General features: G+C 38.0%; 3 protein-coding genes across 4 annotated transcripts; 1 reads left to right on the top strand and 2 right to left on the bottom strand.

Annotated features, from left to right (window-relative positions):
- Window positions 1-10783: 10783 nt before the first annotated feature.
- On the bottom strand, window positions 10784-17339 carry LOC127108538 (uncharacterized). Its single transcript, XM_051046013.1, has 6 exons — window positions 15601-17339; window positions 15237-15549; window positions 14676-14963; window positions 14082-14297; window positions 13465-13611; window positions 10784-10855 (listed from the first exon to the last, which is right to left on the bottom strand). The coding sequence occupies exons 1-6, from the start codon at window positions 17337-17339 to the stop codon at window positions 10784-10786; spliced, it is 2775 nt and encodes a 924-aa protein (XP_050901970.1).
- A 12613-nt stretch (window positions 17340-29952) lies between these two features.
- LOC127115789 (uncharacterized) lies at window positions 29953-35664 on the bottom strand. The gene is made up of 3 exons (XM_051047243.1): window positions 35327-35664; window positions 33419-33483; window positions 29953-30923 (listed from the first exon to the last, which is right to left on the bottom strand). Exon 3 carries the CDS (start codon window positions 30835-30837, stop codon window positions 30055-30057), a length of 783 nt encoding a protein of 260 aa, XP_050903200.1. The 5' UTR covers window positions 30838-30923; window positions 33419-33483; window positions 35327-35664; the 3' UTR covers window positions 29953-30054.
- An 18767-nt stretch (window positions 35665-54431) lies between these two features.
- LOC127138466 (uncharacterized) lies at window positions 54432-56993 on the top strand. 2 transcript variants are annotated; one of them, XR_007808783.1, is made up of 2 exons: window positions 54432-55891; window positions 56594-56993. XR_007808783.1 is itself a non-coding variant. In XM_051064933.1 (2 exons), the coding sequence occupies exons 1-2, from the start codon at window positions 54633-54635 to the stop codon at window positions 55778-55780; spliced, it is 912 nt and encodes a 303-aa protein (XP_050920890.1). In that variant the 5' UTR covers window positions 54432-54632; the 3' UTR covers window positions 55781-56119. The 2 variants fall into 2 exon arrangements, 1 of the variants encoding a protein (XP_050920890.1); XM_051064933.1 differs by lacking the exon at window positions 56594-56993 and having other exon boundaries at window positions 54432-55012; window positions 55249-56119.
- The last annotated feature ends 15096 nt before the right edge of the window (window positions 56994-72089 follow it).

The following is a 72089-nucleotide window of genomic DNA, read 5'->3' as shown; positions in this document are numbered from 1 at the left end:
CATATTCAACAGTAACATATAGCATATGTATAATCTCAACAATACTCAACACCAACAACACAAGACACAACACACATATAATACTGGAATACATCCATTCATATTATATGCCATACATTCATTATGCAATGAGACCCCACACATGCGGTACCGACTATTCTTGAACATATAGCTCAAGCTCACCGATCAAACCCAGATACGGCTACTAAGCTCACTAGTCCCACTCATTTGAGATCTAATGACTCACTCACTAATTCCTCACCATGGGAATTAGCTACAGCCCCAAAGGCTAGACTATGCACACTAATCATCTAGCATGCAAACATCAACAACAATTCCACAATGATTCACTCACTAATTCCTCACCATGGGAATTAGCTACAGCCCCAAAGGCTATGCTATACACGCTAATCATCTAGCAATGCAGCATCGACAACAATTCACAACGGACATAAGCTCACACTCTAAGCCATACAACAGTCCATTCACAACACAGGCATAATATATACATTCACATCATTATGCATGTCATCATACATCATCAACACATCATTATCATGTAAATCAATTAAACACAGTATTAGCACTCTCTACTAATGCTTATACTGCTCACAACAGCGGGGTATAATCCCTATCGCATCATGTGCCAACATAGGCCAGCTCTCAATTATGTACACAACATTGACATATCCATTTTTCCACTCTGCAATATGCGATATCAAGTTTCGATGATGACAAAACCATTATGCACGTCCATGAACAAAGAATGAAGGCTTTTCGTCGACCATAGGGGTCAGCTCAAAGCTCGCTGGTCGGCGCAAAGGCTCTGCTCAACTGGAGGGAGTCAGCGCAAAACTCCTTGCGTCGACGCATAGGGTCGACGCTTAAGTCACGGGTCGGCGCAAAATGCCTTGCGTCGACGCATGCAGTCGGCGCATGTCCCACGGGTCAGCGCACGCCGACTCTATGGTCGACCGTTCGCGCGCAGACTCAGATTTTCTGAGTTATCCCAAAGTTCCGTTAGCTTAACGCCTATCCGGTTTTCCCGGCTGCTCCCGCATCTAAAACCCCATTTGTCTCTAAATTGGTAGTGCCGATTCAAGTTTTTAATTGGGATCCGTGCCATAGTCTAACATTTACGACTCACACAACTATCGATTCAATTTACAGTTTTAACACAGTTTATTCCCCATCATTTCAGCATATCCAGTCCCAATTAGGGTTAAATCAACGGCTTATCACTACCCATTACATATTATCCCATAATACCCATTAATTGACGATAAACCCCCCTTACCTGAGATAATCCGGCAATTCTTTGAGTTCAAGCTCTTCCTCTTCTCCAACTTTCTTCCTCTTGCTCTGCCTCTGCCCTTTTCCTCTTCTCTGCAGTTTCTCTGTTTTCACGTGAAAACACTTCTTTACTAAATGGGATTCTCTTTCCTCATTTCACACTTATATATTTTCCAATAATAATTATTATTCCAAAGTAATTAAAATAATCCAATAATAATAATATAATTATTTAATTAAATTAATAATATACTATTAATTCAATTTAAATAATTATTTTATTTTATTGGGGTGTTACATGACACATTTGGTCTGACAAATTTCTTATCAAGTAGATCTTCCAGTTGACTCTTCAGCTTACTCAATTATGTCGGAGACATTCTATAAGGTTCCATTGACACGGGTCTAGTACCGGGTACTAAATATATAGCAAACTCGACCTCTCTCTGGCGGTAAATCAGTAGTATCATCAGGGAATACATTTAGAAATTCATGATGACAGTCTGTCATTGCATATATTTAGTCGAAGAATCGAAGCAAAACAAGTGAAAGTTGAGATAAAATGAAGAAGAATGACCAAAGAATGAGGAAAAATAGCTAACTGTGAAAATTATGGACTTAGTGAAATTTAAGTGAAAAAGGGAGCAAAAGCGTACAACCACTGGAATAATCACATGCACCATCGCACTGTATCGCACGCGCAATGCAAGGTATCACACACGTGATAGGTACTTTTTCTAGGATTTTTTTATGATCCATTTTTATGCATTTAAAAGGATATTTTATGCACTTTCAAAAGGGTTATGAAATTGGGAGATCAAGGCACGATTTTGAGAGCACAAGTGGTAATTTTTAGAGAATTTGAAGCCATTGGAGGCCATTACTTCAAGGGATTTCATATGTTATTTTCATCTATCAATTATGGTATTGTGAATTGCATTATGAGTAGCTAAGCTCTTCTAGTTTAGGTTGTGTTATGATGAACCTATTTCTATATTGGTAGATTCTATGTTGATTTGACCATTGTATGAACCTTTTGATTTATAATGCCATTCAATTGCTTCTTATTCTTAATGCTTTTTATGTGAGATACTGTTTTAATATGATTTTGGGAACATATGACCATTAGTCTATGTGTTAGACCTAGGGCAATTGTTGTACTTACGCTGGTTGAATAGGAATAGGAGACCCTGGGTAGTGGCATAGAGAATTAACATTCTATACATCACCTAACCATGCTTACGGTGGAGGACTAGGGATAGAAAGCTCTGAGTAGTGGTTAGTGAGTTATTTCATGAGAGATCGACTATAATAGTTTTGTTAATTCACCATGGTGTTATAGTGATAAGACCATTTATACAAGGTATCAAACATAAACAATAGAGGAATAGGGGATTCTAGAACACAACGTGACTGCTTTCATGATATTGTTAACTCGTTTAATTACTTTTCGCAGTGGAACTCGAACCCCCCCTTTTACTAGCTTTCTATACATTGCACATATTTTGTCTTGCTTGAAGGTAGTCCATGTGGATTCGATCTTTTTATTACTTCGACAATATTGGTACACTTGCCGAGAAGTCATCAATTTTTTGACGCCGTTGCCGGGGACTGTTGATTTTTCAACAAGGCAGCGTTTGTGCAATTTTTTTAGTCTTTTTCATTCTTATTTTATTTTCTTGTTTAGCATAAAACTAATGTAGGTATTTGTTCTTGTTGGTGAAGTGCAGGGCACAGGTATTGATAAGTTATTATGGCAGAACCAAGAGCCCAAACTATGGGGGACTACTGCAAGCCTACTGACGCATCACAAGTTTCTATGGGATTTCTTCCAGCTAATCTTGTAAATTTCAAAATCAAATATGTCGTACTTTCGGATTCAAGGGATAAACCATTCTATGGGAATGCAACCAGTGACCCATGGGAACATCTAGCAAGGTTTCATGAGATAACATCAATGTGTCAACTAGAGGATATTATAGAAGACCAGGTAAATCTCAAATTGATCAACTTCTTGTTGGTGGGTAGAGAGAAGGATTGGTTATTATGTCTTCCAAATTGAGTAATCAAAACTTGGAAAGAATTGGAAGACAAATTTCTAGAAAGATTCTTCACTACAGGATAGTTCACAGAAAGAAAAGTTGAAATTACACATTTCAAATAACAAGAGACCGAACCTCTTTATGACGTTTGGGAGAGATTTAAATTATTGATACGAAAATGTCCTAATCACAATATGAGTAACATGGAACAAATACAGAATTTTATGAAGGGTCTCCAAGCACAAGTCCAAATGTTGTTAGATGCATCAACGGGAGGTACAATACAAACATTAACCGAACCACATGTAAAAGAGTTGATAGAGAAGATGGGTCTAAATGAGTACAACTTTGTAAATACCAGAGGGTTGGACAAGCTAGAAACCAAGAATAAATCTCATAGTAAATTGACTTTAGGAAGATACGAGGAACTTCTGACCAGGCTTGAAGTCTTAAATCAACACTTGGATATAGCAAGTACAACGCATGAATCTTCAAACGAGGTAGTATTTTTATTATGTACTAATTATGGTCAAGAGAATTTTGCAAGTGATTGTGCTGAAGAACTACTTAGGGGGGAAGTACAAGTTATAATTATGAATTCTAATCTAAGAACAGCTTAAACAGAGACAAAATACAAGATCTCATCGTTAGAAGAGACATTTACTCAATTTATGTTGACAACACAAAGTAAATTCTTGGATGTTGACAGGTTACATAACTAGTTGAAAGAAAAGCATGGGGAGTCAATGAAAAGAATAGAAGGGAAAATATCCGACTTATCCCAACAAATTTTATCAGGGACATATGAAATGGGAAATCGTGATGCAATAGAATTAAGGAACCGTACAATTCCCTCAGTTCCAAGCATACACAAACAAATAATAGAAAAAGAACAATGAGCCAGTTGAGGAACCAAAATCCAAACCAACAAAAAATGAGGTCTATAATGAGACTCTTGAGGAAGGGGAAACACTTGATAAATTCATTAATAAAGATTCACCTTTTCGAAGAATAAAAATCCAAATTCTTAATGAATCAAACCCTCATTTACCAGATCACATCAAACCATCATATCCTTTAAATAAGAAGAAGCCAAAAATAGAAGTTGAGGTAGGGAAGTTTAAAAAGTTCATGGAGATGCTTACAGTTTTACAAGTCAATATTCCATTTTGTGATGCCTTGGAACAAATGTCGGTGTACACTAAATTCATGAAAGAACTTTTGAATGGTAAATGCAAATTGAAAGATGATAAAAATGTAGCGCTAATAGAGGAATGTAGTGCTATCATTCAATGAAAGCTACCACTTAAACTAATGGATCCAGGTAAGTTCACGATTCCTTGCTCTGTAGGTTCGTTAAGAATTGGCCATGCACTTTGTGATTTAGGGGCTAGCATAAATTTGATTTTGTTGTCTATGATGAGAAAATTAAATTGTGAGAGCCAAATCGAAGAAAATGACTTTGACCCTGGCTGATCGATCTGTCACTTATCCTTACGAAGTCTTGATAGATGTATTGGTAAAGGTTGATAATTTATTATTTCCCGCTAATTTTGTCATTTTGGATATGTTGGAAGATGCCGAAACACCATTATTATTGGGGAGACGTTTCCTTGCCACAGGAAGAGATTTGATTGATGTGGAAAAAGGAGAATTAATTCTCAGATTTAATAAAGAACGGGTAATATTCAACGTATTTGAAGCCATGAAACATGCTCATGAAAATTTAGAGTGTTACCAAATTGATTTGATTGATGAATTAATAGAAGATGTTTCAAATGAATAAAATATTTCGTCTCAAATAGAAAAAGTTTTGCTATAATCTGTTGAGGAAACAAGCAAAGATGACAATGATGTTGAGGTGAATGAGTTGATTTTACAATTGCAAGAAACTCAGTTGGACCGTGCTTATAAAAATTTGAAGAGTTAGGAGTAAGTAGTAAGGAGAAACCAACGGAACCATAACTAAAAGAACTCCCCGAGCACCTGAAATATATTTTTCTAAGTCCAGGAAAGAGGCAACCCGCAATTATTAGTATTACTATTTCAAAAAGTGAAGAAGACAAGTTGACACTAGTACTAAAATAAAACAAAGGAGCATTGGGGTGGAATGTAGCAGATTTGAAAGGTTATCCCAACATATTGCATACATAAAATAAAACTTCAAGAAGAATTTAAACTGGTTGTTCAACCTCAACGACGTCTAAACCCGGCCATGAAAGAAGTGGTAAGAAAAAAATTCCTTAGGTTACTCGAAACAGGTATGAGTTATCCTATTTCCGATAGTTCGTGGGTAAGTCCAATGCATGTAGTTCCAAAAAAAAAGGGCACTAGTGTTATTCGTAATTAAAAATGAATTAATCCCAACTCGTACTATTACGGGATAGAGAATGTGTATTGACTATCGCAGGTTAAATCTAGCTATGCAAAAAGATCATTTTCCATTGCCATTCATGGACCAAATGCTTGAGAGATTAGTCGGACAAGTGTATTACTTATTTCTGGATGGATATTCAGGATATAACCAAACTATTGTAGATCTAGATGATCAAGAGAAACCCGCATTCACATGCCCATTCAGAGTTTTTGCGTATAGGAGGATGCCTTTAGGACAATGTAATGCGCCAACAACATTTCAAAGGTGCATGCTTTCTATTTTTTCTGACATGGTTGAAAACTCAATAGAGGTATTTATGGATGATTTTTATATTTTTGATAAATCTTTTGATTATTGTCTTGATCGATTAAATGATGTCCTTAAGAGATGCACCGAGACAAACTTGGTCTTGAATTGGAAAAAATGTCATTTTATGGTAACTGAATGCATTGTTCTCGGGCATAAAATCTATGCTAAAGGCATTGAGGTCAATCAAGCAAAGATTGAAGTGATAAAAAAACTTCCACCCCCATTAAATGTTAAAGAAATGAGAAGTTTTCCAGGTCATACAGATTTTTATAGGAGGTTCATTAAGGACTTTTCAAAAACTTCAAAACCCTTGTGTAACCCGCTGATCAAAGAAAATGACTTCAACTTTAATAAAGATTTCCTAAACTTTTTTTTTGTCATAAAAAATAAGTTGACAACTGCTCTTGTAATTGTTTTCCCTAATTGGGAGTTACCCTTTAAAATTATGTGTGATGCCAGTGATTATGTGGTTAGCGCAATTATTGGCCAAAGACACGCAAAAAAAAATCATGCGATTTACTATGCTAGCAAGGTTTTAAATGATAATCAAGTTAATTACACCACCACTGAAAAAGAATTGCTAGCAGTAGTATTTGCTTTGAAAAAATTCCGCACTTATTTAATTGGTTCCAAAGTTATTGTTTTTACGGATCATGCAACTTTGAAGTACTTATTCAACAAGCATGACTCCAAACCAGGATTTCTAAGATGGGTGCTTCTGTTGCAAGAATTTTATTTGGAAATCAAAGACAAAAAGGGAGGAGAAAATGTGGTGTCAGATTACCTTTCACGGTTAGAAAATGTTGAAGTGACAAAAAATAAGCAAGATATTACGTAGACCTTTTCGGATGAGAAACTAATGGCGATTATGAAAAACCATGGTTTGTGGATATGGAAAATTATAAAGCGACCAATGCAGTACCAGAAGAATACACTTGGCAATAAAGGAAACACTTCTACAAATAGGCTAATTTTCATCTATAGGATGACCCATAATTGTTCAAGAGAAGCCCTGATGGTTTATTCCGTAGGTGTGTTGCATGTAGAGAAACAGATAGCCTTATGTGGCATTGTCATAACTCAACATATGTGGGACACCATAGTAGAGAAAGAACGACAACTAAGATACTACAAAGTGGGTTTTGGTGGCCTACTCTATTTAATCATTGTAAGTTATATGTGTCTACATGCCATGAATGTAACAAAACAGGTAAGATCTCAAAGGGAGACAAAATGCCTTTGAATACTATGATTGCTTTAGTGGAAGCCATTACTTGTAGTGCTAATGATGCCCGAACTGTTAATAATTTTTTGAAAAAGAATATTTTTGCCAGTTTTGGTGTATCAAGGGTGTTAATCAGTGATTGACGGACACATTTTTGCAATAGGTATTTGGAAAGGATGTTGGAGAAATATAATGTCAAATATAAGGTGTCAACATCATATCATCCATAGACCTACAGTCAAGAGGAAGTTTCAAACAAATAACTAAAGCAAATCCTGGAGAAAACTGTGGTTGCATCCCGAAAGGATTGGTTAACAAAATTGGATGACACCTTATGGGTATACATAACAGCTTTCAAAATGCAATTGGGGTTTCCCCCATATCAACTGGTGTATGGGAAAGCATGTCATCTTTCTGTCGAATTGGATCATAAAACATATTGGGCAATGAAGTTCCTAAATTTTGATGAAAGGTTGGTTGGTCGGAAGAGGTTATTGAAATTGGATGAATTGGAAGAAATGTGATTGTCCGCATATGAAAGTGAGTTGATTTATAAGGAAAGGACAAAAATATATCATGATAAGAAACTTGTACAAATGAACTTCCAAGTAGGCCAACAAGTATTACTGTTTAATTCAAGGTTGAGATTATTTTCGGGAAAGCTAAAGTCCAAATGGTCAAGACCATTTGTGGTTATCGAGGTTTATCAAAGTGGTGCTATTGAAATTCAAGATCTTGGTGACATGAGCAAATTTAAAGTGAACGGACAAAAGCTTAAGCATTATTATAGAGGAGAGATTTCAAGTGAAAAAGCCTCCCTAATATTGTCAGGCCCCTGATTTCTATCATCAAATTAATGACGGAAAAGAAGCACTGGATGGGAGGTAACCCATCATTTTTAATCAGTTTTTGTTTTGCAGAATTTACTTTATTTATATTCAAGACCATCCTCAAGAAATTTTCTACTCAAGTGTAACCCTCACATGAAGATTTATGTTGTTTTTAATAAATAAGTTTGTAGTTATTTTGTTTTTTCAAATTTGCAAGTTTATCACTTTAGCATTGAACATATGATCCAAAATAAACTTGATCATCACAATAGCAACTAGAAACTTAAAGGCGAAGGATGAGAAAAGAATCAACGAACTTGTACTCAACCTACAAATACCTCATCTAGTAAGGGTTGAGACAATTTTTCATTGTTCATTTTTCTTTTTTTATGAGTGTATTCATGCATTATTATTTTATCTAGTTTGATCTATTTCTGATTAAGTTATCTGGTTTGACCGATACACGCTGATGTAGTTTTTGGTTTATAACTTTGAGACTTTTTAAACCACCATGTAGTAATAGGTAATCCATTGCTAACCACTTTGAACCTAAGACCTTTCTTTCGGTTACATAGCCACATCTATTAGCCAATTGACTTGAAAGATTAAATCTTTTCACCCTCTCTTTGGAGTTAGGTAGAAAATTTAATTTCTTGGTCATACGAAAAAGATTAAGTTTGGGGTTGCTCTTGGAAGTGAGCAAACTTTTAAGTTTGGGGTTGGAGTACTAGAGAATATGGTCCAAATTTCAAAAAAAAAATTGAGAAAAAAGAAGTGGGAAAAGACACTTTTTCAAAAAAAAGAGAAAAGAAAATAATGATATTATAAGAAGGACCAAAACTATATAGTACCGTAAAAAAGGAACAAAGAGGTATGATGATAAAAGGAGAACTGGACACCTAACTCCAAATGTTTAAACTTACTTTCCTCAAAATTCTCTACCAAAACATAAGCCAAGTTACAACCTGAAAAGACTTATAATGTGTGTGTTGTGATATCTATGATGAACTCTATTAGAATATGATCAAGCTAAGTATAATTGATTTTACATGTTGATTGAGAGATAAACTGATCCATTGAGTGAGTTATAATGAGTTGAGAGACATGTTAAATACTCGTCAATATTGAGGGCATTTTTCGAATTTGTCGGATAGAAGTTGGGAGCTAGAGCAATGGTCAGGAAAAAGAAATATTTAATTTGGTGATGTTCGATTATTATTGTGCGACTTGTTGTCTGTTGAAATATGCAGTTGCAGGTGAGTTACTTGAGGATAAACAACAATTCAAGTTTGGGGTTGTGATGACAATCCATCATTGCATATATTAAGTCGAAGAATCGGAGCAAAACAAGTGAAAATTGAGCTAAAATGAAGAAGAATGACCAAAGAATGAGGAAAAAATAGCTAAGTGTGAAAATTATGGACTTAGTAAAAAAGGGAGCAAAAGTGTGCAACCACTAGAATAATCAAGCGCACTATCGTGTAGCATCGACCATGTGATAGAATCATTAAAGCTGCATCGAGTGATGCAAGGTATCACACATACAATAGGTACTTTTTCTGGGCTTTTCTGACGCCTTCTGGCCCATCCTGGCGCCTTTAAAAGGAGATTTTCTGCACTTTCACAAAGGTTACGAAATTGGGAGATCAAGACACGATTTTGAGAGCACAAATGGTGATTTTTAGAGTATTTGAAGCCAATGGAGGCCATTAATTTAAGGGATTTCATATGTTATTTTCATATATCAATTGTGTTATTGTTAATTGCATTATGAGTAGTTAAGATCGTCTAGGTTAGGTTGTGTTATGATGAACCTATTTCTATATTGTTGGATTCTATGTTGATTTAACCATTGTATGAACCTTTTGATCTATAATGTTATTTAAATGCTTCTTGTTCTTAATGTTTTTTATGTGAGATACTCTTTTAATATGATTTTGAACACATATGAAATACCGACCATTAGTCTATGTGTTGGACCTATGGCAATTATTGTACTTACACTGGTTGAATAGGAATAAGAGACCTCAAGTAACGACATAGAGAATTAACGTTATATACATTGCATAACCCTACTTATGCTGGAGGACTAGGGATAGAAAGCTACGAGTAGTGGTTAGTGAGTTATTTCGTGAGGGGACGACTATAACGGTTTTATCATTATAACAATTTTGTTAATTCACTGTGGTGTTATAGTGATAAGACCATTCATACAAGACATCAAACATCAACAATAGAGGAATAAGGGATTCTATAACACAACCTGACCGTTTTCATGATATTGTTAACTCATTTATTTACTTTTCATGCTAAAACTCACCCCCCCCCTTTTTATTAGTTTTCTATACATTGTACACATTTTGTCTTGCTTGAAGGCAATCCATATGGATTTGATCTTTTTATTACTTCGACAACATCAGTACACTTGCCGAGAATTAATTAATTCACACACTATAGACAAATCATTCAATGTCACTTTACCCTTAATTTGAAAAGAAGAAAACATCGCAAACACTTTAGCTTCATCTTTCATGAATTCTTCAACCTGTCCAGCAGAAATAAACTGCGGACCTTTCTCTTTTACAAACTCAGGAAACTGCGGGCCTACAGAGAATCGTCTGACCATCGTCTGTGGCCGTAACACCACCGTTTCCATCGCCGTGCAACCCATCATCTTTCGTTGACTCCTAAGGGTGGCGTGACACCCCTAGCCTCCACCGCGGCTCTGATCACGAAAATTGTCGGTTGCCGCCTTTTTGGCGCAGTCTGTAACACCCTTCTATACCCCAAACGATAATATGATATTTTAATTAGAAAACATACCCATACGGGTGTCACACACATAAAACACATAACCTGCTCTGGAACATGGGTTGCCACAGAAATAAATTCAAATGCACATATTTATACCTGGGATGTTACACGACATCCAACACATCTGATTTGGGTCAAGTACTTGTATAATAAGACATTCAGTACCTGTCCTCGCATGCTCACCCAAGAATTTACGGTATCATCGCAGCGGAATCACTAATAAACATACAAAAATAATATTGTAACTCAAGACATTAAGTCTCATGAATTTCAACTTAGTAGCATAATCAAAAGAGTCTATCAATAAAATCAAAATAACTTATAATTTCCAAAACACAAAAAGTTTGTAACATCGACAACAATGATACAAAAATTCAAATCAAGCGTTTATCCCAACCCGATGTTACATGATCAGAGCAAGGAACCACTAAATAAAATAGATAAACTATGTAGGTCACTTCAAGAGTTATCCTTCCACTTACTTCAGTCAAAGTTACTTCTGAGTATTTGCATGATGTCCATGTAAGGACAACATTCAAACAGAAAGGGGTTAGAATACACTTCAATGATTAGCAGTGGAAAAAAAACAAAGATTAACTAACAATATCACACACTAATTACAACAATCATCAACATATCAAGTATCCTCATCCACACACCATAACACAAAAATAATAATCACCAAATACAACACAATGCATATGTACTTGACAACTGACTCAACATGCATGTGCTACCAAATTATGAACATTCAGGTTCATTTCACTCCATGATCCCCACCATAGGATCGATCCCCTCTTGGAATCGGAGCACACAAAATCGCTACCATCATCATAGGCAACACTTCACTAATTCCTCAATAGAATTAGCTACTCGCACTCGATCCCCACCATAGGATCAAGGCTCACCAAAACTGGACTGAAGTCCGTACACCATGACGTATGAATTTCAGCAGTATAAAATGTCACAAATTATCACCAAAATAATCACCCAAAATTATCACCAAATCATCATTCAAAATTACCACCAAATTCTCATCCAAAATTATCACCAAATTATCATCCAAAATTATAACTTGATAGAATTCCCAAGAAACTCTAAAACAACTCTAAAATCTCAAAACTATTCTACCAACAACTGTTGCACATAAAGATAACTCTTATGGACTCAATCGGCAACTCTAACAACTCTACGGGAACTCCAACAAAATTGAAAATAATTTAAGTTGGCTAAATAATCCAATTATTTTTCTCGAACTCAGAACTCCAAAAGCATATTATACTAATAATATTAATTCAATATTGTTACTATTATTATTATTATTATGGTTATTAATATTATATTAATAAAATATGTGATGCTAATGAACATATTATATTAATAACAGACATTATACTGATGAACATATGTTATGCTAATGAACATATTATATTAATAAAACATATTAATAAAATATATTATATTAACATGAAAACAAGCAACCACTTATATATGCTGCAACAGCCACCGCGATGTTTACGAGAGCTACAGTATAGAATGGAACAAGTTATCGCCACAGTAATTGAATAAATCTTCTGAAACATAATATATATTAATCAAACTATGTCTTTGTATATATATAATTGGCATATATTATATAGGAACGATACGACACCGTAATTTGATAAAAGGGATAATACAATGTATACAAGCGATGCATATAAACATATATAATAAAGCTACAGTACAATTTCAATATCAAATTATAGACATCAATTCACACAAAATTAACACAAATAAAATCAGTAAAACATCAATCTCTCCTAAAAACATAGAATTTATCAACATCGCCATCCTTATTGGAGGTGAAGGGAACCTCTCTTATCATTCCATGATTTAGTATCCATATATGAATAATTCCTCCCCCTTACCTTGATTTTCCAGCAAAACGACAGCAGCTTCTAAGAAATTCTTCTCTCAAATTCTAACTCTCTCTTTTTGCCTCTTTTGCTCCGCCTCTCCAAAAATACGTACGGCCTCTTTTAGGTTCTTCCAAATCCTATTTTATTCCAAAAACCTATTTCCTTTTAATTAGGTTTTTCCCTTCTTATCCTACATATTTTCCCTAATTCCAACCTTGCCCTCAATTCTTCTACATGTTTTATTTTCTTATTATTTTATTAATAAATCTAATATTCCTTATTTTTCTATCACCCATGTTTTTTTTTAATTATTCACCTCATAATTCTATTTTTTTTCTTACTCAAATAAAAATACTATATATTCTAATAATTAGTTAAAACTCCATTAATTTCTAAAAAGTATGAAAAACTCTTACTCTCTCTATACCTCTACTTCAAGGATACTTACCCCCACAATCACACAATAATTAATTTAAAACATCAATTAATCAAATAAAAATCTAAATAATTCAAATTAACTAATTAATTGAATTCGGGGTGTTACAACTCTCCTCCACTTAAGAAATTTTCGTCCTCGAAAATTACCTGCCGAAAATAGAGTCGGATACGACTCTCTCATCTGCTCTTCACGCTCCCAAGTCATGCTCCCACCAGCCGGTCCCCCCCAAACTACCTTTACCAGGGCAATCTCTTTACCCCGCAATTTCTTCACTTCCCGATCCTCTATCCGCACGGGTGATGCCTCCACAGTCAGGTTATTTCTCACTTGCACATCATCCACTTGGATCACATGAGACGGATCTGAAATGTATCTTCTCAACTGAGACACATGAAACACATCATGAAGGTTAGCAAGCAACGGAGGTAAAGCAATCCGATAGGCCACCTCTCCTATCCTCTGCAAAATCTGGTACGGACCAACAAAACGTGGTGTGAGCTTTCGAGACTTCAAGGCTCGACCAACGCCCGTTACCGGCGTAACTCTCAAAAAACATGATCTCCCTCCTGAAACTCAAGTGCTTTCCTTCTCTTGTCATGGTAACTTTTCTGACGACTCTGCGATGCTTTCATCTTTTCTTGGATCATCTTAATCTTTTCGGTCGTCTGGTGAACAATCTCAGGTCCAAGCACAACACTCTCGCCTGACTCATACCAACACAAAGGAGTCCTACACCTCCTACCATACAATGCCTCGTATGGTGCCATTCCAATACTGGAATGATAACTATTGTTGTAGGTAAACTCAATCAACGACAAGTAGTTATCCCAAGCACCTCCTTGTTCTAGCACACAAGCCCTCAACAAATCTTCCAACGACTGAATAGTTCTCTCTGTTTGACCGTCTGTTTGTGGATGATAAGCAGAACTCGACCTTAACTTAGTACCCAAAGCTGTCTGCAAACTCTCCCAGAACCTCGATGTGAATCTCGGATCTCTATCAGACACAATACTTGAAGGAATACCATGCAGTTTCACGATCTCATCAATATACAACTCGGCCAACTTCTGCAAAGAATAATTAATCCTCATTGGTATAAAATGAGCTGATTTTGTCAATCTATCAATAATCACCCAAATTGAATCGCATCCCTTCGAAGTCTTCGGCAGACCTGTCACAAAATCCATGGAAATGCTATCCCATTTCCACTCTGGAATATTCAACGGTTGCATCAGACCCAACGGTTTCTGATGTTCAATCTTCGACTTCTGACAAATCAAACAAGCATACACAAACTCAGCTACTTCCTTCTTCATTCCTAGCCACCAAAACAATTTCTTCAAGTCTTGATACATTTTTGTGGCACCGGGATGAATACTTAACCCACTTTTGTGACCCTCCTCAAGAATGCTCTTCTTAATTTTTGGCACATCTGGAACACACACCCTATCTCTAAACCTCATCACACCATTCTCATCAACCCGAAAGTCACCACCGTTACCTTGGTTGATTAACGTGAGACAATCCACCAAACTCAAATCAGATTTCTGGCTTTCTCTTATTTCTTCGAGAATACCACTAGTCAGCTTCAGCATACCCAATTTCACACTGTTAGGAGTCTCTTCACACACTAGACTCATATCTCTGAATTGTTCAATCAGTTCTAACTCTCGAACCATAAGCATTGACATATGTAAGGACTTCCTACTCAACGCATCAGCTACAACATTAGCCTTACCCGGATGGTAACTCAATTCAAAATCATAATCCTTCAGAAGTTCAAGCCATCTCCTCTGCCTCATATTCAACTCTTTCTGATCAAATAGATACTTCAGGCTCTTGTGATCACTGAACACTTCGAACCTAGATCCAAAAAGATAATGCATCCAAATCTTCAAAACAAAAACCACAGCTGCCAACTCTAAGTCATGCGTAGGATAATTTCTTTCATGAACCTTCAGTTGTCTGGAAGCATAAGCAACGACCTGGCCATTTTGCATCAGTACCCCTCCAAGACCCATCTTTGACGCATCACAATATACTACAAAAGACTCATCCGGATTAGGCAAGATCAATACCGGAGCACTCGTCAATCTCTTCTTGAGTTCTACAGAACTCTTTTCACATGCAACATCCCACACATAAGATTGACCTTTTCGAGTCAATTGAGTCAAAGGCATTGCTATCTTCGAAAAGCCTTCTATAAACCTACGGTAATAACCAGCCAAGCCAAGGAAACTTCGAATCTCAGTAGTAGACTTTGGAGTCTCCCACTGCAACACAGCATCAACTTTCGACGGATCAACAGCAATCCCTCCACTAGAAATCACATGGCCAAGGAAACTCACTTCTTTTAACCAGAATTCACACTTGGACAACTTGGCATAAAGCTTCTTGTCTCTCAACACCTGCAATACCATGTTTAGATGATCCGCATGTTCTTCCTCTGACTTAGAATATATCAAGATATCGTCGATGAATACGACCACAAATTGATCCAGATAAGGATGGAAAATCCTATTCATATACTCCATGAACACGCATGGCGCATTAGACACTCCAAACGGCATTACTGTATACTCATAATGACCATACCTTGTCCTGAATGTAGTCTTCGGAATGTCGTCTGGTTTCACACGAATTTGATGATAACCTGACCTCAAATCTATCTTGCTGAACATACATGCACCGACCAATTGATCCATCAGATCGTCAGTTCTCGGAAGAGGATACCTATTTTTGATAGTAACTTTATTCAATTGTCTGTAGTCAACACACAACCTCATACTGCCGTCCTTTTTCTTAACTAACAACACTGGCGCACCCCATGGAGAAACACTTGGTCGAACAAAATTTTTCTCAAGCAACTCTTCTAACTGTTTCTTCAATTCACCCAATTCTGAAGCCGACATCCTATACGGGGCCATCGACACAGGATTAGTACCAGGTACTACATCAATGGAAAATTCAATATCACGCTCTGGTGGTAAGTCACCAATATCATCTGGAAATACATCTGGGAAATTGCACACAATAGGCAGATCAACACTTGCAACCTCATTGTCGACTTGCAATGATGAAAACATTGCAAACATCTGAGCCTCATCTTCTAAGAGTTCTTCTACTTGCTTAGCGGGTAAAAACATCAGCTCTCCATAACCACCAAACTCTGGGAACCTCACGGTTTTGTTGTAACAGTTGATATGAACATAGTTGAACTCTAGCCAATTCATTCCAAGAATAATATTGATTTGATGCAAAGGTAGACAAACTAAGTCCATCACAAAATTCTTACCATAAATGGTGAAAGGACAACTCAAACAGACTAACGCAGTAGTCACCGAACCATTAGCCGGGGTATCGATAACCATACTCCCAACCATAGAAGATAATTTTAAACCCAACCCCATAGCACACTCAAGAGAAATAAACGAATGAGTAGCACCAGTATCAATAATGGCAATTAACTCAACATTGTTAATGAAACAAGTACCTTTGATCAAGTTATCTGCCTTGGGACCCTCTGAACCACTTAAGGTAAACACTCTACCATTAACCTGTGCAGCAGTAGCGATCGTCTTCTTTGCCTTCTGACATTGCGTACTGATATGACCATGCTCACCACAATTATAACAAGTCGGACCATCATTTTTGCACTCGGCAACACGGTGACCCGTTTTTCCACAATTGTAACATCTCAGAACCTTATTATTACATTCATTAGCACGGTGGCCCAACCCGCCACACTTGAAGCACTTGACAGAAGCGGGAACCCCTCCCCCACTTGTATTCTTCCCATCTGGAGTCTTCTGCTTCCCTTTGTCGGCCGGAGCAACATAAGGTTTCCCTCTAAATTGTCCATTCCCTTTCTTTTCACTAATACTCTTATAGTGAGCAGACCGGGCTCTACTATCCTCATCATAGATTCTACTCTTATTCACCAGTTCAACATACTTACGAATCTGTTGGTATCCAATACCTTGTTTGATCTCTGGTCTTAGCCCATTCTCAAACTTGAGACATTTAGAGGTCTCAGCATCAGCACGGTTGTAATGGGGGCAAAACTTCACTAGCGCCTCAAACTTCGCAGCATACTCTGCCACAGTCATGTTCCCTTGCTTTAGCTCCAGGAACTCTATCTCTTTTTTTCCACGAACGTCCTCGGGGAAATACTTCTCCAAGAATTATTTTCTAAACACAACCCAAGTTATCTCTGTACCAATAGCTTCCAATATCTGACGTGTGTTATCCCACCAATCCTCAGCTTCTCCTGACAACATGTGAGTACCAAATTGTACCTTCTGAGCCTCTGTGCAAGCCATCACTCGGAAGATCTTCTCAATTACTTTGAGCCATTCATGTGCACCCTCTGGGTCATGGCTACCCTTGAAAGTTGGTGGATTATTCCTCTGAAATCTCCCCAAAGCACGAAACTCATCAGGAGCCCCTCCTGCTCCCCCATTCTGATTGTTCTGTGCAGTTTGAGCCATCACCTGAGCAAGGGATTCCAATGCTTCAGCAATAGCACGATCGTTTCTCCCAGCCATTTTCTTCTTCTTCTTCCTGCAAACCATCAAAGGACATAGAAGAAACAATGCATCGATAGTGTACACACACTCATCGACTAATAGGGAACTGATATCACATAACCAAAAACTTGGCCGGACGGACCGACCTGCTCTGATACCACTACACCACACACCCGAAGTCGGAGAGGCCGAAGAGTGGTTACATGTAACATCTGAGGGCGATGGAGTGGTTGTCGATGCATGATGCATGACAATGAGACACTCCTAGCAGCTTCTAGGGGAAAAACCGAATTCACATCGGAATGAGAGGGATCCTGAGGCTATGCAGGTATGGAACTGCATGGTTGAATGAAGGCTTATATGGATTAATTGGTACTACCTATACCAATAAGATGCGTCTTCTTTTCGGTAGCCTAATAGATAAGAACTCCATAGTTAAGCGTGCTTGACTTGGAGTAGTATTGGGATGGGTGACCTTCTGGGAAGTTTCCCGGAAAGTGTGTGAGTGAGGACAAAACATGCCGAAAAGACCCGTGTTGTTTTGTGGGGTTAGTCGATAATCCTGAAAGTAGTTTGGGGCGTTACACAGTCAGCCGTTGCGCAACCCGATCGTCGGTGCATCCCGCCTTCGTGATCGACCACCCGGAGCCGTTGTGGCTCCGCCACCGAATTTCCCCCTGAACCAGTTTTGATTTTGAAAAACTCTCAATTTTCCAAAAGTACTGATTTTTAAGTTTCTCGCAAAAAAACTGATTTTTCATAAAAATAAAGTTAAATTTAAGGTTTTTTCTGTGTTTTGGAAAAAGTTTCAGAAATAATTGATTCAGGAAAATGTTAGGAAAAACATAATAGGGGTCATCAACATCATGAATTTGGGAAATCAAACGACTCAACAAAGTCGTTTGAATTCTCGGGAATTTCCCAATTTTATAATTGCAATCCACCAGAAAGCAAACGAATTCATACAATTAGATCATCATCAACACAGAGTTATAAATCTACCAACAATAACATTTAATACTTATAGAGATCGTATGGGATTTATCCCAAATCCCTTTTTTGGGTCTCAAAGCAATCACATACAAAATATTCTCAACAATCGTACCAATAAGATTTTGTCCAAACCTTATTTAGTCAATTTATACATATCATAAGATAAAGGGAAAAATTAAGAATAAAACATATAACCCCAAGACGCTGATAGGATGGTAAGGAACCCTCACTATCCTACATGCCTAAATCACCCATAAACAAACAATTTCCCTCTTACCTTATTTTTCCAGCAAAGATGATGTTCTTAGTAACTTGTTGGATTCATCTTCTCAAACTCCGCTCTCCTTTCCAAAATCCCTTTTATTCTTATGTCTCTTCTTTCACGTACTGCCAGAGTTTTATAAAACCTAGCTTCTCCCAACATTTTAGAATTTATATGGGTTTTCACAATTTCTCAATTTACAGTTTTTGCCCAACTTACTCTCATCTTCTCTTCTCTCACCCCATACTCTCATCCATTCACACAAATGGTCCCGTTCTCATATTTAATTAATTAAATTATTATTTAAATTAAATAAATTTTTAAATTAAATAAATTTTTAAATTAAATAAATTTTTAACTCAAATAATTATTTAATCAAAATTCTATATTTCTACTATTTTATCTTATCACAAACTAATTAATATGCCTGATTATCTATAATAATTCCATTAATATTTTGTTTATCTGCTCTCAAATCTCCTAACCCCGATAATTAGTAAATTACAAAAATACCCATATGTCGCATCCTGCGAAAAAACAACCGGCGAGACTCAAAATAAAAACACACAGAGCCGCCACTGCGCGTTATTTATCCCAAGATAGGGAAAGGAAACGCTCAGAGAAACCTGGAAAGACATGGTCTCGCGACCAGAGAGAAAAGGTTCGGGAGTCGGTTACGCGAGGGGAAGGTATTAGCACCCCTCACGTCCGTCGTACTCGACGGGATCCACGTTCTAAGAAAAGAAAAGGTTGCTAAACATCACACACACACACAAGGGAACGCAGGTGGGGTTAGGAGAAACGGGCTCGATAAGGTATCGCACCTTATGCCTACATATCTTGTCTGGAACAAGAATCAGAGCCACTGTAGTTCGGCTTACGCACGCCAAACAACACAAAACATACAAACAAGCAAGGGTGGCAAACATGGAGCCCGACAACCACTGGATGGAGTTACGTCGGCATCCGAACCAAAACACGCACAAAACGGCAAACGTGGAGCCCGACAGCCAATTATTGGACTTACGTCGGCATCCGAGCCAAAACACACAGTCATATAACAATAAATACAAACAAACACACGCAAAAAAGAAAAAGGCGCCCGGAGTGGTCTCGTACGACCACCTGCCTACATACCTTGTCTGGAACAAGGATCAGGGCGATGTAGTTCCCCTAAACAGGGGAGAAACTCTCTCCTAACCAGAAACAGAGGGAAAGACACGACACTAGGGAGCTGAGACTCGAGCCTAATGTTGTCATGCAAAGTCGCCCTAAGTTCAGGTTTCTAACCTACTTGCATAAGCAAACTATTCCTAACCAGGAAAGAAGCTAACACACAAGCATACAAGCATACCAATCAACATACATCAAATGAGAACAGGCATCTCACACAATCATGTCAATCAGATATCCACATAACACGCACTATAGCCAAACAAGGGGCTCAATCAATCAGGTTTGACTGCCTAAGCAATCGTCTGTACAGGCTGGGTTTGCTCTTAACCTTGCCATTATGAGGCTAAGGTGAAGCAGATGAAAGGATGAAGTGAGGATGAGACCTCACAGCTCTTATCCCTAACCAGGGAGAGCTGACAAATGAGCATGGGTCCAGAATAGGGGAACCCTTCTATACTCGATGACTCCGACACAACAGATCTTGGGCTTTTGATCTCAATGCTACAACCATGTAATGGGAGCAAGGAGAAGACTCACTGAATAGTGGGGGACAGGTTGCTTGTCCCTACCTTCCACCAATTGCCTTACTTGAAGGACTTTACCTGCTTGGGCTTAAAAATAAACATACACAAGCATTGCCTCTTAAGGAGGACTTCAGACAATTTGCCCGGCCCGGTAACAGCCGGGTCTCCAGACTACATGAAGTAAGAAGGTTATACCTCAAATGCAAGTTGCTTAAGCAAAGCAAAGCAATAGTTCACAAGGAACTGAGCGACTAAAGTACCTGGAAACAATCAAACTCAGTCAATAATCAATCAGACAAACTGTACAACAAGAAGCAGTTTAAACAATACAACACAAAGCAAGCTCAAGGCTTAAGCCCAAGCTCCAACACCTACAAAACAATGTTATGTTAGTGTACAAACATCCACAACATCAATTAAAACCAACTTGTATCATTTTCCACGTACATTGCTTACTTGATCCTGAAAAATCAAGCAAACATTAGTAACTAGACCACTAGGCCAAGCCTAGGGTCCAAAAGCAAGAAAAAAGTTAAAACAGCAAGGTATCCACCATCCAACATCAAATTAACATCAAACAAGATCAAACATCATTGGTCTCATGTTTATATCATCCATCATGTTCAATTCATGCACAAAACAATCCATATGAGGTCAAATGAACCACCAAACATACAAACAGAAGTATTGCATTCAAAGCCATGCCAAAACACATCAAAAAAATCTCAAATTAAATACACCTAAACAGGGGTCAATCAAGGTCTACCATGTCAAATTTGAGCTCAATTGGGAAAATAGAACCATGTCAATGAAAATCAACAAAAACAGACACAATCTCATGCTTCAATTCATACCATCAATGCATACATCCAATTCAAAAATTCATATCTCATTGGAAACTAAAAAGAAATGGATGAGACCAAAACAGGGAGGTCACACAATGTGTCTAGTTCATGCATATCAAATTTCATGGCCATACAATACAATATGAGGATTTCCCAATCAATCTACCAACATGTATCACATGAGCTTGCAATTTCAACAACCAGAAATGAAAAATCATGATCAAATTGAAAATACAGTGAAAAATTCTACAAAAATTCATACAACATCCTAACATATCAACAATTCACCATGCCAAATTTCATTCAATTCCAACATGCATAGGTTATCCAATTAAATTCAACAAGTTGACATCAAGAGGTGTGACACAAATTGTCACACCTAAGTTCCAGAATTTGCTGCTCTCTAACCAGGTATCAAAAATTCATGAAATTTACATATAAATAATCCTCAATGAGTCAAGAACCACCACAAAAATTTTCAAGAATTTATTTTACATCATGTGCATTTCCCAATTAAAATGGTGCAAGGTGTCAAAACATCATACATGTGAAACAAGCCTAAGCCAAATAATATTATTACCAAGCACAACTTTGACCAATAGGTCAAAAAAATTCTACACTCATCAACAAAGTCATAGAAAAAATTTCCATATTTTTCTGAATTTTTATGAATTTTTTTTATGAATTATTTCATGTGTTATGATTTTCTAATGACTTTTATGAATTAATTATAATTTTTTTGAATATATTAATTAATTAATTTGGACTTGAATAACAGTAGTGCATAATTGGGAATTTCGCTCCCACAGTTCAAACGCACAGCAGCACACTTAATGTGCTGTCAATGTGTGATACGCTTAGCTCGGCGGGAAACACTATTCGAAACTCTCTCTGCCACTTGATGGATCAAAACCGGACAAATTCCAGAAGCAGCTTCTTCTTCGCACAGCTTACGCTCATGTTCATCATCAACACACAATTTCGACTTTGCTCATTTCATCACCAAATTTAACAAATTAATAACCATTGGAAAGGTCTCGACGCATAGATCATGAATATATAACCTAATCAACCTAAATCGAACTGTATGAACCGGATCGATCGTTTAAAGTTTCGCATTCATACTTTCAAATCAAGATTGCGCAGCCTACGGTTCATCATTCTCAAAACTAAACACATCACTGAATTCTACATGAAACGCACTACACAAAGCACCTATCAATCGAACAAAACAGGAGATTCGAATTTTCGACATACCGGCAATGGCAGTGCATGCAATCGGTGTTCTTCACGCGTTTAAGTCCAAAACAGATGTGAAACAAGCTTCAATGAGTTGAATTCCAGGTTCAGGTTCAATTGATTCCACTTCTAGCATGCGAATTCCCGATTTTCCATTGGAGATGCTTGCTTGGACAGTGGTGATTCGAGGCTTAATTGGTGAAGAAACCTAGAAACAGATGGAGTGTAGGCTATTACAAGATCAATGCAACAATAATTTTGCAATTTGATCAAAGATTGGTGAAGATTTGTGGATTTTGGTTTTGGAGAGTTCTTGAGGGTTTTAGAGAATTGGAATGGTTCTTGATCTGGTTTTGGTGAAAATGATTTCTGTTATGATTAGGAAGGGATTATGAATATATATGAATGCTTAATTATCCCTTAATCCACTTAATTAGCCAAATGCATAGTTAGTGTAAATGGTTATTTTCAAAGTGGGGGCAAAATTGTAATTTCACCATGACAGCTAGTGCCACCTGTTTTGACAGCACCTACACCTTCTAAATATCATATGTGAACTGTAGAAACTTGTTTCATTCCAATTGGTGGAGTATTTCTCAAAATCACCATGTGTGTGGTAATTGATCCATTTTTGTCATTTCCATTTTTCAAGACAAAATCCAAATTAAAAGCCTTATGCATGAAATGAAAATTCAAACACATTCTAAATGCCATTCCTGAGGTGTTGGAAAAAGTCCCATTCAAAAATTCCAATTATTTTGACATTTGGACAATTTTGCCCCTGGTCCAATTCAGCTGTCCAGTTGAAAAGTGACTTTTTGCCTGGGCCATTTTTGGGAAAATCCAATGATGCACCCTCAAAGTACATGTCAAATGGAGTTTGTGCATATAAAGAACTTGCAATTTGGACAAAGTATGTGGTAGTTATGGCCTCCTGATTACGGGTCTTTTCTGAAATTCACTGAGCCATATCTTGCAAACCGTACATTGGATTTTCAAGTTCTTGGACTTTTTGGAAAGGTGAGAACAAGATCTACATCTGTCATGTTGAACAATTTTTCATTTGAAGCTTCCTTGGACTTCTGTTTTTGAGGTCAAAAACTTTCCATTTTTGGAAACTTCAGTTACCAGTCACCTGCTATTTTTGGCAGTTTTTGTCCTGACTTGATTTTCTTCATTTTTAAGCTTTGCAATGTCATTCAACACTTGTTCCAACATGAATGAAGTGTGTCTAACTTGTTTCCACCTCCAAATCCACCAGATCATGTACAGTTGACCACAGTTGACTTTTCATCTGATAGATGAATCTGGCAATCATAGATCAAACTGAGCCCCAATCTTCAACCGAAATGGCTCAAGGGTGATACCCTAGCCTCCATAAGCACCATATAGTCACAAAATGAACCTCATAACCATCAGAAACCTCATCTCCTGATTATGCCCTGATTGGCCCAATGCAACTGATTAGGGTTGACCAGTGGTCAAAACCCTAATCTCAAGGAATCTTCTTCAATCTTCTGATGACATCCAAACATGATGATGATGATGCATCAATTCAATCAACATGGAGACCAATACCCTTGGGAATCACAAAACCCTAATTCACAGTCCAATCCTCAGATGGCCCATGATCAGTCATTAAACCCTAGCTTGCACCTTTGAACTTCCTCATCTCCTGATCAAGACTTGGGAAGATAGCTTGCACTATGTAACCACATGCTATGCAATATGAGATGCCTAATGTCCTAAAATGATATGTAAATATGTTAATGCTAGTCCCAAGAGAGGAGGGCAAATTTTGAGGTGTTACAGCTGCCCCTATTCAATCCACTGTGAACCTGTCGATACGAAATAGCCTCGGCTTTCGGATGATCAGGATGAAGAGTGATTGAATACCAAGAACAGACGAACAATTTGCACTCTGATGGGATAATAATTAACAACGCCTGTCAGCATCGGCGAAGAAACAAACTCTGAACAACGTCGACCTGGATACCAAAATAAATGGTAACGCAGGGATAACCATGGCCTGATCACCACACATCCACTCGGGATTATCATTCTTTTTATGCTTTTCCCTTATTTTCTTGAACCCCGAAAATTTCTTCTTTTTTCTTTTCTTGAACCCCGAAATTTTTCTCTGCGCAAACGATCCTCAGATCTCTGCATTTGAACCCCAGAAAATGCCTCAGCACTCCTTTTTGCCAAACAATGAACCCCAATCTCCAGTTTGAACCCCAGTCGCCTGACGATAACTCGCGATCGCCAATATGAACCCCGTTCTCCAGAAAATGTCGCAACATCTCCTTTTCTCCATTTGAACCCCGTCTCCAGAAAATGTATCCACATTTCCTTTTCTCCATTTGAACCCCAGAAAATGCCTCAGCACCTCCTTTTCTCCAATCTCTCGTGATAATTCCGCTGGCAACGACGGAACTAACACCAAACCACTCTGAGGGCGACATGTCAGAGGGTAACCCTTCACAACGGAAGGTAGCATGTGTATCTCTTCCTCAGAAGACACCTATAACGACCTCCATTGGCCTCAACCAGAGTCTAAGGCGACACATGAACAGAAAGTAATCCTAAGGACCTCATCCCGGATATAATCTTCAACTCCATCTCCATTTGAACCCCAGAAAATGCCGCAACACTTCCTTTTCTCCATTTGAACCCCGAAAATGCCTCAGCATATACTTTTCTCTGATTGAACCCCGAAAATCGCGTTGATCGCGCAACGTCTTCTGATTTTATCTCCATCTCTGTCCGACGGAAACATCTCCTCCAATATCGCACTACTGGGGAACATTGTTGATCTGACGTCGTGATGCTAAACTCCTCAGAGTAACACCTTCACCATCCAGCGAAACCAAAACTCCAAGCGGTAACCACGGCTTGAATTGCGCTGATCGCATAACCTTTCCATCTCTGTTCGACGGAAAACAATTACTCCAGTATCGCACCACTGGGGAAATACCTTTGATTCAATCACGATGCTGAACTCCTCGGAGTAACACCTCTTCACCTTTGGGCAAAACCACCTCTCAAACGGTAACCACGGCTTGAGACTAGCTTATGCTTGCCATGATGAATGATTGATTTTTTCAGCGTAATGCTCCACAATTATGGAAATGCTACGCGATTATTTATTTTTCTATGCAATATGCCATGCTTATTCTACATGATGAATGCATAAAAATATCCCCCTCAAGGGAATTTTCTGGGGAAAACGAGACTCTCTGCTGAGGAACTCGCCGCTGCTCCGATTTCCACCCTGCCGGGGATAGCACTGCTGCTAGGAAATAGACAACCCTTGCTGGGGATACAGATCCTTTGCACCCAACCCTCTCGAGGACATGCTGGGGAATACCTCCTTTGCACCCCACCCTCTCGAGGACATGCTGGGGATACAGATCCTTCACTGCACTCTGTGGGAATACCACAGTCTTTGACTTGCTGGGGATATAGATCCCAACTCTGCTTTGGGAACCCTCACAGATACTCCCGTTGGGGAAAAGAGCAATCTTCAACCTGCTGGGGGAATACCATCCAGACCCTGCTAGGGGAACGACAACTACTCCGCTGGGGAGGACCCAATCAATCCACATGTAGGATACCCTCGGCTGGGGATGCAGATATTCGTCTGCTACGGAAACTCGTTCAATCCACTGGTAGAATGAACACTGTTGGAGAGATATGTCTTTGAAAAAACCCGCTCCACTCGGGGAATAACAACCTTCTGGCCTGGCTGCTGAGGAAACATCGTTTTGAACCCGCCTGGTATAACCATACTGACTCGGCTGGGGAAGTCCACAGACATTGGATCTGCTGGGGAGCCAACCCTCTAACTCTGCTCGGGGACTTAGCTGGAAAATGAGAACAGTTGGTATAGAACACCCGTCGACTCGTCGACCCACAGTATCTACCTTCCAGTCTCGTATCAGCTTTCCACTTTCGAGAGTTCCCAGACTCGTCTGGACCTTTTCTGCTCCATCATCTTGTATTCCCAATCCGCTCCGTGCTCGACGAGAGAGCGTACTCCTGGGATTACACAGAAATCTCAATTTTCCGACCTTGAAGAGTCTTCTTGATTAATTTCAAAGGTCGTCGGACGTCTCTCGTCGTCTCTCCACCGTTCCTCCTTCGTCCCTGATCGAACTCTGCGGGGAATTGCATACTTTCAAGTCTTTCGACTTTGAAGAGTCTTCTTGATTACCATCAAGGACCGTCGTATGCCGCAACGTCACTTCGTCGTTCTTCATACATTCGTTCCTGAGCGAACTCTCTGGGGATTTCTCTTGTCAAAGCTTCCACATCACAACCTGCAAGTGAGTGAAAAGTACCTAACAGTTCCTGCAAAACAGATCGTCAGATAAAACCGTGCCCCAGGCGTGTCAAGATTTCAACACTTGGGTCACCCAACCTTCCAAATAAGATTTCAAGCTTTCAATCTTATAAACATGCATTGGAAGGAAACCTGTATGTTTTAAAATGCAAGATTCTTTATCAAAAATATCCGGATGTTTTTGCAATCAAAGCGGTAATGAAAAACAAAAACAAAATTATTTGACTGAATATGCATTTTATTGATTTGAAAAAGTGTGGCTCAAAAGAGCAATACAAAAGGAAGCAATCCCTGAAAAGAGGTAATTGCGCTCAAAAGGAAAAATCTATCCTAATGGCAATGTGAAACCCGCAATCTCATCGAGTTCCAACTTGGTTACACCCCATATGTCCTCAGACTCTCCTTGCTTTCTGCCTTCTGAACAAGACGATTCCAACTGATCCCTACCGGGTATTATCCACGATGCCTTAACCAAAGCGCAAACGATCATGCTAGACGCAGTTGTTCGTTTCAATCCCTCTTTTGCCTGGACCGCCCTTTCGGGTTTTCAGTCCACCGGGATACCCTTTTTTGCCCAAGTCGCCTTTCCAGGTTTTCGACTTGCCGGGTGTACATTTTTCTTCTATATCCCTAATTTTTGCCCGAACCTTTTTCTGTTTTTGGTTCGCCGGGATGCCCATTTTTGCCTGGACTATTTTATTCTTTTCGTCCAGCGGGTCTCTTCATACGAAGTATTTTTTAACTGCGTCCGCATTCACAGGGGATGGAAAATCCTCGCCATCCATGGCCGTTAACAACAAGGCTCCACCAGAGAAAACCTTCTTGACCATGCTGGGGATTCATGACTGAGTGTCCGTTTGCCCCTTCGATCGTCTTGAGGAGGAAGGATCCTTTTCAACACCATATCACCTACATGATATACCCGAGGTCGTACCTTTCTGTCAAAAGCACGCTTCCTCCTTTGCTGGTATAACTACCCATGACAGATGGCTGCTAGCCTCTTTTCCTCTATCAGGCTCAACTCTTCGTACCGGGTCCTTACCCATTCAGCCTCTTGCAATTTCACGTCCATCAGGACTCTCAAAGAGGGAATCTGAACTTCAACAGGTAACACAGCCTCCATCCCATATACCAATGAGAAAGGAGTTGCCCCAGTAGGTGTGCGCATCAGAGTTCAATACCCAGGATACAAGCTTCATATTCAGCTACGTTGTTGGTGCACTCGAATGTTATCCTGGCAGCAAAAGCTTATTCACCTTAACCTCCCCATCAGACATCAGAATCCGTTCGGATTCAGGGTCAGGCCCCTCCTCCGGGATCGGTTACTCTCAATCTTTCGATTAGAGCACCTCGAGATGTCCTCATCAGGGAACTCAAACTTCATCGGTTGATAATCCTCAATGGGTTGCAGAGCGATGTAATCAGGCACTACACCCCTTGATTGCTTTTCTGAGCGGTGTACTGATCAGTCAATACTCTTTTGCTCTTTCACAACCCGTCCGGTCAATGCTGGATTCTCAAACCCATACTTAATCGGATCCATCTTGGAAATCCACAAAGTGGTATGATCCAGCATACACTGTCTCAGTCGGCGAGCAGCCTATGCCAAAGTACAGCAAGTTTTCTCGAACGGTGAATGTACTGCTTCACAGTCGATAAACTTTTTGCTAAGGTAAATTGCATGCTCTTTTCGACAAGACTTGTCATGCTGACCCAATACACCTCGTAGACCCCTTGAAGGCCGTCGAGTACAGATTTGACAATTGCTCCTTCCACAGAAGGTATCAGAATCAAAGGTCCCTGCAACTTAATCTTTCATTTTTTCAATGCCCCTTGGCAATCATTATTTCACCTGACCGTTTGATTTTTTTCTCAACATCTTGAATAAAGGTTCACACGTGCTGTCAGATGAGATGTGAACCATGATAGATAGTTCAATCTTTCCAAGAAACCACGAACCTACTCTTTTCTTTTTCTCGGTCCAGGCGTTTTTTTTTTATTTATTATTTCTTTTTTAGCAGGATCAACCTCGATTCCCTTCTTACAATAAACCCCAACGATTTACCGGATCGCACTCCGATAGTGCACTGATTCGAATTCAACCTCAGCTTGAATTACCTCAACCATCCAACCGACTTGCCCCGGTCCGCCAAATGCCCCACTTCCGATTGGGACTTTGCTATCATGTCATAGCATTCGATTCCATGATGAATCATATCATGAAACAAAGTCACCATAGTTCTCTGATAAGTGGCATCGGCGTCCTGCTTCTCTAGAGGACAGTCTTCTCTCCGTGGTAGCTTGTGAGCAACGATATCGGTGTTCGACCCTGGCGTATCCTGACACGACCAAGCGAAAATATCCACATGCTCTTTTAACAGGGCTACCATTCTGCTCTTGACTTGCCTCTGAAACGGCCCCAATTTTTCCTTCCCGACCTCGACGGTACCTGGAATAACAATCTCAACTCGCCCTCGAGCGGCTGAATCACCTTCTCCTCTTGTTTCAGCAATCTGGCTAATTCCAGCAGATCACAATCTTCTTCGCTTTCTTCTTCAGCCTGATCGCTCGGATTGTCGAAGTCATATGAGGGCGTAACCAAATTGTTATCAACGAGATCCGGAGAATTATTTTTGAAGTTGGGACGAGACAAATCAAAAAAAAGATGAAAAATGAAAATAAACATTGCCATTTTTATTTGTTTTTAAACTGCAAAAATAATTGAAAAACAGGGAACACCGTTTTTTGACTGAAAAACATCCATTTATTAATGATGCAGAAATGCAAATTTAAACATGAGGTGGCCCTTACAATGAACCATTACGTGTCGGGTAACACGTATGGCTTTCATGCAAATAAACTGAAAACAAGAAATAATACTCTTCCAGATGAGTAACAGTGCTGATTCTTTCTAGGCCTTCCAGCTCCCTGGCACGCACGATTTTATCCATTGATCAATTCCCCAGTCACTGTTAGCTTCTTTACCCACTGCCCGGGTGTGATCTGAATCTTCAGCAACTGCCTTCCCCATCACCTGACCATGCGTCGGCATGGGATTAGCATTAACATCTGTCAACATTGAAAAATGGAGGGCCTTGGACTCCAGTAGGTCTTGAACAGTATGCTTAAAGGCTCTGCAACCCTCAATGTCATGCCCCTGCGTACCAGAATGAAATTCACATTTGGCGTTCTCATTATAGTTAGGTGGCCACTGGTCCGATCTCAATGGAGCTAACATTCTTGGCTGAACCATCCCCATAGCCATCAACCTTTTAAACAGAGCAGCGTAGGGCATGGGTGGCTTGTCAAAATGACGATCAACCCCCTTTCCTTTCCCTTGACTCCCAGCTCCCTGTATCTTCTGTGGAGTAGTCTGAGGTTGCTGTCGGACCGACTGCTTACCAGCAGGGATGGTCACCGCAGCAGTGTGCTGGTAGTAACGACCCCTACCGTGCCCCCTCTGGGCGTGCACAGCACTCGATTCACCCTCATCCTTGTGCTGGTCATTACCAAAAGATTTCTTCGGTCCAGACGACGAAGCGTTTCCTTGCATGTTCCCCATCTTCAGCCAGTCTTCAATTCTCCCCACCTTTTCGGCAATTACTTTCTGCCCCAAGGCGAACTCTTGCATGACATTGATCAGCTCTCCCATCTTCTCTTTCAGTTCGAGGATGTCAGCGTTGGGAGGATCCATCAGTCTGGGAGTATTGCGTCTGGTGAAGTATCTGTGAGGACGAGTTGAGTGCAAAAGTACAGTTCTGCGAGCACGAGCAATGATTCCTGCAAAACAGCAAACAGGTTAATATGCATGAATGCAACGTCTATCCATATGAGGAAGCTTCTGTCCTTTGATTCTGATTTCATCGAGACAGACAACATTTTGACATCCATATTCTGAAATTCAAAATGTCTCTCAACCAGATTCTCAATCAATAATACTCCCCATATGGCTAGACGTGAGTTTGAGTGCAGATGAATGCAAAATGAGAATGATGCAGATGTATGCAATGCACTGGGCCATCCTCCAAGTCATCTGATCATTTGTTGCTCTGAGTCACAGCCTTGATTTCTGAACTGATCATAACCATCTGAGGGAATATGTAACCACCAATCTGACCCACGGGTTCCGAAATAAACGGAAGAAAGATACATCATCATCATCACTCTCTGAGCAGACACTCACAACCATCTGAATCGGCCCGGGGAATCCTGAAATAAACGGATCCCCACTGATAAATATCTCGGCCCGGGGAATCCTGAAATAAACGGATCCCCACTGATAAATCACGGACAGCACTCCGGCGTCTCGGCAATAAATGACCATAAATCCGACTCATAAATATGTCTCTGAATAAAATCACCATTTGATCACCATCTATCACCAACAGTCACCATCTGTACCTGTTAAAATGATCATTCCCTCCCCACTCACGGGTATCATCTAGGCCAGGGTAAGGTCAAGAGAAACGCAGCATAAATAACCTTTCGCAGAATATCATCCTGTGCACACCCGATGTATGCACCGATAATATCCCACCAGGGTCTGAACTGCTCGTGATATCAATGTTCCGCTAAGTGGCGCCATACCACCCGCTTCCCATGCATCACTCTATTCCTAGGTTTCCTAGATTTCACTCATAGCCTGGGTATTGGGCCTTTTACCTCGAGTAACTCCCACCCCAAAACAGAGGAACCACCTGTACAGAGGACGACAACAATATGATGGTATGATGCATGCAGACATTAATGCAAATATATACACACTGGTTAGAATAATAAATGCAATAAATAACACACAATAAGCAACCCAAACCAATCCTAAAACGCTAGGAAGGACTCGCTTAGGGACGATGGACCAGCATAGGTCTACATCGAGAATCCCCAGCAGAGTCGCCAGCTGTCGCATCCTGCGAAAAAACAACCGGCGAAGCTCAGAATAAAACAAAACAGAGCCGCCACTGCGCGTTATTTATCCCAAGATAGGGAAAGGAAACGCTCAGAGAAACCTGGAAAGACATGGTCTCGCGACCAGAGAGAAAAGGTTCGGGAGTCGGTTACGCGAGGGGAAGGTATTAGCACCCCTCACGTCCGTCGTACTCGACGGGATCCACGTTCTAAGAAAAGAAAAGGTTGCTAAACATCACACACACACACAAGGGAACGCAGGTGGGGTTAGGAGAAACGGGCTCGATAAGGTATCGCACCTTATGCCTACATATCTTGTCTGGAACAAGAATCAGAGCCACTGTAGTTCGGCTTACGCACGCCAAACAACACAAAACATACAAACAAGCAAGGGTGGCAAACATGGAGCCCGACAACCACTGGATGGAGTTACGTCGGCATCCGAACCAAAACACGCACAAAACGGCAAACGTGGAGCCCGACAGCCAATTATTGGACTTACGTCGGCATCCGAGCCAAAACACACAGTCATATAACAATAAATACAAACAAACACACGCAAAAAAGAAAAAGGCGCCCGGAGTGGTCTCGTACGACCACCTGCCTACATACCTTGTCTGGAACAAGGATCAGGGCGATGTAGTTCCCCTAAACAGGGGAGAAACTCTCTCCTAACCAGAAACAGAGGGAAAGACACGACACTAGGGAGCTGAGACTCGAGCCTAATGTTGTCATGCAAAGTCGCCCTAAGTTCAGGTTTCTAACCTACTTGCATAAGCAAACTATTCCTAACCAGGAAAGAAGCTAACACACAAGCATACAAGCATACCAATCAACATACATCAAATGAGAACAGGCATCTCACACAATCATGTCAATCAGATATCCACATAACACGCACTATAGCCAAACAAGGGGCTCAATCAATCAGGTTTGACTGCCTAAGCAATCGTCTGTACAGGCTGGGTTTGCTCTTAACCTTGCCATTACGAGGCTAAGGTGAAGCAGATGAAAGGATGAAGTGAGGATGAGACCTCACAGCTCTTATCCCTAACCAGGGAGAGCTGACAAATGAGCATGGGTCCAGAATAGGGGAACCCTTCTATACTCGATGACTCCGACACAACAGATCTTGGGCTTTTGATCTCAATGCTACAACCATGTAATGGGAGCAAGGAGAAGACTCACTGAATAGTGGGGGACAGGTTGCTTGTCCCTACCTTCCACCAATTGCCTTACTTGAAGGACTTTACCTGCTTGGGCTTAAAAATAAACATACACAAGCATTGCCTCTTAAGGAGGACTTCAGACAATTTGCCCGGCCCGGTAACAGCCGGGTCTCCAGACTACATGAAGTAAGAAGGTTATACCTCAAATGCAAGTTGCTTAAGCAAAGCAAAGCAATAGTTCACAAGGAACTGAGCGACTAAAGTACCTGGAAACAATCAAACTCAGTCAATAATCAATCAGACAAACTGTACAACAAGAAGCAGTTTAAACAATACAACACAAAGCAAGCTCAAGGCTTAAGCCCAAGCTCCAACACCTACAAAACAATGTTATGTTAGTGTACAAACATCCACAACATCAATTAAAACCAACTTGTATCATTTTCCACGTACATTGCTTACTTGATCCTGAAAAATCAAGCAAACATTAGTAACTAGACCACTAGGCCAAGCCTAGGGTCCAAAAGCAAGAAAAAAGTTAAAACAGCAAGGTATCCACCATCCAACATCAAATTAACATCAAACAAGATCAAACATCATTGGTCTCATGTTTATATCATCCATCATGTTCAATTCATGCACAAAACAATCCATATGAGGTCAAATGAACCACCAAACATACAAACAGAAGTATTGCATTCAAAGCCATGCCAAAACACATCAAAAAAAATCTCAAATTAAATACACCTAAACAGGGGTCAATCAAGGTCTACCATGTCAAATTTGAGCTCAATTGGGAAAATGGAACCATGTCAATGAAAATCAACAAAAACAGACACAATCTCATGCTTCAATTCATACCATCAATGCATACATCCAATTCAAAAATTCATATCTCATTGGAAACTAAAAAGAAATGGATGAGACCAAAACAGGGAGGTCACACAATGTGTCTAGTTCATGCATATCAAATTTCATGGCCATACAATACAATATGAGGATTTCCCAATCAATCTACCAACATGTATCACATGAGCTTGCAATTTCAACAACCAGAAATGAAAAATCATGATCAAATTGAAAATACAGTGAAAAATTCTACAAAAATTCATACAACATCCTAACATATCAACAATTCACCATGCCAAATTTCATTCAATTCCAACATGCATAGGTTATCCAATTAAATTCAACAAGTTGACATCAAGAGGTGTGACACAAATTGTCACACCTAAGTTCCAGAATTTGCTGCTCTCTAACCAGGTATCAAAAATTCATGAAATTTACATATAAATAATCCTCAATGAGTCAAGAACCACCACAAAAATTTTCAAGAATTTATTTTACATCATGTGCATTTCCCAATTAAAATGGTGCAAGGTGTCAAAACATCATACATGTGAAACAAGCCTAAGCCAAATAATATTATTACCAAGCACAACTTTGACCAATAGGTCAAAAAAATTCTACACTCATCAACAAAGTCATAGAAAAAATTTCCATATTTTTCTGAATTTTTATGAATTTTTTTTATGAATTATTTCATGTGTTATGATTTTCTAATGACTTTTATGAATTAATTATAATTTTTTTGAATATATTAATTAATTAATTTGGACTTGAATAACAGTAGTGCATAATTGGGAATTTCGCTCCCACAGTTCAAACGCACAGCAGCACACTTAATGTGCTGTCAATGTGTGATACGCTTAGCTCGGCGGGAAACACTATTCGAAACTCTCTCTGCCACTTGATGGATCAAAACCGGACAAATTCCAGAAGCAGCTTCTTCTTCGCACAGCTTACGCTCATGTTCATCATCAACACACAATTTCGACTTTGCTCATTTCATCACCAAATTTAACAAATTAATAACCATTGGAAAGGTCTCGACGCATAGATCATGAATATATAACCTAATCAACCTAAATCGAACTGTATGAACCGGATCGATCGTTTAAAGTTTCGCATTCATACTTTCAAATCAAGATTGCGCAGCCTACGGTTCATCATTCTCAAAACTAAACACATCACTGAATTCTACATGAAACGCACTACACAAAGCACCTATCAATCGAACAAAACAGGAGATTCGAATTTTCGACATACCGGCAATGGCAGTGCATGCAATCGGTGTTCTTCACGCGTTTAAGTCCAAAACAGATGTGAAACAAGCTTCAATGAGTTGAATTCCAGGTTCAGGTTCAATTGATTCCACTTCTAGCATGCGAATTCCCGATTTTCCATTGGAGATGCTTGCTTGGACAGTGGTGATTCGAGGCTTAATTGGTGAAGAAACCTAGAAACAGATGGAGTGTAGGCTATTACAAGATCAATGCAACAATAATTTTGCAATTTGATCAAAGATTGGTGAAGATTTGTGGATTTTGGTTTTGGAGAGTTCTTGAGGGTTTTAGAGAATTGGAATGGTTCTTGATCTGGTTTTGGTGAAAATGATTTCTGTTATGATTAGGAAGGGATTATGAATATATATGAATGCTTAATTATCCCTTAATCCACTTAATTAGCCAAATGCATAGTTAGTGTAAATGGTTATTTTCAAAGTGGGGGCAAAATTGTAATTTCACCATGACAGCTAGTGCCACCTGTTTTGACAGCACCTACACCTTCTAAATATCATATGTGAACTGTAGAAACTTGTTTCATTCCAATTGGTGGAGTATTTCTCAAAATCACCATGTGTGTGGTAATTGATCCATTTTTGTCATTTCCATTTTTCAAGACAAAATCCAAATTAAAAGCCTTATGCATGAAATGAAAATTCAAACACATTCTAAATGCCATTCCTGAGGTGTTGGAAAAAGTCCCATTCAAAAATTCCAATTATTTTGACATTTGGACAATTTTGCCCCTGGTCCAATTCAGCTGTCCAGTTGAAAAGTGACTTTTTGCCTGGGCCATTTTTGGGAAAATCCAATGATGCACCCTCAAAGTACATGTCAAATGGAGTTTGTGCATATAAAGAACTTGCAATTTGGACAAAGTATGTGGTAGTTATGGCCTCCTGATTACGGGTCTTTTCTGAAATTCACTGAGCCATATCTTGCAAACCGTACATTGGATTTTCAAGTTCTTGGACTTTTTGGAAAGGTGAGAACAAGATCTACATCTGTCATGTTGAACAATTTTTCATTTGAAGCTTCCTTGGACTTCTGTTTTTGAGGTCAAAAACTTTCCATTTTTGGAAACTTCAGTTACCAGTCACCTGCTATTTTTGGCAGTTTTTGTCCTGACTTGATTTTCTTCATTTTTAAGCTTTGCAATGTCATTCAACACTTGTTCCAACATGAATGAAGTGTGTCTAACTTGTTTCCACCTCCAAATCCACCAGATCATGTACAGTTGACCACAGTTGACTTTTCATCTGATAGATGAATCTGGCAATCATAGATCAAACTGAGCCCCAATCTTCAACCGAAATGGCTCAAGGGTGATACCCTAGCCTCCATAAGCACCATATAGTCACAAAATGAACCTCATAACCATCAGAAACCTCATCTCCTGATTATGCCCTGATTGGCCCAATGCAACTGATTAGGGTTGACCAGTGGTCAAAACCCTAATCTCAAGGAATCTTCTTCAATCTTCTGATGACATCCAAACATGATGATGATGATGCATCAATTCAATCAACATGGAGACCAATACCCTTGGGAATCACAAAACCCTAATTCACAGTCCAATCCTCAGATGGCCCATGATCAGTCATTAAACCCTAGCTTGCACCTTTGAACTTCCTCATCTCCTGATCAAGACTTGGGAAGATAGCTTGCACTATGTAACCACATGCTATGCAATATGAGATGCCTAATGTCCTAAAATGATATGTAAATATGTTAATGCTAGTCCCAAGAGAGGAGGGCAAATTTTGAGGTGTTACACCATACACTCCAAAAAACATCAAAATTCAAATATAATGAATAAATCACAGTAATAATTAAATAAAATACTCTATTTAAAAGTTGGAGTGTTATAATGTGCATGGGGGTGGTGAGGTGCATGATGATATTATTTCTAATGACACTGAGGATGATAGCTTCAATTATGACAATGCCTTAGAGATGGCTTTTGATGATGAATTTGATGAGTATGATGATTTTGAGGAAGATGAAGTTGATAATCTAATTGACTACGAACATGAAGATTGTCAAGAGGGAAAAAAGCAAAAAAGGGAAAGAAAAGTGGGAAGAAGACAAGGAAGAATTTAAAGGGAGTGATAATGAGATTGAAGAGTTAGAAAGTGGATGTGAAAGTGATGATAGTTGTGGAGTTAGAAAAAAGAATTACCCCATGCTCAAGTTGCAAAAAGACATGTTCAATTACAAATGGGAGATAGGAATGTATTTTAGTACCAATTGTGATTTTAAGGAAGCATAACCTCATATGCAGTCCAATATGGTAGAAACTTGAAGTTCACTGAAAATGACAAAGTAATGGTAAGGGTTAGATGTAAAAAGGATGTGGGTGGCAAACATATTGTGCTAAGTTGCCAAATGAGGATTCTTAGTAACTAAGGAAGGTATTTGACATTCATAGTTGTAGTAGAGAGTATAATACATAAATTATTAGTAATAAATAGTTAAGCAAAAGGATTCAAAATTCCTTGAGAAAAAAACATAGGATGAGGATTAAGGATATAAAAGAAAATGCATAAAAGAAGTGGAATGTATGGTTCAACAAAACTAAGGTCATAAGAGCTAGATTTGTAGTTAGAGACATGGTTGATGGTTCTTTCTTATGGGATTATACTAGAATTTATGACTATTGTCATGAGATATTAAGAACAAACTCGGGGTCAACAGTAAAACTAAATGTTCAAGTTGTTCAAGATGGTATTGATGATCAAAGACCCCATTTCATAAGGTTATACATATGTTATGCAACATGTAAGAAGAGCTTCACATTATGTAGACACTTCATAGGCCTTAATGGTTGCTTTTTAAAAGGTCATCCATAGGTAGAGATCCCAACGATCAAATGCTACAAATAGCTTTTGCAGTAGTGTGGGGTGAAAAAAAGGATACATAGACATGTTTTTTGGAGTCTCTTACTAATGACCTTGGAGGTAGAAACGAGTGTCTCTCATACACATTCATTTCAGATCAATAAAAGGTATATTTTTGCTTGTGTTGTTATGTTTTTGTTATGATATTTTTGTGTTATCTTTTCTGATTGATGTTATATTTCTGTTTGTGTTGTTATCATTTCTGATTACAAGGTCTTTTACCTACAATGGATGAGCTTCTCCCTAGTTTTGAATAATGATTTTGTGTCATACACATGTATAACAACTTTAGGAAGAAGTGTCATAGAAAATGTTGAAGGAATTCATATGGAAAGTTGTAAAATCAACCTATTCACAAGCATGGGAAAGAGAAATGAAAGGAATGAGATATGTCAATGAAAATGCCTTCAAACACATGTTGAAAACTCCATCAAGGTTCTAGAGTAAATCATACTTTAAGACACCTAACAAGTGTGATTATGTTCTCAATAATATGTCTGAATATTTTAATAGTGTCATTCTTGAGTCAATGGCCAAGCTACTAGTTACTATGTTGGAAGAAACCAGGACCTACATGATGGAAATATGGGCATCCAATAGGATGAAATTTCAAAGATTTGCAGATGGTGACGTGTTACCCAATATTAGAAGGTAAATTGAGAAAACTAGCACAAACACAAATTTATGGCTTGTTAGGTAAGTATACATGTTGTGTCTGTCATACAAGTTTTCTGTTAGTATCATGTGTTGACGTAAAGTTTTTTGTTGTAGGATGTCAGTTGAACACATCTTTTAAGTGAGGCACCTTAAAAATGCAGAAGATAAAATTGCAGTTAATTTGAATGAACATGTATGCTCCTGCAGAAGATGGGAACTCACATGTCTTCCCTGTGTTGGTTCAAACTGATACTAAATTGGTTCAAACTGATAACATTCAACTGGATTTGTAAACCATTCAAACTGATATAAACCGAATTGATAGTGTCAACTAAATTTGTAAACCATTCAAATTGATACTAACTGATATAAACCATTCAATTTGTAAAAATTAATTGGCACACGTATGTCATTAAAACTGATAACCATTTATACAAAAATTAAATGGTCCAAATGTTATAAGTTGATACAAACAAATGCAACCTAACACAAACTAATTAACTGGTACAATTACACGGTCTTAGAACATCATAAATACGAACACAGACAAAATAACACAAATATAATCTTCCAATTTTTTTCCAGTTCACCATCTTCTTCATTTAAATTTGAAGTTCCCTTAACTCTTGCTTTTGTTCCTCATTTGTAATCATAAGATTTTCAACCTCCATTTTTGATGCATCAATTTATTTTGCTAACTTCTCCAACCTACATTTTTGCTTTATAAAAAATTGGTCCTTCTCATCTACCACATCCTCATAGGATCAGACAAAAAATCCACACCCAGCTTGCGTAGAACCCTGTGTAAATTAAGCAAATGGTTTATATCAATTGACATTGCGAAGAACATAAATTTCAAAAGCTTTCTTACCTTAAAATGTAGACAACCCCAAAATTGTTTTTCAAATTCATAATGGTCGATACCATGCGAAGAACAACCATGTCTCCATAATGACAAATGGGTTTCCATCACAGATTTAAGCTTGTGTATCCATTGGAATCAATACTTCTAAAGCTCTTCTATTTCGATAGGTTTGGACAACGTCCAAAATTCATGGTTGATGAAACCTTTGATTTCAATGAGCAATTTCATATGAGAATCAACCAATTCATAATTCCTAATTCGATTTGAGGTGAAAACAAACATGAAGGATACAAAGCTGAAGGTAGAAACAAAGAAGATGAGTCTTAATTGCCAACTCAGCTGACAAATGTACATAAATAAATGTCACTTGATAAAAATAGACAGAAAAGACTTATGTGGCGTTGTTTGAAGAATTAAAGGATCAAATTGATCTCTTTAAAAATTAAAGGACTAAAATTGATCCAGAGATAAAGTTAATTGATGAAAAATTATATTTTTTTTCTGGTCATGCTAACTAGTGTCTCATGGGCACTCGTTAATAATTATAAATAAACAAAATATTATATGTTCAGTGCATTGAATACACCTAATATTCTTAAAAAAAGTTAACTATTTCTATTTTTAATGCATTTAATACACATAATTTTTTCAAAAGACTTATCTTTTTAATTTCTTAAAGAATAATCAACTTATATTTTTAATCTTTTAAAGAGTGCATTTGAGGAATTTTTTACAAAAATAACTCACTTTTTCAAGGAAATTCCCAAAATACCCCTGGTTTCAAAAAAATTCTCAAACTACCCCACTTTTAGGAGGAGTCGTCAATTGAATTGGAGACTCCTCTTAAAAATTGAATGGAGGCGCCAATTGGATTAGCTAGGGCACCTGCCCTAGCCAATTGGATTGGCGCCCCTGTGTAGGACTTAAGAGGAGACGCCAATTCAATTGGAGCCTCAGTGTAAAATGCTATTTTTTGGTAAATGGTATACGTGATAAATAAATTTGATATAGGACCAATTGATACTAATAAAATTTGTCGTTTACACAAAGAAACCTAATGGTGATGACCGTAATCACCTAACCGACCTCCGGTCCCACATCCTCTAGCTACCCTAACCCGTGGCCCTAACCCACGTTGATGATTCGGTACCGGTGTTTGAGCATCTGAGGGGCCAGGAGCGTCACTACCAACTACAGGAGAAGGTCTATTGAGGTAGTCAGACAAGTCGTCATAGTCTTCAATATGCATTGATGGTGTACCGACATAGCTGAGCTCATGACCCATGTTAGAGAAGTTGGGATGTGCTTGACTCATTGATGGGCGACCGAGACGGTTGAAGGGAGACATGGGTGTGAACGATGCATAGAGGAAAGTTTGGAAAGGTTGTTGGGGGTGTTTGGTAGAGATAAGGTTGTTGGATGTTTTGGTTTTGTGAGGTTTGGGCTTCTTGGCTACGGTAGGAGGAGGGGCGGTTGGTGTTGAATGATCGTTGGGTGTTTTGGCTTAGGCGACTTTGGTAGGGTGATGGGATGGGTGCGAAGCGATGTTGAGTCTCAGGTTGATGGTCAATTTGTTGGTGGTGGTATAGGGTATGCTCTTAGTATTGGGGTTGGGTGTATGGAATGTTTTGGTTGTATGTTGGTTGAACGGAACGTTTGACGGACAGGGGGTTGTATGTATCCGGTCTGACACTATTATTGGGGGTTTGATGTTGAGGTGTCATGTGTGTAAGTCATCTTGCGTGGGTCGTACAAGTACATATCCTCGACGATAAACTAAAAACCAACCGATCTGTACCAAGCCATATAAGTACGACTTGGTTTTTCTTCAGTTGGCATGACTGCGTAAGTTAACACATGGTCATGACGGTGCTTCCATTTGCGACACTCCGATCTTGCGAAGCTTTACCATGGATTGAAGTTCCATTGGTCGTTAACTTTGCGCAGATGCCATTCTCCTAGGCTAGTTGGGGGATCTGGGATATTTTGGGGCATACCGAACTACAACATCACACGATCACTGTTGTGCATCTCCACAGTTGTGAACCATATTGATGGTCATGATCCAAATTAAGGTATGGACGCCAAATAAACTGAAATGTAAAAGAAGATTGGATTATAGTCAAGGTAGAAGAAGTTAACAAAATATAACGAAATAATTAAGTTATTTTCCTTACGTCTGTCGGTCGAAGGTGATCCAACAGGTGGTGAATGTTGGGTATGCTCTAACTCAGCCGTCATTTCAATATTATCGTGATGAAATTAGATTGTCTAATGAAGACACAAGGAGATGGCTAAATAACATACCAGTAGAGCAGTGGACAAGGACATTTGACAGAGTTGTCGATGGGGCCACATGACAACAAACCTTGTGGAATGCATGAACGAGGTATTTAAAGGAATTCAAAATGTGCTGATAACCGCCTTGGTAAGATCAACCTATTATAGGTTGGCTTCTACGTTCGCAACCAGAGGTGAAAGATGTAGTGCGGTGTTAATGTCCGGGCAAGTATTCAATGAGTGTTGCATGAAGGTCATGAAAGAGGAGAGCATCAAAGCTAGCACACACGATGTAACAGTCTTTGACCGTCATAGGCAAAATTTCAGCGTCCAGGAAACAATGGACCACAACGAGGGGAGACCAAATTTAGCCTACGTTGTTAGACTAAACAGAAGTTGGTGCGATTGTGGAAAATTTCAGGCCTTCCGCATACCTTGCTCCCATGTCATTGCAGCATGCGCTTATACTCGTCAAGATGCTTACAGCCATGTGATACGGTGAACTGACTTTGTGTTTTTGCTTGGAAAAGCAATGTTGCAGATAGCAAGAGTCGCCACCGACTTTTATTTTATCCAATAAGGAAAGGCGGAAAAGAACAGGAAAGACCTTGATTAGATTTTGAGTTCGGGAGGTACATTATACAAAGAGAAGGTGTTAGCACCCTTTGTATCCATGGTTATCCATGGGCTCTTAATGGCTTAACTCACTTATGTTTTCCTTGTTTGAGAAAGTGTTTGAGAAATATGGTGTGTTTAGAAAATGTTTTGAAAGGAGAGTTTAACTTTGTAATGATTCTTGTACGAATGTATACAAAGTGTTTATCTCGTTTGATTTTGAAAGATGTTTAGAAAAATATAACTCGGCGATGATTCTGGTGGGAAGTCGGCGATGATTCTGCGTCCACCAGAGAATACCTTCTTAACTACAAATGGCCCTTCGTATGTGGGAGTCCATTTGCCTCTAGAATCACCTTGTGGTAGAATGATACGCTTTATTACCAAGTCGCCCATTTGATACACCTGTCTCTTGACTTTTTTATTAAATGCCTGGGTCATGCGCTTCTGATATATCTGCCCATGACAAACAGCCGCAAGTCTCTTTTCATCAATCAAATTTATCTGATTGAGTCGAGTCTGAATCCATTCATCTTCATCTAAGCCTGCATCTTTCATAATTCTTAGAGAGGGAATCTGAACTTCCACTGGTAAAACGGCTTCCATTCCGTAGACTAAAGAGAAAGGAGTTACCCCTATCGAAGTGCGCACTGAAGTGCGATAACCATGAAGAGCAAATGGTAACATCTCATGCCAGTCTTTGTATGTTACTGTCATCTTTTGTATGATTTTCTTAATATTCTTATTAGCAGCTTCTACGGCGCCATTCATCTTTGCCCGGTACGGAGAAGAGTTATGGTATTTTATTTTGAACTGCGTGCAGAGTTCAGTAATCATCTTGTTGTTCAAATTAGTACCATTATCAGTGATAACTCTTTCAGGGATGCCATACCGACAAATAAGACTATTCTTGATGAACCGTACCACCACATTCTTGGTGACAAAAGCAAATGAAGCTGCCTCTACCCACTTCGTAAAGTAATCAATAGCAACAAGAATGAAGCGATGTCCATTAGAAGCAGTAGGTTTAATCTCTCCAATCATATCAATGCCCCACTTGCAAAGGGCCAAGGTGCTGTCAACACGTTCAATGGAGCAGGAGGTACATGTACTTTGTCCGCATAGATCTGGCACTTGTGACAAGTTCTGGAGTGATGGTGGCAATCAGCTTCCATGGTAGACCAATAATACCCTGATCTCAGAATCTTCTTGGCCATCGTATGTCCACTAGAATGAGTCCCAAAAATACCGTCATGTATGTCTTCCATAATCTTTTCCGCTTCCCTTTTATCCATACAGCGAAGCAAAGTCGAATCATGATTACGTTTGTATAATACTCCATTACTCAAAAAGAATTTAGCGGAGAACTTCCTCAGAAATTTTCTGTCATTGATGGATGCCCCTTCAGGGTATTCCTGAGTTTCTAAATACCTTTTTACTTCGTGGAACCAAGGTTTCTCTTCTACTTCATCAGCGTTAAGTTCATAACAATATGCTGGTTCATCTAATCGTTCAATGGTGATCATGGGAGCTCCATTGTCCCATCTGACTCTGAACATAAATGACATGGTAGCCAATGCGTCTACCAACTGATTCTCTTCTCGTGGAATATGTTCGAATGTAATATCTTCAAAGTATGGGATTAATGTTAACACCCGCTCTCGATAAGGGATGAGATTCGGATGTTTAGTGTCCCATGCTCCTTTGATCTGACTGATTACTAAGGCTGAGTCTCTGTACACACTCAAAAACTTGATTCTCAGGTCTATAGCAGCCCTGAGTCCCAAAATACATGCTTCATACTCAGCCATATTGTTGGTACAGTCAAAACATAGTCTAGCAGTGAAAGGCGTATGGCAACCCTTTGGAGAAATAATTACAACACCAACACCATTGCCCAATGCATTAGAAGATCCATCAAAAACCATAGTCCATCGGGATCCCAGTCCGGGTCCTTCATCCGGTCCAGGTTCTTCATAATCAGTAACAAGCATGACATCCTCATTTGGGAACTCAAAATTCATAGATTGGTAATCATCAACTGCTTTATGAGCCAAATGATCAGCTAACACGCTTCCTTTGATTGCTTTCTGGATAGTATACTAGATATCATACTCTGTTAAAATCATCTGCCATCTTGCTATTCTTCCGGAGAGAGCGGGTTTCTCAAATATATATTTGATAGGGTCCATCTTAGAAATCAATAAAGTGGTATGATTCAACATATACTGTCTTAGTCGGCGAGCAGCCCAAGCCAAAGCACATCAAGTTTTCTCGAGCAATGAGTATCTTGTTTCACAGTCGGTAAACTTTTTGCTAAGGTAGTATATGGCATGCTCTTTTCGACCCGACTCGTCATGTTGCCCCAACACACACCCCATTGAATTTTCTAACACGGTCAAATACATGATTAGAGGTCTTCCTTCAACTGGTGGCATCAGAACTGGAGGTTCTTGGAGATACTTCTTGATTTTGTCAAAAGCTTCTTGACATTCATCATTCCATATCATCTCTTGATTTTTCCTCAGTAATTTGAAGATGGGTTTGCAGGTAGCAGTCAAATGGGAGATAAATCGGGCAATGTAATTCAAGCGTCCCAAGAAACCTCTGACTTCTTTATTTGTACGGGGAACCAGCATTTCTTGAATAGCTCTCACCTTAGCCGGGTCAACCTCAATTCCTTTACCACTGACAATAAAGCCCAAGAGTTTACCGGATCTTACTCCAAAGGTGCATTTGTTCGGGTTCAATCTCAACTTGTACTTCTTCAACCTCTCAAATAGTTTGTATAAATGATCGAGATGTTCTTCTTCAGTATGAGATCTGGCTATCATGTCATCCACATATACCTCTATTTCATGATGGATCATATCATGGAATAAAACCACCATAGCACGCTGGTATGTTGCCCCTGCATTCTTTAAACCGAATGGCATTACTTTGTAACAGAAAGTGCCCCATTGCGTCACAAACGTAGTTTTCTCCATGTCTTCAGGTGCCATCTTAATCTGGTTATAACCTGAGAATCCATCCATGAATGAGAATACCTTGTGTTGAGTGGTGTTATCTACCAGAACATCAATGTGCGGAAGTGGAAAGTCATCTTTGGGACCTGCTTTATTCAAATCTCTGTAATCTACACACATTCGCACCTTACCATCCTTCTTTGGCACTGGTACCACATTAGCAACCCATTGAGGGTAAGAAGTAACAGCCAGAAAACCTGCATCAAATTGTTTCATAACCTCGGCTTTGATTTTCTCAGACATTTCAGGACGCATGCGACGAACCTTTTGCTTAACAGGATGACAATCTTCCTTCATCGGCAAACGATGTACTACTATATCAACATCCAGTCCTGGCATGTCTTCATAAGGCCAAGCAAAAATCTCTATATAGTCATGTAACATCTGAATCAATCTTTCTTTGACACTGTTTCCCAAGCCTGCTCCTATTTTGACTTCTTTCTTGTCTACTTCAGTACCCAGATTTACAATTTCAATTGATTCCTCATGCGGCTGTATAGTCTTTTCTTCTTGCAGTAACAGTCTGGCAAGCTCTCCAGCTACTTCACAATCTTCCTCACTTCCATCCTCGGCTTGGTAGATCGGATTTTCAAAGTTATAATGAACAGTAGCAGAATTATTATCAACAGGATCCAGAGTGGATATGGATCTGCAATTTGTCACGTGAGTGTGTGTAAGAAAGCATAGCTTGTTTGAAAGATGACGGGAAAGATAAAGAGCGCAATATTGGAATGCAAAAAGTCCATTGATTTATTGAATGTGAATATGCTTATGAAAATGACAAAACCCTTAACAAATTAGCTATTGTGCCCCGGGCATAGACACAATGCTTTAAGAAGTTCAATTGTAAAAATTAAAAATTTGCAACACTAAAATAGGCAATAACAATTACTCCTGACTAAAGGAAATCGAGATAGTGTCTTCAGCCTTCCAATTATTGAGTCTGTCACCAATTGTTGGGAAAATCCAGCTATCCAAGTCGCAATCGCTATCAGCATCTTCTACAGCATTAATCTGATCTTTGACTATCTTTTTAGAGCTAAACCCCAGGCCAAATTTATCAGACTTGTACGGTACCTCGATCAGTTGACCCCAGCCAGTACGACCACCATCTTCAACCACGGCTTGAGCATCTTTCAGAGAAATCATAGCAGGAGGAGCACGAATAACCTTGGGCACACGGGAAGTTGGCTTAAGGACAGGACTGGTCGGAGGAACTACTTCAAATGACTGAGAAAGAGTTTCAAAGAATTCACCATCCATCTCGACGTATCTGAAGGTATGCACACTACTGACAATATACTCTTCTTCTCCACACACAGTGACAATCTTACCCTCTATTGGATACCTCAACTTTTGATGGAGAGACGAAGCTACAGCACCTGCCCCATGGATCCAAGGGCGTCCCAGCAAGCAGGAATAGGCAGGACGAATGTTCATTACGTAACAGGTAGTGTTGAAGACTTGAGGTCCTATCTTGATAGGGAGAACCACTTCACCATGGACAACACTTCGCACCGTCGTAAGCACGCACCACAACGTCACTAGGTTTCAGTTCAATGCTTTTACAGTCAAGCTTATCGAGCACAGCTTTCGGTAGCACATTCAAAGAAGAGCCATTGTCGATCAACACATGAGACAAGGTGATCCCCTTACACTCAATGGAGATATGCAAAGCTTTATTGTGATTCTTTCCTGCTGGTGTCAGGTCTGCATCAGAAAAGCCTATGCCATTATCAACAACCAAGTTAGCAACATAATTTTCTAACTGATCGACAGATGTCTCCTGAGGTACATGAGCGGTCTTCAAGAATTTTATCAACGCACTGGCATGAGATTCAGAAGATAACAACAAGGATAACATCGAAATTTTAGACGGAGTATGCCCCAGCTGTTCTACCACATCAAAATCACTCTTACGAATGATTTTCAACATTTCTTCCATTTCCTGCTTGGCAACATCTTCGGTAGTAACTTCGACTGGTGTCTTTGACTGAGAAGGATTGATTACTGGTCCCCTTCCTCGAGTTTCAGGGGCGGGAAGTGAAATTTCTGGAGAGAAGATCCTTCCACTTCGAGTAATTTACTAGTCCCAACAATGTCGACGTCATTAGGATTAGCAGAATTATCATCTTGCTTTATGCCGTGGATGTAAACATCACCTCCATAATTCCACGGAATGGCTTTGCTTGAGGAATACGGTACTGGGCCAGGTGCAGTAATAATTAGGGGAGCTACCTTGGGCTCAACAGTAATCTTCACAGGCACTTTAGTAGCGGTAATCTTCATTGGAACTTTGGACCTAGCAATCACAGATATTTCTTCAATAGGGTTTTCCACCTTATGAATCTTTTCAAAGAGAATTATACGATCATCCATCAGCCGTTGAATACCATTCCTCAACTTCAAGCAATCATTGGGTCGGAGTATACAGAGATCGCAATTTTCAGCACAACCTGGAAATAAACCAGCTTACAATAAATTCTTCTTGATGATCAGGAGAGGAGATGCTAAGTCAGCTACATTAGTAATGTGAGAATTGTCATCCACAACATTAACAGTCTTGTCATGATTAGGCATAAGAGCAGTGATGACATTAGGAATCTCCGGAGGATCAAATTCAATTTCTCCAACGTCGATCATATCCTGAATCTCATTCTTCAACAACCAACAATCGTTTGTATCATGCCCGGGGCTATCGGAGTGATATGCACACCTGGCATTGGGATTATAACGAGGAGAAGTAGTGTTGGGATTTGCAGGAGGATCTCTGAGGGTAATTAAATTTGCTTTTAGCATACCCTGCAGTGCTTGTGCTAAAGTCATATTGATCTTGGTAAACTGCCTTCTTGGCCTGTCTTGTCTGTGTTGGAAGTTTTGAGATGGCGGTGCTGCAATCGTAACTGCTCCAACAGTATGGTCACGATTTTTCTTGTTATGACCCCTTTGACCGTACACAGCATTTGATTCATTCTTCCCCTTATAGGACTTTTTGGTGCTTGCAGAGGTAGCCGCCTGTATCTTTCCACTTCGAATGCCACTTTCAACACGTTCACCCGTCAATATAAGTTCAGTGAAACCCGATGAGGAACTTCCCAATAGATGGCTGTAGAATGGGCCAGTCAGTGTACCCATGAACATGTCCACTAATTCTCGATCAGTCATAGGGGGGTTGACTCTGCCAGCCAAGTCTCTCCATTTTTGAGCATATTCTTTGAAGCTTTCTTTAGAGCCCATAGTCATATTCTGCAGTTGTAGCCGAGTAGGCGCTAATTCAGAATTATACTGGTAGTGCTTGTAGAAAGTTGTCGCTAAATCAGTCCAGGTGCGGATGTTAGAGCTCTCGAGTTGATAATACCACTCTAACTGTGTGCCAGATAGACTCTCTTGGAAGAAATGGATCCATAGCTTCCTATCAGTGGTATACGGCTGGATCTTTCTCACATAAGCTCTCAGATGTATCTGAGGACAAGACGCACCATCATACTTAGTGAAAGCGGGGACCTTGAATTTGCGAGGAATGACCACATCAGAGACCAGACCTAAGCTTTCGAAATCCAGACCGGGCGCCTTCTGACCCTCCATAGCTAGCATACGTTCTTCCAGCAACTTATACTTATCATCCTTCGAAGAGTACTATTCATTTTCATAATTTTCATAGTCGTCTTCAGGGTTGAAGGGATCAACATTCTCATCTTCCGAATCATTTTCTGTCTCATCCTCTTTATCCTTCGGAATTCCAAACTTGACTCCTGGAGCCTGTCCTTTAAGCCTTCTTCCCGGGTTAATGTAACTCACGGGTTTCTTGTCTTTCTTCTTCTCGAGCAATAGAGCCTTCAGTTCCTCTTGCCCCTTGGATAAGTTCAAGATCATCTTCTGGAATTGAGCATTCTGAGCCTGGAGATCCTTGACAGTTTGTTCGAGGGCCATTTTCCTAGTTAGAGGGAGACCATGAGAACATTGATCTCTTAGAGTACCTGTTATGCAATGTTGTGTTATGATATGCAATGTTTGAAATGTTTTCAAGGACTTTTGGAATTTAACTTTGCGTAAACCACCAAAAAGGGGAACTTTTATTAATAATTTCTTTAATCAATGTTCATTACAAGAAAAAATGAAAGCTCAAGTCTCCCAGGGACGGCTTCTTTTTGGGCGGAGATATGCATTGAGACTTCGTTCCTCCTTAAGCTGGCTGGTGAGCTCTAATACTTTCTTCCTTTCAGCACAGAACTGAGCTTCAAAAGTATCCCTTTCCTCTCTCAACTGGATCCAAGATTTCTTCAATTCTTCAACATTGGTAGGCATATCTGGATAAGGAATGATCTGAGGGGTACCTCCTTCAACTTTTGGTTCAACAATCAGAGGTCCGATTGCAAGATATGGCATGATAAGCTCACAAGCTCTGGCGCATACCCATCTGAGATAAGGTTCCATCGGAATAGAGTTTTTCTATCCTAAAGTACTTCTTTTCACCATGCCCCAAGCTCGTACAAACCTTTGACGGAGACCTTGAGAATCGTTGTCATAGTCAAAAATAGTGCCTTGGATAATTATTTCATGTGGACCATCTCTTCGAGCATAACCAAACTGACGTAGGGCTAAAGCAGGATTATAAGTAATACCTCCTCTTATCCCCAGGAGTGGTACGTTAGAGAATTCTCCACAACGGTCAATGATGATAACATTTTCTTTGGGTTGGGGACACCAATGGATGTCTGAATGGGAGAGCGACATTATCCTTTGAGACCATTTCAAATTTTGCTCATTCTTCAAGACTGATTGAGGAAGGTGCGAAATAAACCACCTAGATAATAAAGATATGCAACACATGAGAGTCCCTTGCCTTTTCATAGTACGAGTGTGAAGGGAATGCAAAATGTCTCCAAGCAAGGTGGGCACAGGGTTATGAGTGAGAAATATCTTAACAACATTCATGTCTATGAATTGATCCGGATAGTCTTCCTGGAAGCCATAGCCCTGATTGGACAGCGGAAAGTTAAATCCCTAAGTCCTCGAAACGGCTAGTACAATGCCATGATGTCATGATGTTACGATGTTATGATGTCATGATGTTATGACGTCATGATGTTATGATGTCATGATGTTATGATGTTATGATGTCATGATGTTAAGTAAGCAACAAACACAAACAAGTCACACCGCAATTATTCTTAGGTTTTAAGGCTTGCATGAATTCCATAGGTAAGTACCCTCCCCACTGAAGTTTGGTTGGTTCAACCTGTCCTAGAATAGTAACCGGGTTCTAGAAGGATCTCAAATCATTGACCTTTCCTTAAGTCCACTTCAGTGTAACACCAAGCGGTTGACCAAAATTTCCCTAAAGTCCAATCTCAAAGAGTGTAGTATCGAGTATCAACCAACCCCAGTCGGAACCGAAGTCAGTTATCTCACTACTTTCTAATGGCTAGGATGAGTCAATTAGGGTTCTAAAGGTCTGGTTAATGCTTTGATGACACCACGCAGACGCCAAATTTTTCCTCAAGTAAACATGAGGAACATCAGGACATCCAAAGTGTCACATTAACCGTAGCCATCATTTTAACCATTCCAGTATACGCCAGACAGTCGCGATGATCTCTTGCTACTTACCTAAGGTACACTAGATCCGGGTATAGGATCTTTCACTCAAGCATGGAATACCCAAACAATCCCTTAAAAGTAAATCAGACAAAGGAACCATTCGAAAACATAAGTGATCTTATCTTTAAGGTAACCTCTCTTTTTAAAATTTCTCCCCAGCAGAGTCGCAAGTTCTGTGATACAGTGAACTGACTTTGTGTTTTTGCTTGGAAAAGCAATGTTGCGGATAGCAAGAGTCGCCACCGACTGTTCTTTTATCCAATAAGGAAAGGCGAAAAAGAACAGGAAAGACCTTGATTAGATTTTGAGTTCGGGAGGTACATTATACAAAGGGAAGGTGTTAGCACCCTTTGTATCCATGGTTATCCATGGGCTCTTAATGGCTTAACTCACTTATGTTTTCCTTGTTTGAGAAAGTGTTTGAGAAATGTGGTGTGTTTAGAAAATGTTTTGAAAGGAGAGTTTAACTTTGTAATGATTCTTGTACGAATGTATACAAAGTGTTTATCTCGTTTGATTTTGAAAGATGTTTAGAAAAATATAACTCAACGATGATTCTGGTGCGAATGTATACCAAGTGGTGATTTTCTAAAAGATGTTTGGAAAAGTGTGAGGTGTGAAAAGTATTTTAAGCTGTGAGCAAGCATTTAAGAGTTATACCTAACCAAGGTCTTTATAGGTATTTCCTATCCTTAGGAGGGTAAATCTGTCCTTACTATTGAGAAGTAAGTAGTCTTATCCTTTGGATGTAAAGGGACATCGTGGGGTCGTCGATCGGTCATTGAAGGCAACATTTGGAAGGATACCTTAGCATTCGAAGGGGCGATCATCATTTAATCGTAGGCTACAACGAAGGGTCATCGAGGGACAAAGTCATATATTCGCAAGCAATGTTCGAGGGACTATGACTTATCTTGTAGGGACATGATGATTTAATTGAAGGGTCTTTGCTAAGTGTATCCCCACATTCGCGGGACATGACCGTAATATCGTAAGGCAACAAAGAGAGGGCCAAGGTCATATATTCGAAGGCAATATAATTAGTAAAGTAATTGGAATAAATCTCAACGGTGGTATCCCACAAATAAAGTGGAATACCTAGCAAGCTATCACTCCAGAAGTATGCGAGCCCTCACAATAATTCAACAAACAGGTTAGAATACCAAGCTATGGTGCAATCGAAGTTGCACCGAACAAAGGAATCACAGCAGTAATAGTGTCAGGTAAATAATGCATAATTGCAATACAAAACATGTCAAACAAATACAGAACAGATTAGAGTGCAAGCAGGAAAATCAGCTACTGTCAAATTCGCTACTGCCTCGCCTAGCGAAGGCTTGGCGAACCCTCGCTACATGTTCGCTTAGCGAAGTGCTAGCGAACGCTTACGGGTTCTGGGTTCTTCTTTGATAACAGTGCGATTTCGGAAACCCCAAACCCTATGGCATCCATTGTAGAAATTATATGATTAAACATTCAAGATATGGTTTTACACATTACATGCATACCTGATTAGGGTTTGTACCAGATTGAGTGGGCGGAGGTAACCTTTGTGCATATGAGTTTCCTTCAGGGTATTCGAAGGTTACTCTGAATTCTCTTAGTTAGCCTCCAGGGTTTTTCTCTGTCGTTCCGGATGTCTCTGTTAGGGTTTTCTACTCCTCTTTTTGTCTCCGTCTGTCTATGTGTGTCCTTCTCCCTGTGTTCTGAATGAAGTTCTGGTATTTATAATAATTTTGTGTCTAAGTGGGCTCAGAATTAAGCCCAAAATTTTCTGGTATTTCGTGAGCTCGCTAGGCGAGTGAGGTAGCGAAGGGTTCGCTAGGCGAGCACTTAGCGAGGCTCTAGCGAACACTCCCAGACTTGGGTAAAAGCATAGCTAGTACTTACTCGCTAGGCGAGCATCTAGCGAGCAGGTAGCGAGCATTCTAGTAGCAAACTCATCCAGACTCGCTGGAGCGAGGGCTGAAGCGTGGGCTTCGCCTAGCGAAGGGTTTGCTCGCCTAGCGAAGGGTTCAGTTCATGTCATCTCCTGGATTTGGTAACCTGTGTGCTGGACCTTTGTTCCTTTAATGTCTTGAAAAATGAATTGGAAAATGTCTTGAGAAATTGACGGGCAAATTTTGGGGTATGACAAGTCATTTATCTGATGTGTACAAGGCCGACACTGTCATGAATGTATATAATCAAAGCTTCTCGGTACTACCATCGGAGGATTACTGGTCTTCATATGAAGGTGATATTGTTTGACACAATGACGAGATGCGTAGAAAGAAAAAAGGAAGGCCAAACATCACACGTATCAGAATAGAGATGGATTCCATAGATAAAATGATAAGATTATGTAGTATTTATCGTCAACCAGGACACAACAAGAACAATTGTCCCAATCGAGGAGCATCATCTAGGTCTTAAGCTTTTTGTAACATTGTATTTCTGTAACCTTCAATCATTATATATCATTAAGTTTTTGTTACAACGAGGTTCACAACAAACATCAGTACAAAATAAACTATCTGAAAACAGAAATATTTCTAACTGATTACAACAATCAAATTGATGTCGTCTCGACCGAACATCATTTCCCTAGCATCCTTATCAATCTTCATTCGCACCCAACCAAAGATATTGTCAAGTCTCTCAATACTTCTAATTTTGTCCCCTTCTGGTATTTTCCTATCTAACCAGCGAACCAGCTCCCTCTTCAGTTGATCGAATGTAGTGATGTTCCAAAACAGCATCAGCATCTGAGGTTTGTCTCTTGCATAAATCACCTTACCGTATCGACGACGAACACTAAACATGATTGCCAAATGATTATTTGAGATGTAGAACAATTACTCACACAACGCATCTATTTATAACACAAAAATTGCAGTTTACACTGAGACTCCAATTGAATTGGCGCCTCCTCTTAAGTCCTACACAGGGGCACCAATCCAATTGGCTAGGACATCTGCCATAACCAATCCAATTGACGCCTCCATTCAATTTTTAAGAGGAGTCTCCAATTCAATTGCGACTCCTCCTAAAAGTGGGGTAGTTTGAGAATTTTTTTAAAACCAGAAATATTTTGAGAATTTCCTTGAAAAAATAGGTTATTTTTATAAAAATTTCGCATTCGAACCCCTTTCCACCCTCTCCCATTTGTTGAACCCAAAAGAACCTATAAAAGAATTTCTTGTAATAACGGCGGCTTTTTGGTCTTCACAGTCACTAAGCATCTCTATGTTCTATCCACGCTAACACAGTTGAGTTGAAACCTCTTCTTCCACCAAAACCCTACATTTCATTACAATCCATTGATTGTGCCAATAACCATGTTCAAAGCATTGCTACACCCCAATGATTCAGCCATATCAACAACCTCAAGAATACTCTGCAACTTGCATTTCCCATTCTCCCACAAATTCCTCACCACCACCACCACCACCACTTCAAACCCACACTCACCCTCATTCGCTGTCTCCTACTTCATCAACAATCTCAAATTCTCATCAGAATCCGCTCTCAAAGCTTCCAAGCTTGTTCATTTCAAAACCTCAAAAAAACCCGATTCAGTTCTCAGCTTCTTCAGAACCCACGGTTTCACCGATTCAGATATACACAAAATCATCCGAAGAGAACCATGGCTTCTTTCCTGCGACACCCAGAAAAGGGTTCTCCCAAAGTTTCAATTTTTACTCTCCAAAGGCGCTTCTACCTCTGACGTTGTTCGCATCGTTGTAGGTAACCCTAGATTCATGAAATCAAGCTTGAATAACCGTGTTATCCCTATTTACAATTTGGTAACTCAATATCTTCAATCCGATCAAAAGACTATTGCTTCCATAATTGCATGCCCTTCTTTACTTTGTAGTGATTATCTAGCTCCTAATATTAATATGATGGCTGAGAATGGTGTTTGCTATTCTAGCATTTATAGAATTCTTCGAACTAGACCTAATGTTATCTTTTGTAGACTTAGAGAGTTAGAAGAGACGGTGAAGGAATTGAAAAACATGGGATTTGATCCTTCTAAATCATACTTTGGCGATGCATTGCTCGGCAAAATAGGTTTAAGTAAATCAAAATGGAATGAGAGAATTGATACGTTCAAGAGTTGGGGTTGGTCTGAGGAAACTGTTTTGGAAGCTATTAAGAGGCAGCCGAAATGTATGTTAGCATCGAACGACAAAATCAATAGGGTGATGAGTTTTTGGGTTAATGAGATGGATTGGGATTCTTCTTACTTAGTCAAGGGACCAGGGATGTTTGGTTATTGTTTGGAGAAAAGGATCATTCCAAGAGCTATGGTTATTTTCTATCTTCTAGCTAAGGGCTTGAGAAGTGAAAAAGCTAGCTTGCTTTCTCCATTTTATGTATCTGAGAAATTGTTTTTGGAACGGTATGTGTTATGTTTTAAAGAAGAGGAAAGTTCGCATCTATTGAAGTTATATCATGCAATGATGAAGTTGGGAGATAAGAAGGCAAGAGACATAGAAGAATCATGAAAAGTTAGTTACATCTGTAAAATGTTTGATTGTAGAGAAGCTCTTCATTGTCACAAGTAATTTCAGACTGAACAACTTGGACATCTAAAGACTTATCGTAGACAATATCAGGTACTCCCTGGATCGGGAACATTTTTGTATGAATATATGTTTATTCTTCTGGGTTATTTCTTAGTACTTGACATTGAAGTGTTAGGAAATATTTAGTGATTGAACTATATTATTGAATACCTTCCAAGGAGGTAAATAAATTGAATATTGTAGCATGTACCATAACATGCTACCTGCGGAGAAATATTTGAAATGGTTTGTGGCTGGTAATGACATTTTGATTCAATACCTCCTACTGATTTGTATTGCACATTACTGTTAATTACATAACCAATGGCTTGTTTTTTTAGTTTCACAGCTCCCTTTAATAAAAGATTTCATGGAAAACATTTTTAACTTGCAATTAGTTGACCATGAAATGGTGTTCATAAAGAAGCCTCTCCTTGCTCTTGTTATGTTTGAATTAGTGGAAATGGATAGGGTAATAGGGAGCGGATGATGTGACATTAGTTGTCAATTTTTGTTTATTGATCTCTTTATAATTCCTTGTCATAGAGATTCACAAAGTTTTACGTTGTTTGTCGGCTGCCTAACACAACTCTCCTTTTATCTGGGCCTGGAACCGCCTGTTGTTGTTAATATCCTTATCATTCCATTCATTTTTATACAATGGAATAGAGGTTTTCTCACTCTGTTCATTGTTTGATAATGTTATTCCATTTTTTTATATTTCTTTAAATTTTTACTCGCCATTATCCACAGATAGCATAAGATGTAGTTATCTCTATGGTTGAAGATAAAATGAAGAAAAACAGACAGTTTGTAAGGTGTGCAAAGCAGATGTTTGGCTCCAGTTTGTCTAAGCCTTGCATAACTTGTCGCCCTAAAATTTTCATGGAAACTATCCTGGACCTATAGATCTGGAGTGCACTTGTGCATTGTCTAGATAGACAGTCATTGTGAAAGCTTAAAGATGATTGACACATAACAAATGCACAATTATTGAAACATGCTTGGATTATTTATTTTGTTTGAAAAAAAATTAAAGCTGTCCTAATATCATTTTGATTATAACTTTATAAGTCATTTTGATGTTAAATATGTAATTCATACATTACACATGTCTTTACACGATGATCTCAAGTATTTTCTTAATTATCGATCTTTTGTTTAGAAGATGACTTATTATTCCTATAGTTTATTATCAATACGATGATCTTAAGTATTTTCTGATTTATCCGTCTTTTATGTAGAAGATAACTTATGTATTGTGTATTATCAATTTGGTTGTGAAAATATTCGTTATTATCAGTTGCCCTTTAGACGAGACTAAGGGACATGGTGTGAACCTCGAGCATGCGGGCTTGACTCTTTTATTGTCGTTTTGAGTGTGAGAATCTATTACGCTTTTATTTGTTTTGGATGTGAGAATCTGTCATGATTTTGTTGGCTTTGGGTGTGAGATCCCATCACGGTTTTGTGCTTTAAAATATGTGTCTTGTTGGATTGAAGAGTGCACATGTCGTATATGAACTATCCTTAGTCTTAATTTTCAATCGATGTGAAACTTTAAGGTGTATCATAATCGTTCCAAGAGTTTAGTTGTGAAGCTTGTAACCATCTTTTCTAAAAAAACGTATGATAAGACGCGTTGTAGGTGTGATGTTTTAAGTAGTAAACATCTCTACCGATGAAGATCTCCCAAAACAACATTTTCTTGATTTGGTTGGAATCTAGAACAAATAGGCTATTGGTTAGTTGGGAAATTTTGTCCCAAGGAGTGCAAAGCCTGGTCGACCAAAGGACGGTCAGAGGTTGGATCGACGAGGCAAAAAGGCAAGAGCGTTGGGTCAACGCATCCCAAGGAGTGCAAAGCCTGGTCGATCAAAGGACGGTTGGAGGTTGGATCGACGAGGCAGAAAGGCAAGAGCGTTAGGTCGACGTAGGGGGAAGCCTGTCGGAGTAGAAGACCAGTGCACCATGGTGGAGATTAATTGTGGGTAATTGAACGTGGAAAGTTACCAACAAACGTGGGAAATGTGCTCTGACACGTGTCATCTCATGAATGAGTCGTAACCTCCCCACAATTATTTTCTATTAGTATTTAAGCGAATTGTAATTTTCATTTCAAGGGGTCATTTTTTAGCATTGCAGTAGGAGTACACTTGAAGTATCAAACGTTTAAGAGAAAAAACTCATCTTCCTACAAAATGTACTTTTGCGTCCATTTTTATCTTCAAGTCATTTAACTTATCAAATTACTTTTATTTACTTTGTTCATTTACATCAGAATTTTGTCCTTTATTGCTTTACTTTATCATATCTTTGACTTACAAAAACTCTAACAACGAAATAGTCATATACTCAACATATAAGTCTAGGATTTTGTAGTCGGTCCTGCAAATAAACCTTAAATAGGAAGGCTAGAGATTGTCAGCGAGAAACACTATTAGATAATTGATACATAGATTTCTTCCTAAGAAAAAGTTACTCAACGTGTCCTTAACTATTGAAGGATTACAAAGGTGGAACTTGTGAATGTTGATTGTTGGATCATTTCATTCACCATGATTGTGTATTGAGACATGCTTTGGGACCTTTTGTAGATGAGAACTTTTTTTTTACTGAGAATAGTAGTTTGTTGTTAATCTTCTTGGGTTAATTCAGAGATTTATCATCTTTTTAGAGAAAGAGATCGTTGGTGGTGGCGACATGAGAAATAAGATATTTACTCAGTTGTGTAAGCTTACAATATCCTAGTTTATGCTAGTTTGGGTATTACTATCTCCATTAATATAGTGATCTTATCATGCCCTTAATTTGATATAGATAGACCCCTTTTAATCCCCTTATAAAGTTGTTGTTTTCTCTTAGCAACTTCTTTAGGATAAGATCCATACTAAGGCCAACTTGTTCAAGCGTGAGGTCTTACTTGATCCCGATGGTATTTTATGTGGGTTGTGTGTCGGTCCATAAAGTCGATCTCACATTTGTTTGTTATTTGTGAGTTGGTGGCTCCAATGTGGTATATGATTTTTAGATGGTTTGAGTGGACTTATGTTCTTCCTAATGAATCTTCCATGAAGTTTTTAGGTTTTTCTCTTGTTGGGAGAAGCGTTACGATTAAAGATAAACTTTTATGATCCGGTATTATGTGCGTGGATTATTTTGAAATCCTGAAAATTTGTTATTTTTTACATGTACATCAATAAATGTGGATGATTTGGTTGACAAAAGTTTTTTATTTTTCAGTTTGCAAATTGTATTTTAGTAGTTTTTTTGCCTTACTCTTGTGTTTTATTTACTTGATCTGAGAACTTTATTATTTGTTTAAGTCAATAGTTGTTTGAGTGTCTTAGACTTATTCTTGGGGTGAAGTATTTTTTTGTTGACTTTTTAAGAGAAATATTTTCTGTTGATGGTTGTTTATAGTGTTGGATCCAAACCTGTTCTTTTTTTTAGTTGTTATACTTTTCATTTTTTTGTCTTTTTGTAGTTCTGCGGGATCTTATGTAATTTTTTTTACTGTTACGGTGATAAATTGACATATCTTGTATCAATGGCTTGAATTTATGTGTTTTTTTTATAAAAAGAGGTTAACGCCGACAAAAAACAAAACTACCTCGCAACTAATCGAGGAATCAAAATTCCCATCAAATCAACATCAATAGAAGCCTAAAGCAGAAATTTTTACTCAAATACCCCACATTTTAAAAAAAATCCCAAAATAATCCAGTTTTCAAACAAATTCCAAATTTACCATAGTTTAAAAAAAAATACTTAAGGCGTAGGTGTCAGACCAATTGGCGCTTACCCTTAATTTTTAAGAGGGGCATCAATTGAATTGGCTACAGCACATGGTGTTGCCAATCCAATTGGAAGCGCCAATTGGTTTGCCGCCTCAATGTAATGTGTATTTTTTTTATAAATAGAGGTGTTGTGTGATTCATTGTTCCACATCTCATTTCGTTATATTGCAAACATGTTTGGTGTTCGTCGCCGCTATGGAAAAGAGATTTATTCGAGAGACAAGCCTTCGATGTTGATGTTCTTCTGGAACAGCTGTAGTTTCGATCAACAGAAGAGGGAGCTGGTTCATTGGTTAGATGAAAAAATACTAGAAGGGAAAAAATTAGAAGTATTGAGAGACTCAATAATATATTTGGTTAAGTGCGAGTAAAAACTGATAAGGATGCTAGGAAAATGATTTTTGGACAAGATGATATCAGTTTGATTGTTGTAATCAGTTAGAAATGTTATTTTTAAATATTATGGTTAAGTATTTTCATTTGTATTCGATGTTTGGTTTTTGTGTTGTTTATTTAGACTTGTTCTATTTTAAGTGTGTTTATGTTGTAGTGATGTTTGTTGTTAACCTTGTTGTAACAAAAAGTTAATGATATATAAAAATCCAAGGTTATAAAAATTGAAAGGAGGTACTAAATTATGATGCAGATGTTGCTTCTAGATTGAGACATTTGTTCTTATTGTGTCCGGATTGACGACATATACTACATAATCTTATCATTTTATCAGTCGTATACATTTCTATTCTAATACGTGTGCTATCTAGACGCCCTTTTTTCTTTCTTCGCATCTCATCATTGTGCCAAAATATGTCACCTTCATATGGAGGCCAATATTCCTCCATTGGTAGCACTGTGAAGCTTTTGTTATATACATTCATGACGATAATAGCCTTGTAAACATCAGATAGATGGTTGTAAGCATCTTGACGAGTATGTGTGCATGCCGCAATGACATGAGAGTAAGGAATATAGAAGGCCTGGAACTTTCCACAGTCGCACCAACTTCTGTTTAGTTTGACAACATATGATAAATTTGGCCTCCCCTCATTATGGTCCATTGTTTCTTGTACACTGAAATTTTGCCTATGACGGTCAAAGACTGTAACCGCGTGTGTGCTAGCTTTGATACTTTCCTCTTTCATCACTTTCATACAACATTCACTGAATATTTGACCGGACATAAATATTGCACTTCATCTTTCACCTCTAGTTGCGAATGTAGATGCCAACCTAAAATAGGTTGTTCTGACCAATGCGGTTATCGGTAGATTTATAATATCTTTGAATACGCCGTTCATGCATTCCACAAGGTTTGTTATCATGTGACCCCATCGATAACCTCTGTCAAATTCCTTTGTCCACTGCTCTACTGGTATGTTATCCACCCACCTTCCTGCATCTGCATTAGACAATCTAATTTTGTCACGGTAATGTTGAAATGACGACTGAGTTAGAGCATACCCTACATTCACCACTTTTTTGCGAAGGTTCTTGTCTTTGATTACACGCATGAAGTTTTGTGCGATATGTCTAATACAATGGACTGGGTAGAAGGAGAATCATGCCATCCGTTATCATGGTTGTTGTAAGCACTCTCAATGGCAGCATGTATATCTGAAATCAAATAGAGATTGGCTTGTGGAGCGACATGTGTTATGAGATGTCGAAGGAAGAAACCCCAACCACCAGCAGTTTCACCATCAACCAGAGCAAATGCAATGGGAAAGACATTATTGTTGCTGTCTTGTGCAACAACCATAAACAAAGTATCCTTGTATTTGCCGTATAACCATGTTCGATCAATTTGAATAATAGGTTTGCAGAATGCAAAACCTTTAATGCATGGTTGAAACACCCAAAAGAGGCGGTGAAAGATTCTATTTCCATCAACACAAGTTCCATCTGGCGTAAATGTTGGCAAAGTCTCCATAATTGCAACAGTTCCTGGTGCGTATGTTTTAAGTGCCCATAAAAACCGTGACAATTTTTTGTATGAATCCTCCCAGTTGTCAAATACCTGTTCAACAACCTTTGTACTTGTAATCCACACTTTCTTATAAGATGGAGTAAATTATATCTTGTGACGATATGAGATATTATTATACTCACCTTCACTTATGGGTCTTTGTTAACAAGCGACAAAATATCTTGACATATCAATGCAACGCTTAATTTACAGTGATCTTGTACAACATTAGTGGCAATGCAACTGTGAGGTGGGTCTATAAAAGCTATATCCCAATAGTCGCTTCTCTTCTCGTGAGACGCAATCAATCGAAACTTGTAAAGGATGTTACGACATTTGATGACATACCTTCTCGAATCAGGGTGTTGCACTATGAAATCAGCAGAGTTATTCATGTGAAATTTTTTGATAACTCGCACACATTCTTCTTTAGTGCGAAACATGTCTCCCACTTTTAACTCACTCTCTAATTGTGGATACGGGTTATAAAAAATATTGTTGGATGTTTCATCATCATGCAGATCCATGTTTGTCATATGTTGAGGCAGATTATATACATGACTAGGAGGTAATGATGTTGGATGATCATCATCTTCAATGTTGTTGTTCAACATATGATCGACCTGTGTCTCTGTCTCTTCTTCATCAACGACATTGACTTCTGCTTCTGCTTCTAGGTCGGTCTCTAATATATGTTCACATTTCAGTTCATTTGGCACCCATATCTAAATTTGGACCATGACCATGAAATCAACGAATAATACGCAACCGTTTGGGCTGCATGCACACCGATCATAAGATTCACCACTGTGGAGATGCCCAATAGTGATTGTGTTAAATTGCAGTTCGGTATGCTTCAACACATCCCAGATCCCTCAGAAAACCTCGGAGAATGGAATCTACGCAAAGTTAACGACCAATGGAACTTTAACTCATGGCAAAGCTTCGCTGGATCTGAGTGTCGAAAATGGAAGCACCGACAAGACTATGTCTTAACTGACGATGTGATGCCCAAAGAAAAACCAACTCGTAATTATATGACTTTTTTGGTACAAATCGGTTGGATTTGAGTTCATCTCCAAGGATATGCACCTATACGATCCACGCCAAGCAACTTGCACACCAGAAGGTTCAACATCTAACCCCTAAGAACATTGTCCGACCGGTTACTCACAACCCCCTATCAATCAAAATTTTCGATCCATAAACACACAAACCTACAACTCTAACATGTCAAACACCCGACCACAATACCAAGAGCATACCTCGCACCATCACCAACAAGTAGATCATAATCAAGACACCCAACATCGTTATGCACCCAACACATCACCCTATCATAGTCGCCTTAGCCAAAACATTCAGCGATCATTTAACACCAACCGTCCCTCATCCTAATATAGCTAAGAAGCCCAAACATTACAAAATCAAAACCTTCAACAACCATATGTCTACCAAACACCACAATAATCATTCCAACCTTTTTCTCGACGCATCATTCACACCAATGTCTCTCTTCAACCGCCATGGTCGCCCTCCAACAACTCAAACACAACTCAACTACTCTGGCATGGGTCATGAACTCAGTTATGGCGGTAGCTCTTCGATGCATACACAAGACTACGTTGATTTGTCTGAATATCTCAGTCAATCTCCTGCAGTTAGTGGTGATGTTCCCGGGTCCTTAAATACTCAAACACTTGGGTTGAATCATCAACGTGGGTTAGGGCCACGAGTTCGGGTAGCTAGGGGATGTGGGACCGGAGGTCGGTTAAGTGATCCTGGTCGTCGACATTAGTCTTTTTGTGTAAATGCGTATTAATATTAATATGAATTGGTCCGATTTCGACTTTATCTAAAATGTAAAATGTTTTTCAAAAAAAATTACGAAACACACACATGCGTCAGACCAATTGGCGCCTCATTTAAAACTTAACACATAGGCGCCAATTGGATTGACAACACTAGATGCACTAGCCAACCCAATTGGCGCCTCCTCTCTAAGTTTAAGAGCATACGCCAATTCATCTGACACATCATCTTCAAAGTGAGGTATTTTGGAAAATAATCTGAAAAGTGAGTTATTTTGGGATTTTTTTTAAGTTAAGGTTATTTGGGTAAAAAAAACTCCCTAAAGCGTGTTGGACAATAATCAAATAAACAATAATCTTCATTAAGTTCGATTCCGCTTTTAGCAAGAACATTCACACATTATATTTCTTCATGAAATGTATGACGAACAACAATCTCCCAATCCAAATTAGTAAATGCTCAGATCTTATTCATCAAAGCTCTTCCAATAGGGTTACCAAGCTTGTTATTCTTAATACCATTCACTATTTCAATCGATTCAACATTGATCTCGACCGCTCTCACACCAAGCCTCTTGCAACCATTATCCTTCATACACCCCATGACTCCGCCAATAGCACACTATTTGGCTGGACTAACTACTTCATTACCAACACTAAACACACTGTCGTAGTCCATAACATGATAGATGACAAGTTCATTATGATCATTTTTTTAAATCATTTTCTTTAACATATTGCTCCTTATGATTTTCCTTATTTCTCCAAATTCTAGATATTATGATACAGCACCGTCCAAAACTCTTCCCACTCCCCACCTTCCTTCTATCCCAAGTTGTTAATCATGTTACTATTAAACCACTGCTCTAGGTCACCAAAGAATAAGGAGTTCCTTTAATTAACATGAACCACATACATACACAAAAGTCACACTAAGAGGCAATTCACTTATAAAACTTTAATAATATAAAAATAACATAACACAATCTTAACTAATAAAATCCAATATAAAAAGTAAATTAGATATACATTGAAGATTTAGAAAGAAAAAAAGATTGTTCGAGTAAAAAGATGTAGATAAAATCAAAGATCTTAGAAGAAAATGATAATAATTAATTGAAATAAATAAACACAATATAAAAAAAAACTTAATAAAAAGATAATAAGATATCATGAAGAAGATGATAGGGAAAAAAAGTAAATAGAAAAAAGAAAAATAACAAATATGAAATCTTATGGATTTGAACGAGATGGATAAAATATGTATTTTTAATTCAAAACTTTGTTAAAATCTATTTTAATTATTTTAATTTTCATATATGTATGAAGTCTTAATTGAATAACACAAGATAAAGTATGAATCCAATACATTTCTATGTAAACCATTCTCATAAGAGAGATGATTTGATCACTACAATTCAAATAAATTTATTCAATGATAAAAAATTAATTTAATTTCAACAATACTTAATAATTCTAAAAAAGACGCATAACATATTAAAAAAAAAACCTATATATCTTATTTGATTCAAAGTTGCAACAATAACCCTAAACCAAAGGACTAAAATAAATTTTCATTTAAAAAAATAAAAAGAATGTCCACTTTTGAAAATAGTTTAAAACACAATTTTCCTAAAATAAAATTGGGCTAAAAAATGGGCCTCGATTAATAACCTAGAAGATCCAGGAAGACCCGATCCATATCTCACTGGTTACACAGATTGTGTGAACAAAAACCCTAACGGCTTCCTTCATTCCCTTTATAAGCACCACATGCTCTTCTCTCTGAAAATACCAATCTCGTGTTCCTTTTATTTTTTCTGTTCTTAATTTCGAAGTTTTTAATTCAATTTTCATTGATATAGCATCTATATACGTATTCTTCTACGATTGATTATTTTCTCATATTTTTCTTTCTTTCTGAAATTTCACAAATTTTTTCATTTGAATCGCAAGTCAGCTTCTTGATTGAACTCTGTTGATTCTACGGTTCAATCAATTATATTTATATACTTGCGGATATCAATTTCGATGCAGGCTCACTCGTCTGATTTTGATTTCAATCTGATCTTTCAGGCCCTTTAGTACTGCAACATTTTTTTATTTATCTTTTTTCATTTTCATTTTACTTTTGAAGCAAACTCACTCTGTCCCTTAACTGTGTATTACACGAATGTTTTGAGGCAATTTCTTCGTTTGCGACATTAATTTAGTTGTGGTTCTGTCATTTGCTCGCACGATCTATTTTGATTGCGTCGGGCTCATTGCTGAACTGCATCTACATCTTCTATATTTGGTGGATTTTTTTTATTTATTTTTATTTAAGCGTTCTTGAATTGTTTTATAATATACCTAAACAAGTTTTCCCATTCCGCCTTCTGCTTTCGTTGATATATAAATTTAATTTTGATTAATTTTATGATTATATGTTTCTCATTGTTTTCAACTTTTTTAATGAATTAGAAAATTAAGATTTGTTAACACCATAATACATCGATTTAATTTTGATTAATTTTATGATTATAGGTTCCTTTTCAACTTTTTTAATTAATTAGAAAATTAAGATTCATTAACACCATAATATATAATTATGTATTTAATCCAAATTAAATTAATGGATGCATATTAGTAAAAAAATGAATAATTTTGTATAATTCAAACAAATCAAATAAATGGAATTATATTAATAAAAAATAAAATTTGTAAAATTTAATACAGAATAAATTAATTGTTGTATATTAATAAAAATTAAATTTTGTAAAATTTAATACAAATTGTATATTAATAAAAAATTGAATTTTGTAAATGGAAATATTAATAAAAAATAAATTTTGTAAAATTTAATACAAAATAAATTAATTGTTGTATATTAATAAAAAATTGAATTTTGTAAATGGAAATATTACTAAAAGTAAAAGTTCTCTCTAATAAAAAATAAATTTTGAAAAATTATATTAATAAAAAATTGAATTTTGTAAATGGAAATAAAAGTTCTCTGATATGTTTGTTGATATTTATTTTAGTTTGTTTACCACCACTATTCATTTTAAATAATATTTATATATGAACTATAATATTTATGATAATTTAAACTAATTTATAATTAAATTTATCAATAAATTTTTGAAAGAAAATAAATCACTTAATATGAAAATTAATATAAATTTTTGTACGATATCTTTCATATTTATTAAGTCACTTTTAATTGGTTCTCATCTATTTTAATGATCTTAAATATAAAAAATGAAAATCAAATCTTATTCATTGATAACTTGAATAATCAATCACTCTTAGTTTATTCAATTTATGAACTTAAAAAATAGTATTTGTGTGAAGAATATCATTTCATAAAAAAATAAATAACATTTGTAAAAATTGAAGTTGGAACTTGGAACTGTCGGGACAATCATTTAAGGATCTTACTGGAGAAGGTGGAGAAGATCGAAGCTCAATTGGCTAGAGTTTTTTACCAATTATCTTAAATGTCAATTGAGCTTCATTAAATATCCCGTAATGTCCTTTTTGTACCTAGAGAAGGACGACCTCGAGAGAGCAGATGATCGGTAGAGTAGGTCCTCTATATCGTTCCTACTGCATAGGTCTAAGGTAATTAACGATGCTAGTAGAGAATCAGTAGTCACTCACCCTTCTCTAACAGGGGCAGTGCCACCTATAGAACGGGAAAGTTCATCCTCTCTTAAAGTCCTTTATGGATTTAGAGTCAGGAATAGAGTTGTGGCAAGCAATATAGATCACCCATTACGCTCCCTCTAAAAAAACCTTCTTAGTAAAGCTTTGGCCCTATGGAGAAAAGGGAAGTGCGGATCTGGAGTGTTTGGACGAGAAACAAAAGGCTTTGCAGCACGATGAGTTGTACCGCAATTTTATTTTCCGGGCATATGAGAAAAGAGTCCAGCCGAGCATATTTGTTTGCTAGTTTCTTGATCTCGGAAATCTTGTACTCAAAGTCACAGATAAAGTTTACTACCCAATGACAGAGTGGATGACCCCCCATTCTTTCTAGTGGGTTTTATCCCGTCCCTTTTGGGACCATTCACCCTTTTCCTAGCATAGGTAGAACCCTTTTTCCCATACATAACGATGGTTCCAAGCAAGATGAGTAGTTTATAGTCGACTCAATATCAACGAAAACCCTCAATTTTATCTTTTTAGTACCGATGGTCTTGTAATGCACCCTTCATCGAAAGAGTAGTTGAAAGACCCACCTCTGTATAAACCTTTAGGTTGGGAGATATCAAAGGGGAACCTCGTCTAGCTTATCTGTCCCTGTATTATTCAACTCGTCTGTCCATTTATCTTGTTCAAAGTAGAAGGAAGATTTTAATCCTTTCTTTCGAGGGTAAACTGCCAGTCTCTAGACTGGAAAAGATTCAATTCACTTCTTGACCAATTTCTTAGGCCCGCTTCTATGTCCTGTAACTTCTAAGGCTTCTCACAGGCATTTGCTTTAAAGGGGGTAAGGATGGTGCCGAGATCGTAACAGAAAGGAGTTGATAGTCCCGTCTGCTAGGCTTTTCCGAACTTCCCTTCTTCTACCTGTTAAATCCTTTTCTTCTGCTTTTTCCCAACGATATATCCCCATTCATTAAAAAAAGAAAGCATATATTAGTTCCAGAGAATCATCCGAACATTCTGAGATACGGTTGTCAAATGGGAGAAGAGGAACGAGAGGCGTCACTAAGCTTTCCGGCTCACTAGTAAGTGACGAGGGGTTTGAATTTCATTCTCAGAACCTCCTTCGAATTACAGTACTGGAGGGGGTCTCACAGGCATCTCTCTTCGAGCGACAGTGCAAGCTCGGATGGTGTTAACGCTGGCAGAAGGTCCGAAGATTCATTTCAAAAAATAGGAATGTCAGAGCAGTTAGTCCGCATGTCCTTAACTACCTTGTTCCTGATTGGATTACTTTCTTAGTGTGGCATCTTTTTGTTCGCTGTCCACTAGTGAGATTATCATATATAAATGTAGATAGAGAAAGAGGCTAAGCCTACGTAACGCAATGGTAACAATTTTGTTCCCCATGATGTTGATTGCTTATTATCATTGGAGAGTCTGATTCTAAGCGGTAACAATTTTGTTCGCTTATCAAATATGTTAAGTATTGCAAGTATGACCAGATTTGAAGAATGAACTCCTTTGTGTCCGAGTCCCACATTGTTTTTTCCTAATATTATGGTAAAAAGTTTGATCAAATGGTATTGCATAAGTGGGTTGAAATGGAAGTGGACTTTTGAGAAATAAACATATGCAATGAAATGGGCAACATATGCAATGAAATGCGCTTTAGGCACAAAATGTTCTTCCAAAATTTTATTTAATTAAATAACAATTAAATTATTATTTCTCTAAAAAAATATTAAATCAATTAAAAATATTATTAAATATTAAAATATCATAGTCATCCTTATTAAATATTAAATTAGTTAAAATATTTCGACATCAAAAGGTCGTTTTTAGAGTTGGTAGTGATTTCTTCTTCCCCATGTCTTATTTATTGTTCAAAGAAAAAAATGAATATTATAAATTAAATATCTTAATTGTTTCTCCAACCGACATTTCACTTTATCCTCGATAACTTTACATTAGAATGCAAACACTATGATATAAAGTATATCTATTTAAGATGCGTGCAATATTATTTTGCACAATCAACAAATTTCCTACCTATGATTATCTGGCTGGATACAGTATCAAAGGATATAAAGTGTATCCTATATGTGAATCTATTAAATATTTTCACCAACATGAATTTGGAAAAAGGGTCTCTAACACCAAAATTAACCACCATCAATTCAAGACTAGAATAAGCCATATTTAGGTCTATAAAGGGAATACCTAAATCTAGGTTTTATGAGTTTGTCATCCAACATGATTGAAAACTCATAAATGAACAAAAGTTAATAAGCACGTACCTTGTGTTTAATATATGTTTAATATATCTGCTTGAAGAAATGAGATGAAAATGCAGGATAATTAAAGCAAAGCTCTAACAAATCCAAAAGTCTTATAGTTTTATGTGCTTAAAAGATTTAGTAAATTTTAATGATTATAATGTAGAAGAAGAAAGATTGAAAAAAATGAGAAATTCCTAATTATTGGCTCTAAGAGAATCTAATTCAAAAGAGCATCATCAAGAAATAATTTCATTTACTAAAAGATCATTTGTCATTTTGTGTTCAAAATGTTTTATCATTATAATATATTGACTTAATTGTAACTTTGGTCTCTCTATTATACTTTATTTTTCCCCCCGATTTTGGTCCCTCCATTTTAAAATTCGGTTTTTAGTCCATTTTATAAATAAAAAAATCTAGAACTTTAGTCTCCTCTCAGATTTAACACCAATTTTTAATGACATGACACTTACGTGATGATGTGTCATTGCCACATTTACCAAATTTAAATTCATGTCACTTAAAATGAATATTATAAATTATTTTTTGATGATGCATATTATGGTGAAAAGTTTAAGATGCGTGCAATATTATTTTGCACAATCAACAAATTTCTTACCTATGATAATCTGGCTGGATCAAGTGTCAAAGGACATAAAGTGTATCCTATATGTGAATCTATTAAATATTTTCACCAAGTTGAATTTGGAAAAAGGGTATTTAACACCAAAATTAATCACCTTCGATTCAAGACTAGAATAAGCCACGTTTCAGTCTATAAGGGGAATACCTAAATCTAGGTTTTATGAGTTTGTCATCAAACATGATTGAAAATCATAAATGAACAAAAGTTAATAAGCACATACCTTGTGTTTAATATATGTGCTTGAAGAAATGAGATGAAAATGCAGGATAATTAAAGCAAAGCTCTCACAAATCCAAAAGTCTTATAGTTTTATGTGCTTAAAAGATTTAGTAAATTTTAATGATTATAATATAGAAGAAGAAAGATTGAAAAAAAAGAGAAATTCCTAATTATTGGCTCAAGAGAATCTAATTCAAAAGAATATCATCAAGAAATAATTTCATTTACTAAAAGATCATTTGCCATTTTGTGTTCAAAATGTTATATCATTATAATATATTGGCTTAATTGTAACTTTGGTCTCTCTATTATACTTTTTTTTCCGATTTTGATCCCTCCATTTTAAGATTCAGATTTTTAGCCCATTTTATAAAAAAAAATGCAGAATTTTAGTCTCCTCTCAGATTTAACACCAATTTTTAATGACATGACACTTACGCGATGACGTGTCATTGCCACATTTACCAAATTTAAATTCATGTCACTTAAAATGAATATTATAAATATTTCTTTGTGATGCATATTATGGTGAAAAGTTTAAGATGCGTGCAATATTATTTTGCACAATCAACAAATTTCCTACCTATGATAGTCTGGTTGGATACAGTGTCAAATGACATAAAGTGTATCCTATATGTGAATCTATTAAATATTTTCACCAAGTTGAATTTGGAAAAATGGTCTTTAACACCAAAATTAATCACCATCAATTTAAGACTAGAATAAGTCACGTTTGGGTCTATAAGGGGAATACCTAAATCTAGGTTTTATGAGTTTGTCATCAAACATAATTGAAAATGTTGGTGCAAAGGTAGAATAAGTGATGAATGAAAATATTCTATTAAGAGAATGACGGCTACAAAACATGATAAAAGTTACAATGATTGCCACCCTATTTATAAGCTAAAACTAGGGTTACTAGAATAGGATAAAATACTAAAATACCCTCTAACAAACTTAGGGGCTAAGAAAATAGTACAACTAATAAATATGAATTACTTCTAATACCATCCCTTAATTCATATTCCATCAAAACTTATAACACCAATTCCATCCCTTAATCTGAGAAATTGATCAGTCTTGATAGCTTTCGTCAGAGCATCTGCCAACTGTTTCTGAGTGCTGCAATGTACAACTTCTAACACTCCCCTCTGAACTTGATGTCTCAGAAAATGATACTTGGTCTCAATGTGCTTGCTTCTCCCATGTAACACTGGGTTTCTGGCAAGATTGATTGTAGACTTGTTGTCAATCATCAGCTTCAGAGGTTTGTTTACTTTGATCTTCAGATCCTGCAATAGATTCAGAATCCACACAGCTTGGCATGCAGTAACAGCACCTGCAATGTATTCAGCTTCACAAGTTGACAACGCCACAACAGGTTGCTTTTTGGAACACCAAGAAATGGGACCTCCCAGAAATTTGAATAAGTACCCAGACGTACTTCTTCTGTCAACTCTGTCTCCACACCAATCAGAATCTGAATAACTCAGAAGTTTTGGCTCATCCTTTCTTCCAGAAGGAAATAATACTCCATACTTCAGAGTTCCCTTGATATACCTCAGAATCCTGACAACAGCTTGGTAATGGGACCACTTAGGTTTACTCATGAACCTACTAACCATCCCAACTGAATAGCAAATATCAGGTCTGGTATTGCACAAATACCTCAGAGAACCAACCAACTGTTTGAAGGTTGTAGCGTCCACATCCTTTCCATCAGAGTCAGAATCCAGTTTCTGATTTGTATCAGAAGGTGTGACAGCAATCTTACAATTCTTCATATCAAATCTCTTCAGAAGTTCTAATTCATACTTGAGCTGATGCAAAATAATACCTTTCTCAGAGTATCTGAACTCCATCCCTAGAAAGTATGTCATTTTGCCTAGATC

Source organism: Lathyrus oleraceus, chromosome 1 (assembly GCF_024323335.1).
Source record: "Lathyrus oleraceus cultivar Zhongwan6 chromosome 1, CAAS_Psat_ZW6_1.0, whole genome shotgun sequence".
Taxonomy (NCBI): domain Eukaryota; kingdom Viridiplantae; phylum Streptophyta; class Magnoliopsida; order Fabales; family Fabaceae; genus Lathyrus; species Lathyrus oleraceus.
The sequence above is the reverse complement of the archived record's forward strand: the minus strand, read 5'-3'. Positions and strand labels throughout refer to the sequence as shown.

What these genes read in the sequence shown, in the direction of transcription:
- LOC127108538 (XM_051046013.1), bottom strand. Translation starts at nt 17,339, where the DNA reads ATGACTGTGGCAGAGTATGCTGCGAAGTTTGAGGCGCTAGTGAAGTTT. An exon ending in CTTTATGCCAAGTTGTCCAA is followed by an intron (nt 15,550 to 15,600) that starts GTGTGAATTCTG and finishes TGTGATTTCTAG; the next exon opens with TGGAGGGATTGCTGTTGATC. An exon ending in CAAAGATGGGTCTTGGAGGG is followed by an intron (nt 14,964 to 15,236) that starts GTACTGATGCAA and finishes CATCCGGGTAAG; the next exon opens with GCTAATGTTGTAGCTGATGC.
- LOC127115789 (XM_051047243.1), bottom strand. Translation starts at nt 30,837, where the DNA reads ATGGATCCTCCCAACGCTGACATCCTCGAACTGAAAGAGAAGATGGGA.
- LOC127138466 (XM_051064933.1), top strand. Translation starts at nt 54,633, where the DNA reads ATGATTCAGCCATATCAACAACCTCAAGAATACTCTGCAACTTGCATT. An exon ending in CTGACGTTGTTCGCATCGTT is followed by an intron (nt 55,013 to 55,248) that starts GTAGGTAACCCT and finishes TATCTTTTGTAG; the next exon opens with ACTTAGAGAGTTAGAAGAGA.